The sequence below is a fragment of the Dendrobium catenatum genome, unplaced genomic scaffold, assembly GCF_001605985.2.
Source record: "Dendrobium catenatum unplaced genomic scaffold, ASM160598v2 fragScaff_scaffold_133, whole genome shotgun sequence".
In the NCBI taxonomy this organism is placed as follows: domain Eukaryota; kingdom Viridiplantae; phylum Streptophyta; class Magnoliopsida; order Asparagales; family Orchidaceae; genus Dendrobium; species Dendrobium catenatum.
The window spans coordinates 11137920-11210008 of NW_021318595.1; the positions used below are offsets into that span (position 1 = coordinate 11137920).

The window sequence follows — 72089 nt, forward strand, 5'->3', positions numbered from 1 at the left end:
ATGCAAGTGCCCGATATTCAGCTTCAGTTGACGATCGAGCAACAGTTGTTTGTTTCTTGACACTCCAAGAAATGAGAGAAGAGCCAAGAAAATTGCAATAACCGGAAGTAGATTTTCGGTCAGCCGGATCACCGGCCCAATCTGAGTCAGCGTATGAACGAAGAACAGGCTTGTCATGAAAAAGCGGAAGACCATGATGAATAGTACCGTGAACAAACCGGAGCAGCCGTTTAAGTCCTTCAAAATGAGCATTAGTCGGATTTTGCATATGCTGACATACTTTGTTAACCGTGTAGGCAATGTCCGGCCTCGTAAGTGTAAGGTATTGAAGACATCCGGCAAGTTGTCGATATAAAGTAGGATTTGAAAAGGAATTATTTGAATCATTAGTAACAGAAATTTTAGAGGAAGAGGGAGTAGAAACAGATTTACAATTTAACATACCAGCACGTTCAAGTATAGATTGAGCAAATCTGCTTTGGTTCAAATGCACACCGTAGGTAGTATGAACAGTTTGGATACCTAAGAACTGTGAGAGGGAACCGAGATCCCTCATGGTAAATGTGGTTTTCAAATTATCAAGCAAAGTGTTAATGGCTTTTGAACAATTTCCTGTAAGAATAATATCATCAACATAAACTAAAAAATACATTTGTATACCGTTTTTGTGGTAGATCAGAAGTGATGGATTGGACGAGCTGTTTGAAAACCCGAGAGATTGAAGATGACCAGTTAATGTAGCGAACCACTCACGGGGAGATTGTTTGAGCCCATAAAGGGCCTTTTTCAAGCGGCAAACATAGTCTGGATGAACGCTATCAACGAAGCCAATCGGTTGTTTCATATGAACCGTATGAGTAAGAGTCCCATGAAGAAAAGCGTTGGACACGTCTAATTGATGGAGCGGCCACGCGTGATGGAGAGCAATTGTAATGAGAATACGAACAGTAGGCATCTTGGCAACCGGACTAAACGTTTCGGCGTAATCGAGGCCGTGTTCTTGGTTGAATCCTTGCGCAACTAGTCTAGCTTTGTATCGAGCAATCGTACCGTCAGCAAGATATTTGGTACGAAAGATCCATTTGCACCCAAGGACATTTTGAGTTGGATCGGGAGGCACAAGATCCCAAGCGCCTTGAGTTTGAAGCGCCTGAAATTCTTGGGACATAGCCTGACGCCAATGTGAGGACCGGATAGCTTCGGTATAAGTATGAGGTTCGATGTCAGATGTAATGTGTGCCAGACTAAGAATGTGTTTTGGACAAGAATGTCCAGTTTTGGATCTAGTTTGCATCGGATGAGTGGTAGGAGGAGGTAATTGTTTAGACAGAGAGCTAACGTTATCCGGAGAAGGAATAACAGAAGACGTAGTATGCAAAGTGCGTGACTGAAGTGGAGAATGTCCGGATCGGGGCTGAACAATAGACTGAGCACCCAAAGATGGCGTGATGGTAGATGATGTAGGAACAAGAAGCAGCGGTGGAATAGAAGGAGAAATAGACGACTGAGAACCATCCTGAGAAGAAGATTTATAAGGAAATATAGCTTCATTAAAAACAACATTTCGAGAAGTATAAACCTGTCCAGTTAAGGGATTAAGGCACCTATATCCTTTTTGAAAAGCAGCATAACCAATAAAAATGCAAGAAATAGAGAAAGGAGAAAGTTTATTGTTATTATAAGGCCTAAGCCACGGGTAACAAAGACACCCGAAAATTTTAAGATGATTATAAACAGGATATTTTTGATAAAGCATTTGATAAGGACTTTTGTTATGTAAAGAACGAGACGGCATTCTATTAATAAGGTAAACAGCAGTATGAAGAGCATCGACCCACAAGCCTTTGGGAAGATGAGCTTAAAAAAATAACGTACGCATTGTTTCTAAAATATGACGATGTTTTCTTTCTGCTACTCCGTTTTGCGAGGGCGTATGCGGACAAGTAAACTGGTGAATAATTCCTAAATTTTTGAAAAGAGAACGAAAATTATTATTTAGGAATTCACCGCCACCATCGGAGCGAAAAATCTTGATGTGTTTGTTAAATTGATTTGTAATCATATTATTAAATTCTACAAATTTAACAAACACTTCAGATTTTTGAGCTAAAGGAAAAACCCAACTAAATTTGGAATAGTCGTCAATAAAAGAAACGTAATATTTGTAACCATGAACAGAAGTAATAGGGGAGGGACCCCAAACATCGGAATGTACTAATTCAAAGATATGCGACGTAGTTGAAGTAGAAAGCGTAAAGGGAAGACGATGGCTCTTGGCCACATTACAAGCATCACAGTGAATGAAGTTCAGCTTATTTCTATTACATAAAGATGGAACAAATTTACTGAGTGCTTGAAGTTTTTGCTTTGCTGGATGACCAAGCCTCCGGTGCCAAAGATTCGGCACTTCTTGGGCTGAAAAAAGAGCAAGATTAGAAGTAGAATTATTCGCTCGAATGGAGTACAATCCTTTAAGGCAAGGTCCCTGGAGTAGAAGACGACCCGTCTTCGAGTCCTGAATTTTAAAATCATGAGCAGAAAACTTGACAGTACACTGATTATCAAGAGTTAGTCGATAAATAGAAATAAGATTAAAGGAAAGATTTGGAACGTGTAACAGATGCTTAAGATCAAGATTACCTGTCGGAGTTGGAAGTATACCTTTGCCGGAATGCTGAATAGGAAGTTGATATCCATTCCCAAGCGTGATCTGTTGATTTCCATTGTAAGGTCGACTGGTTTGAAGATTGGAGATATCGGAAGTTAAGTGACTTGATGCACCACTATCAAGAAACCAATCTGTATTATTATTTGATTCAGAAGACGTGAACAGAGCAGCTTTAGATGAATCTTCCGTATAAGAGGGGTCATGCCGATGCCAGCACTTCAAGGCTGAATGGCCTGTCTTAGAGCAAATTTGGCATATGAGACTGCTGGAGCAAGGTTTGTCCGAGCGAGATCTTCCACGGTTGGATGAGCGTCCGCGACCATTATTTGGTCGTCCACGTCCACGGCCACGATAAGCGGCCAGAGCAGTGGCTGGATCGGATAAGTGCATATTTTGAAGCTCCGTAGTAGCTTCTTGAGCGATATTTAACTCTTCGCTACAAAGAAGAGTATAGAGATCGTCGAGACTCAGCGGTTGCAAATTTGTGCGAATCGAAGTCTTGAAGGCTTGATATTGCGGAGGAAGCCCGTTCAGAGTATAAAAGATCACTTCCTCAGGGTCTAACGGAGATCCGGTAGCAGCAATCGCATCCACAATGGCTTTAATAGCAAGAAGATATTGGGACATAGATTGATTTTTCATGGAAAGATGATGAAGTTCATTGCGAAGTTGAATTGTGCGAGAGCGAGTATTTGATTGAAGCCGTTTAGCGATTGTTTCCCAGATTTCGGAACAATGTTCAAGAGAAAGAACATAGGGTAAAATACTTGGAGAAATAACGGAATAAAGAGAAGCAGCAAGATTCTGATCAAGCAAGTTCCAGGTTTGATAAGATAACTCGGTTTCAGAAGAAATGGAGTGAGGAGAAGGACAAGAACAAGTTCCATCAAGAAACCCTTCAAAGCCATTTGCCTTGAAAAGCTTAAAGACCTGGGATCGCCAAAGAGGGTAATTCTATGCAGTAAGAGTAAGAGAGATGATACCTTTGATATGACTCATTAAGAATTTAAGCTGATGAGGAATGGTTTGCATTTCAAGAAGATTGCAGGAGTTCCGGCGAACATTGGTCGTAGCATCGGTAGAAGAAGATGCGGTCGCCATGACAGCCAGCGAAAGAAAAAAAAAACTGAAGAAAAGAATTGAAAAGAGGATGAAGAGAGAAAAAAAAATTGGCAAAAATCAGTGAGATCACTGATTATCCCGCTCTGATACCATGATAGCTCAGACGGAGCCGAAGCCAAACAAGAAAAGGCCAGGAAGCAGGAAATGGAAACAGAGAAAAGAGATTTTCTTGTTTTTGTAAACAGTACAAATGTCTATATATAGACTTACAATGTTAATAGAAAACTGAGAACAAATAGAAAGACTACACGTGTAAAACAGGAAATATAAACTGGAATTAATAATATTCTAACAGTCCATATTTAGATTAAGTCGTTCCGCAAGACATGATACCCATGTAAATACCTATATAAAGATGCTATAAGTTGATGCATAATTTGGAGAAAATGAAATAAAACTTTAGATAATTTTCCTCCCTCTTCATCAGGGGCGGAACCCCATTATCTCAACGGGGGACAATTGCCCCCCCCCCTCTTAGATAAAGGCATTATCATAAAAAGGGTCAATGGACCTAACTAGACCTCCGCCTATCTGGACAATTTGTCAAGAACCGATGATAATTTGATGAAAGAATGACCAATTGAACAAGCAAATGTATTGTGTTGTTTCATCGCTCATGATAGTATGAATCTAATCGAGTTAATAGATTGAAATTCAAATAATTGGAATTACTTGAATAGTTATATATAAAAAATACAATAAAACTCATTGAATTTTATACTTTCTTTTTGAACTTATGCCTAAGAAATAAATTTTATGAATAAAATCAATATTAACCAAATTTAAATTACATGTGATAAGATTGAATTCATTAATATACACATTCTAATATGTAAGTACCTTATGTTAAAGTTTGTTGCTTGGTCTAACGTGAAAGTTTATGTGGATAATGTGGCTGGGGTCTTAGCTTCTATTTAGGTCTCTTGAACTTGTGCTAGTACTGGTGGTCTTTTGGGTTGTGCTTTTAATGCGTGTTCTGTTTTGTCTGTGGGGGAGGCTGTGTCAGCTCCGTATCTTTTAAAAGCTAATGAGATGCATTGTGTGCCTGTGGAGAATTCTGGTGACTCTGGCATCCCTAATTAATCAGGATTGGTTACATCTTTGGGTGTGGTGAGTGAGGGACCTTGTGTTGCTCCTAAAGTTTATTTCACTAGTTACGCCTTCTATAACTGGCCATTTTGTTGAGGTCCCTATTAATTTTGTTTCACCTAAGGCGTTGGTTGCTCATGTGGGTGCCAATTCGGCGAGGATGTTAGGATACAACTTGATTGGCTGCAGTGTTCATCTTATTCGTCTTCGGAAACTAGTGGGGATGATGAACCTGTGGCTGTTTTTCCCTTAAAGAATGATTGTCATGTTGTTTCAGTTTCCTCTCGTGGGAGGAGTAAACGTGGGAGGAAATAATTTGTGGGTTGGTGCTGATATTCTAAGTTGTCTTTGCTGCCTCTCGATGATGATTGATTTTTGCATTGGTTGGGTTTTACGTGATGTTGGTTCACCGAAGCTTCAATTTAAGTTTAATGCAGGCCGTTTGTGTTGCCGGGCAATGATGTGGCTGGGGCTCACTCATCCGTAGCCAAGGCTCATGGCAATCTTTGGTGATGGTTTTCTTGCTCTGTTGGGTTGGCTGCTTCGTGTTTTACTATTCTCCGCTCCAAATTGGATGGTATGTGCCTGACTACGATGTAGTTGGTAGCCTTGGCCAATCACTGAACCCATTGGAATGTAACTCCCTTGTTTATTTTATTTTTTTTGCTTCTTTTGTTCATTCGCTCCTCTGCTCCTTATATTTCTTTTATATTTTTAATAAAGTTTTTGTTTTCTGTTAAAAAAAAAATCATTTTTTCATTAGATATACCTTATTTATTGCCATTGTCTTCTCTATATCTAACCTGCTTTCATCAACAGAGTTATAGTTCTTCATTATAGCGTGTTGAAGGCTGTTGCGTCCTGGAATATTCGCGGCGGTAAAGAAATATATGGTTTAACGTCTTAGCATTGTACGAAGATCCAGCACACAAACAGATAAGAGAGGGGGGTGAAACTAAGCTCACAACTCCCAACACCAGTGGCGGAGCTAGAAAATATATTTAGGGGGTCCTAATTTTTTTTCCCCTCAACTTCTTACATTCAGGCTTGGACTGACTTGGGACTGGCATAGACAAATTTATTTATTTTTTAATTATTATTTAAGAAGGTAAAATATTAAATATAAAATAATAAACAACTTACAATAAAAAAATTTTGATAGCATAAGAAAATTAATTTAGCTACTTTGGTAGTAAAAAAGAATTCCTCTATAAAAAAACATTTGAAAAATAGCTAGAAAATCTTAGCGAAAAATTATGATTATTGTCTTAATAGTAAAGCAGTTAAAAAATTGTTCCCAATAAATTATAATTTTATAATATTTATAAAAATTATATAACATAAAAAACATATGATATTTTTTTATCAAATTAAAAAAACTAACAAGTGAATTTTTATTATATTTAAATAGCATAACATTACAAGAAATAAAAAAATAATAAAAATATTACCTTTAAAATAGGGGTGTCAATACCGAAAACCCGACCCGGAAAAGGTCGTGTTGGGTCAACCCGGCAACCCGGCCAGGTCGGGTCCGGGTTGAAATGTCCGACCCGTTTGCAAAAACGGGTCAGGTTCGGGTTGACACGTTTAGATCCAGGTCGGATCGGGTTGACCCGAATTGACACCCCTATTTTAAAATATAAGAAATATTTACTGTAATTTGCTTTGCATTTATACTTTTTTTCTCCTATTTATGAGATCCTAATTTTTAAAGTTATAAACTTATAATATAGTTTATTTTTGAATATTCATAGCCAAGTCTTATTTATTTATTTATTAAAGCTTTGTATCGGACAAATTACTTGTTGATTTCTATAATAACTTTTCAGTAAAAAAATTTCTTAATAGTCAAAAGCTTTCATAACTTTTTTATTGTTTCTTAAAGCAGCTTTTTAGTTAAAAAATTAAATTTTTTATACTAAAAAACTGTTTTAAGAAGTAGTAAGAAAGTCATACCAAACGAAGCCTAAATCTATCAATATTCTCCTTTCTATCCTCGATAATTAGGAAAATAATTGTTTGTAGCCAATAGTGAGAATGAAAAAAATGTGCAAACTTATATTTTAAAAGAATTATAAAAAAAATAATAATAATGAAGAGACTTGACATTAGGTAGTATTTTCTATTCATAATGCCATTATATTTTTCTTGCATATTCTCTCTTTCCTCATATACTTTAGTACTGATCTTTAGCATCACCACACCCTTGCATCAGCACCAAAGGGTACCACAATAGAAATATGTGAGCCAAATAATTTCTCAAATTTTATTTGTGACACTTTCTTCTATCTTAATTTCTCAATTGCTCTCTATTTCCTTTTTTTTTTCCTTCTCTCTTTTTTTAATTATCTATAATGTCTCTCTCCTTCGCTTCCTCCTTATTTATTATATTGCAATTTAATCGTCATTAATTTTAAACAACCTCCTATTTATTGAAGTCAACGAGGAGAACAAATCTAAAATTAATTAGATTCATAATTTGCTAAAAAACTAATTCATAATAACTATAATTATATACAAACTAAAAAACTTTAATCAAATAAAAATAATTATGTTAAATATTTATTTATTCATAAAAATTACTTTTTTTTCTTATGAACTTATACTTATTTCATAGATAAAATGTTCTTTGAAAATAATCATTTAGACTTCATTTGAGATAACTTTTTGCCAATATTTTTTTCACTATTATCAAGAAAATTTTATGCTAAAAACTGTTTTAGAAAGAAGTAACAAAACTATCTCAAATGAAGTTTGGAATAACTTTTTTACTACTTTCTAAAACAGCTTTTTAGACCAAAACTTTTTGAATTAAAAACTTTTATACTAAAAAATTGCTTTAGAAAATAGTAAGAATGTTTTTCCAAACCAAACCTTATGCTTCTTTTGGGATGGGTTTCAATAAAAAAAATGGTCTCAAACAACTTGAAGTCTATTTTATAGTTTTTTCTATTTTTGAAATTTTCACATTATCATCAACTAGGGTTGGAATTAGGAAGAGTTGAGCCCACATTTAATTTTTTTCTTATAAAAATAAATATTTTAACGATTTTGCCACTTTCAATAAATGAAGTTACCCAAATTCTGAAAAAAAAAACTTCTTTTTCTATTTCATACATTACGTTATGCAATTCACAATCCTATTTTATCTACCCTCAAAAGATAGGTAGGTTCCGTCCTTGTTCAGCAACTAACCTTTGGCATTTACGTAATTTTCGATAACCAACTATATTGTTAAGCAGCTTGATATTGTCCAACAGAATTTATGTTACATTCATTAAATCATTACTTGAGATTTTCAATTTTTCTTAATTTGATAAGTCTTCAAAATGTTCACTTAATCATCATTGATCTCGAGTCGACATTTGAATTGAAAACTTTAATTTAAAATTCAGATCTTCTGAACTCCGATTTAAAAAAAATTATACTTGAACTGAATGTCTTTGATTTAAATTCAAACAGCTTGAAGAGATGAATCCAACGAGTCCAAGATCATTCGATTCTGACATCATTAAATCACTCAAATGCTGTATAATTAAATAATATATGATTAAATAGGTAAATATGAGCCGTTTAAATAAGTATTTTGTATTCTAGCCAAAGTTACCAAAGTGCCCCCTCTCAAAAAATCAATAAATAAGGCTCCAATTTTTTACATAAAGAAGGTTTGAGAGCTAAGAGGGCTAAGTAATTATATTACATTTCCTAACAATCACTATTGAAGGCCACTATCAACAATCACTCCCAATCTGCCACAAACGCTTTCCTTCCATCTTCCGATTATTATCATCTAACTAAGAATATATTGTCCTGTTATGGGACTTCAATCATTTGCTTGTGGACGATCAGGCTTTATAATCTATATAATGACAATCAATTGTTTCTCAGACAATTGTGGAGAAGAGCATATTTTGTATCCATGATAATATAATGGTCTATTATATAGTTTTTTTTTTAAATTTCACATAAAAATTTGGATATTTATTACGAACTTTATCTATGCGTGCTGAATCTTTATATACAACTATAATATTAAACACTACACTGCCATACATCTTTTAGCACACATAATTTTTATAAATTTACATAATTTAAGGATATCTCTTTGAAGTTTAAAAAAATGTTTCTATTTCGTACAATTTTTTTCTTGTTTGACTTTTTTTTTTTAATTTTTATTTTGCCTTAAAAATATGATTTTTTTTAATGTGTGCACTTTTCTTTAATTTAATGAGCATATGAATTAATACATGAATAAGAACTCTTAAAATTAACCCATGACTCTTTTAGCAAGGGTTAATTGCCCATTTTTCATTTACAAGGTACATTTAACTAGGTTAGACTTTTAGCTCAATAAACATTTATTGTCATGGCATCTTGTTTGTTTTGATTTCTTATAACTATTCATAGGCTTGAAGGAGAATTGTTTTCTATTTGTATTTGTTTTTAAACTCATCCAAAGTTTGTAGGTGTAAAAGAGATGATGCATTTAATGATAGAAAATCTAGCCAAAATCTTAAGGCTCTATTATATTGGACCCATCATGAAAAATAGTCTATTTGGTTAAATAAAGGTGATGATTTGCAAATCCTTGATCAGATGATCGTTATTGACAATCCCACTTTGCTATTTTTTTTTAAAACACAAAAACCAAGAATTTTATTCAAATAAAGGGGAAAGAAGAGTACATCAGCTACAGGTACAGGCCAACAGTCCTAGATAGAACAAGTCAAAGCCAAAATAACTCAAGGTACAAAATTAGAAAGAAAAACAAAAAACACCAAATGGGCAAAGCAACAAGAGGGGACTCAGGTTGGAGGCCCCCAGCACCGACCACAAGGCTAGTATGGACCATCCATAGGTGAGAAAACCGACCACCAAGCAACAAATGAGGCACCCAGGTTGCCAATCAGCCAAGCCAAAGAGGGGAAGCAATCAACCAAGAAATCAACCCAATTACTTCCTACCTCTGCGTTTAAATTTACCACGACCACGAACAAGAAAACGACCTTTCTAAAAGTCAAGACAATTCCCTTCTTCCTTGCTTGAAGTAGAAGAATGGGCATCCTCTAAATAAAGCCAGTCATTTTGAAACAAAATCGATTTTTTAACGGACATAGCCACATGATCTTGCATTTCAGCATTAGATAATACAGAAATATGTATATTAACAACATTACCATTACCCTCAAAATCATTGTTAGAAGCTAAATCCACCTGCACCGTATTAACACCTGATTAACAGCCACACCACCACCAGATGCAACCATAATAGGAGAAACAGAGGGTGAAGGAAAGCACTCTTCAGACAGCACAACAGGAGAAACCGAGGAACCAGAATGCTCAACAACCACACTATGTGCAACAGCCTCAGCCAAAACACACGGGGCAGACATAGTACCCACACAAGATAAAGCTATTTTAGAATTAAAACCACCACCAACATCACTAACACAAAAACAGGATGCCATGACAATAGGTTCGAGTCCGACAACACCAGGATCTGCCTGAGGAGACATAATCGCAAGTAAATATCCCTCAAATGCAACCACCTCCTCAGCTGGAATAAAAACATGTTCACAATCTAACACAACCACAACATTAGAGCAATTTCCCACATTCATAGATGGCACAACAGACGATAAAGCAACAGAGACAGGGCAACTAGATTATGGCTCGAATTAATAATAGTATTATTCTCTAACTCCGACATACAAACATAAGGAATATCCCTATGCAATTGGGATTGAGATAAATGCGGATGCAAGATATAACATTTTGATTTGGAATGACCTAAGGATTTACAATGTAAGCAATACAAAGGCAAATCCTCCAAAGTAACCGACTGAACATACTCCAAATTGTCCGAACCAACTCAAATCTTGTCAGGAAACTGCTTAGAGACATCCAATTCCACCAAAACACGAGCAACCGAGGGGCGAGAACTAGAGTAGGTAGCGTGATCAATTTTAAGAGGGTGACCGAAGATAGAGCCGAGGCCCTGAAGAATCCTTGGAGAAAAAAGATGAGGTCTCAAATTCGGGAAAGCTAACCAAATAGGGATTATATGAGATTCAACATCCATGTCAAAAGAAGGCGACCACTTGATCAAACGCATGTAACAATTATTGACGAAATAAAAACGATGAGCAAAGATACGACAATAATCCAATTCATTCCCTGATTTGATCAAAACATTTTTCAGATTCAAAACTGTAATAGAGAAATCACCATTGAGTTTTAGATTGAAAAAAATTTTCGAATAGCCTCAAGGGACGGCCGGTTGGTCGGAAACTTCCCCACCAACGCAAAATTGAAAGGACCAGCAAACGAAAAAATTTCCGCCTCATAAATCCATAACGAGGGAAGCCCACGATGAGTAGAAATTTTAAGTTCAAAGAAAGGGAGACATTATCAGAAAAGCGCCTCACGAAAAGACTTGGACGAGGGCTTGCCATCAAGAGAACCATCATCAAACAAACGATTACCAGCCATCTAGAGCAGAAGGCACAAAAGGAAGAAGAAAAAAAAAAGCTTCCCTGAGAGATGAAACGCAATAGGAGAGCAGCACGACAGAAATCGCCTCGGAAGCCCTAACCCTAACAGAGCGCATGGCCCCATGAAAAATATTTTTTTTTTTTATTTTTTAAGCCCTATGTGGAATAGCTATGGGTTGAGAGATTTCTTAATTTATTCAAAATACTTATTAAATGATCAGGATTTCTTATCTCTTAATATCCGCTAATTTTTTATTTAAGAGTAACACATATATGACCAATATTTCATCTAGGAGATAAATATGAGTTTTGTTTACATCTGCTCTCACACAGCTATTATATTTATTATTTCTCCAAAATATGTTTAACTACATTAGGCCATAATCCACCCATTTTAAACATTCGACTTGTATCATTTACCTAAATTTTGGGAATATATGACATATGTAAAATTTTAACTGTGGCAGAGATCAATATGAACCACATTTTGATACTGAAACTCAAATCAACTAACCTAAACTTGAAATCACTCAAATATCATAAATTGGAACTTGTTGCGTCCTGAAATATTCACGGCGGTAGAGAAATACAAAGTTTTATGTTTTAGCGTTGTACGAAGATATAGCAAGCATACAGATAAAGAGAGAGGGTGTAGCGCTCATAAGAGACACCAGAGTTTTTACGTAGAAACTCCTGAGAAGGAGGAAAAATCACGGGGCCTGGACCAATTTGAATGAATAGATTAGTGTTTGCAGTCAATTACAAATGAGACTCTTCCTTTAGGGGGAAGGCTTTGGTTTGATTTAGCAAATATACATCATATAGAGTGCATTATACGGTGGAAATTGGAAGAACAAACATTGATATGTTCGTTTGGTCGGCGAACCTTCATCGACTGCCGTCGGACCACCGCTCGGTCGTCGATCACCGTCGAACTTCCACCCGATCGCCGCCGAAATTTAGTCCGACCGTCGTCGTACCACCACTCGATGGCCGACCGCCGTCGGACTTCAGCCCAACCATTGTTGGACCACCACCCGGCGGCCGACCACCACCGAACTTCCACCCGGACGCCGACCGCCGTCGGATTTCCACCCTGCTGTCGATCGCCGTCGAAATTTAGCCTGACCCTCGTTGGACCACCACCCAGTCATCAACCGCCGACGAACTTCAGTCCGACCGTCTTCGAGCCACCGCTCATTTTCCGACCATCGTCGGACTTCAATCAGACTATCGTCAGACCATCACCCGGTGGCCGACCGCCGTCGGACTTCAGCACTACCATCGTCAGACCATCACGAGGCTGCAGATCACCATCGGACTTCAGCCCGACCATCGTCGTACCATCACTTGGTTGCCGATTATCGCTGGACTTCCACCTGGCCACCGACTGTTACCGGACTTCAGCCCTACCATTGTTGGACTTCCACCCGGACCGTTGTCACACCACAACCCGACCATTGACCACCGCGGGACTTCCATCGGATCGTCGGCCACCGTTGGACCTCCTCTTGTGACCAACCATTATTGGTCCTCCATCGGGCTACTAAGTACGGTCCCTTCGACCTCCGTCTCCAGACAATGGTCTTTTCGACCTCCGTCGCTTGCCGACTACGATCCTTTTGACCTCAACCGCCCGTCGACTACAGTCCTTCCGACCTATGCCCTCCAGATAATGGTATTTTTGATCCCCGCCGCATGCCGACTACGGTCCTTCAAACCTCTGTCACTCACAGACTACGGTCCTTCTAACCTTCGTCACCCACCGACTGCGGTCCTTCCGACCTTAGTCACCAGAAAATAGTCATTCCAACCTCCATCGCCCGCCGACTATGGTCCTTCCGACCTCCTTCGTCGACTACGATCGTTCCGACCTTCATCATCTGACAACGATCTTTCCAACCTCCGTCGCCAAACTAAGATTTGTTTGACCTCTGTCTCCTGCTGACTATAGTTCTGCATACTAAACAAATATTTCAATACTAATTCTTTCAATTTCCACCATATAATGCGATGTGCATTATCTACATCAACCCAAGGCCTTCTCCCAAGAAAGGACCTCATTTGTAATCGACTGCAAATAATAGTGGATTCATTCAAACTTGGCCAAGCTCCGTGGGTTTTCCTCCTTTTTAGGGGTTTCCACATAAAATATCCGGTGTCTCTTATGAACACCATACCCTCTCTTTTATCTGCATATGTGTTGGATTTTCTTACAAAGCTAAGACATTAAATTTTATATTTCTGTACCACCTCGAATATTCCAGGACGCAATGGTACTAAAATAATAGTCAATAATGAAGAAACACATAATTCTATATCAAATTTGATAAAGATTAAAATTCAAATAAAAAAATTTACTAAGAGATTAATATAATTTATAATTAAAAGATTAAAATTTATATTATACTTGTCTCATAATAAATGTGATAACTCATCTCATAATAAATGTGATAACTTTAACATTCATTACAAATAAATTTGAACCATATATTCTTACTCAAAATTTCATTGAGCTTTTATAACTAAGTAGTACATGCTCTCTTCTATAGGGTTGAAAGTTCATTCCCTTTCAAAAATAAAAGCCAGAGAAGAAGGACACACCAAAAAACCAGGGTCCCGAAGAGGCGCCATAAACCATAAAAATAAAACACACACAAAGAAGAGTAAGAATACTCCCCTGAATAGCACATGCAGTGCACAGGACGAAGAGAAACCGGCGGCTAGGGCAAACGCCCTAACCCTCCCCCGGGAGCGGAAGCGAGAGAGAAAACATCTTACTTTGTGAAATTTTTTTGAAAATCTCTATAAATTTTTAAGAGCGTAATGAAGCCGTCTAAGGTGTGCTAAAAGGGCGAATTATTACGTTCGGTGATCGAACGTCCGGACATCCAATCCAGATGCACCACATCATTCAAATACATTAGGACCCGGTGTATTTTGGTGATGTGACACATCTGAATTGGTATCAGATGAATACGGACACCAGACGTAATAATTTGCCGTGCTAAAAGGCGTTAACAAGGATTTCAGAAGGGCCCCACACGTTGAATAGCTGTGTGAACTACAAAGCACTATGGTATTTTAAAGATATCATCGCTGATGACCATTGACCACAAATGACAAATGCTATCATCTTTTCTAGTTTCATGTAAAAATATATTCCACTTTTTGAATTTTTGTAATCAATCTAAGGATACTTAAATTCATTAATCCTATTTTCCTCACTTGTGAGAGAAGGAATATTTTTTTTTTTAAATCTCCAATTGTATAGTAGATTTTTATAATTGGACAAAGTCTCATGATTTTTTTTTTTCGCTTGATGAGTTTTTTATGTTCAACATCTTTTGTCTCATCAATTTATATATGTAGAATTTTTTGGTACACAATAATAATGACTTCATACATATATGTAGAAAAAGAGAAATTGCTTAGTTTACTTGAATTATAAAAAATTGATGCTTTATAATATACTTAGTTTTTTTAATTATTATTTAGTGGTTATTTGATTTGTGTATTGTGGTTTTAATTATGAAATTTTAATTGTCTTGATGGAGGAAAATTAGTTAACATTATTTTTATTATAGGTGTCAATATTTGACTTGATCTGAAACTGGATCCGAACCCGACCCAAAAAAATTCATGTTTAGATCAACCTGTTACCAGACGTGTCAAGTTCGGGTTGACCCGGAAACTCGAAATGACTCGAATCACCCTCCCGCTTGAGCCCGCACCTGGACCCATACACTCTCGTGCCCGTGCGAGAACCCATGAACACACAACACCGCTCCAGTGCTCGCATCTACACCCGCTCCACGCAGGCTAAGCTCGCCCACCTGCGATTGCCGTCTCATCGTGCTCGCCCTACTGCACTCGTGCCAAAACTCGAATCCGTGCTTGTCCCCTTTACCTGCACGCGCCCGAACTCCCTCGTCCCGCCTACTATGTTCTGGGTTAGCAGGTCCGGTGGAGTTAACCTATTAACCCAGCGGGTCAGGTCCAAATTTGAATTTCTAATCCGTTTATAAATCCGGGTCGGATTCAGGTCAATTAAATTGAACTATGGTCAATTCCAGATATTGACCGGATTTGACCTAAATCTGAATTCCGGATTTGACCCAAATCCGACATGAGTACTAATTTTGACACCTCTACTCTTTATAGGTATATTGCTCATGTTATTTTTCAATGCTGCACATCTTTGGCAATACCTTTCATATTTTCTATAGGCCATTAGAAATTCTAAGTATGAAACTCATTTAGGAATTTTGCTGCACATGTTAAATATATAACTCCATGTTAATAACAATTGATCTTTTTTCAAAGATATCATATTTCATCTTATATTACAAATCCTCTTATCCATCACATGTTGCTTCTCTTTAATTTCTTTGGGGAAGTAGATCATCTACATGATTGACCTAAAATCATAATTCTGAATTAGGTACTTCACTTCATGAATTACTTCTAAAACACTTTTTGGAGAAATTATAGACACTATTATTTTCTCTTATCACCTATAAATTAGATTGCCGAATTGAAGTCGTAAATAGAAGTCCATAAAATTTACATAGATGCCTAGTCATCGATCACAAGCCTTGTAGGAACTTAGTTCTTCCTAATCTTTAGGTGGTTGGGATTAGGGGTGTCAATATTTGACACGACACGAAAATCCGACACAAACTTGACCCAGAAAATCCGGGTTGGACCCGACCCGTTTTAAAAATGGGTTGGGTTCGGGTTCGAAGATTTGACCCGTTTGAAAAAACGGGTCGGGTTCGAGTTGACCCGATGGGTTGGCGGGTTAACCCGAAAACCTGTTTAAACTGATTGCCCTCGAGTTCGTGACCGCGCAGGCGCGCTACAGCGCACCCGGTCAGCGTTGCACCGGTGCGTCCGGCGCACCCAGCCAATCGAGTACCCACCGCGTCTCGCTCACCCGCTCGCGTCCCGCTCACCCGCCGCCCGCGCGCTCGTTCGCTCGAGCACCCGCGCACAGCGCGCTCGCTCGCGTCTTGCGCTCGCTCCTTCCCGTGTCGGCTCGGGTCAACCCGGCAACCTGCCGGGTTGGGTTCGGGTTCGGGTTCGAATATTCGACCCGTTTACCTACTCGGGTCGGGTTAGGGTCGACCTGATTGAACCCGAGTCAGTTTCGGGTTCGACCCGAACCTGATCCGTGACCCGAAATTGACACCCCTAGTTGGGATGGTCTTTCTAAATAGATTCAAGGTTGAAAGAACTGGTCGTTGGCTAGAGCTCTAGAATTTTCGATAATTTAAGAGTTTAGAATATCTAACATAAGGAGAATTATTCTCATTAATCTATTTTAAGGGGATTTTGGTTTTTAAATATATTACTAGTGTTTCTCATATTCTTATGAATAATGGATACACCAGATTACAACCTCCCATAATCAATATGTGATTAAATAATCAAACCCTTCAGCCAACTTAATTGACTTGCATGTGATAGGACCAGGACAAAAAACAATAGTGGTCTAGTGTTGGTGTGGGCGAATTATTGCGTTCAGTCACCGGATGTCCGAACATCCAATCCGATGACGCCACGCACCCAAATACACTGGGTCCCCGTGTATTTTGGTGACGTGGCGACACCAGACACAATAATTTGCCGTTGGTGTGACACTGATCACCATTAAAGATGTGACTAAATAACATTAATTGTTGATGATGATGATGTCGTCGAATGACTTGGGAGTTGGTTAGAGTTGTAGAATTTTTTTTTTTTATAAATTCTAAAATGTGGAGAACTACTATATATTTATATATTTTAAGGAGATATTTTGATATTTATCCAATATTATATTAGAATATTTCTTATTATTATCAATAATAAATACACTAGATTGATTGCAACTCCTCCTTTGATCAACATGTGACTGAATAATCCTGCCCTTGGGCTAACCTAGAATAGTACACATAATTTGATAAAACTAAAAAAAATGAACCAAACTGATTTTATTTAGTTGATTTGATTCGATTGTAATTCCTTAATTGATATTAGTTTTGGCTTTTTTAATTTGGCTATGTTAATTTGATTTTCTTACTTTTATAAAATTAATAAGAAAATTAAATTGTACTAATTTTTAAATATTAAATTAATTATGGTTTTGAGCTCAAAATAAATAGGTCTTAGAAAGATTAAAATGGATATTATGAATTATACATGTCAAGATTGTAAATTTTAATAAAGATTATTTGATACAATTTAATACATGTTATTTAAACAAAAAAATAATTAAATTCATTATTAAAGTTAAATAGTTGATATATCATCAAAAAATTATCTTGACCGGGCACAAATCTCTTGGCAAAATCAAGTTGTTAGCCTTCAAAATTAAATCTGGGACCATATGAACTCCAATTTCAACAAATATACAATCGAACTAAACTTCTCAAATATACGAACCCAAAGACACCAAATTCGACACAATCCAAACCCAAATGAGTCCAAATAAAAAACCCGAAGCACATTTGGAAGGTTGAAACCATAATTTGGATTATGAACCAATTTCCAAACGTGCATGACATGCTTATAATCTAAACGAGTGGCTCGACGAGACGAATCTAACTAGCCCAAGATCATCGAATTCTGATATCATTAGGACATTCAAATGTCCATTAAACGACCCACAATCAAGGGAATCAACAATGCCATCCATTCAAATCACTCCCAATTTTTCTTTGATATTTCTTCTATGTATTGGTCATGCCACTATCAGAAAACTATAAATAGACCACTCATTTCTTATGAAAGGGAACTCAAGCAAGAAGAGAAGGAAGAGAACAAGAGAGTTCTATTGCCACTAAACTCCTCGACCACCGCTAGACTTCAGCCCACCACCAATTGTCATCTTATGCATGACCACAGACTGACTCTGGACTTTCGTTCGACCTTCAGATTTCAATCCGACTGTTGATTATCGTAATCTAATCGTCCTCAAGTTCAAGGACGAATCAGACACTTATAATTTACTCAAATACTAGTGAAATCATTTCAACTGGGCGTGACCATGTGGTTTTTACTTTTTCCTGGGTTTCCACGTAAAAAATTTGATATTTTTTTCTTCTGTTTGTGTGTTGAATATCCGTACAATGCTAATACAAGAAAATCTAACTCTACCACCGCATATATTCTAGCTCGGAACAATTGTTTAATTCATTCAACACCCATTCCAATTCATCAAACTAAATTTCAATTTATTTTAGCTATATATGCTTAAAAATTTTTGGCCGGTTTAATTTATTGAATTTCTATGACCTCAATAAGCTAATAAAAAGATTTTTTTTAAAAAAAGTATATTCATTTCTATCCAAAATACAAGACCAAAAAAATGAGAAACATTGAAAAATCATGAAACACGTGCAGAAAAATATGAATAAAATATGCCCTAATTCTATAAAAAAATTAATTTTAGCCCTAAAATATAACTTATTTCAATTGGCTTATGTTTGTCTGACAGAAGTTAATTTGTCAAAAAATACAGCTTTTTTATTCACTGAAATTGTCAAAAAAGGAAAATGTAGACTTTATTTATTTTTTCTATTCACTGAAATTGTTGAATATACTTTTTTAAACCCTAACCACTTAAATTTTTTTTTCAATGCACGATTACCAAGATCTGTCCCTTGCATCTACTCCCTTTCTTCCTCTCTCTCTCTCTTTTAGGTAAAATTATTCTGTGCTGATACGAACGACGTCCTGAGATGAGTCAGAACACGTCATATCATTTTTTTGCTATTTATCGCAGCTGTGTATTGGGTGATGTGGCACGTTCTGATTTACCTACGGACGGTCAGGTGTCCAAATAGAATAATTTATCCTCTTTTAGCTATTTAAGATAAAGGATGGTGTTTATCCTTAGTATATAGGTTTATTACATTTACATTAATTTTATTAGTTGCTACTGCTATAATAGATAATGTATTATCTACAGTAAAGTTTGTCAAACATCGAGTCGATCGCGTAGTAGAATATATGATAAATAGTTTAATACTTGCCTGGTATCAAACATTGAGAAAGAAGCATTTGATTTGATTCTCAATAAAATTATAACGCAACATTATCAAAAAATACAAAATAGATTTCAAAATTTATAACATTGCTCAACTCATCAATCATAATGAGTTTGTTCACCCTAAAAAAAATTGGCTAATTCTGCTCCGAAATATATCAACAATTTCTAGTTATAAAAATAAATTAAAATTTAATTTTATACATCATAAATAGGTCATTTATCGCTCATTCAAGTATGAAAAAAAAAGTAACAATCACTTTTTAAATAGTTGAAACAATAATTCTTTTTGGAAACTGCATTTTCAATCACTGTTTTGACTTTAAATTTAGCATTCATATTCATGAATCTGAAGAGAGACCAAATAAAAGCTGTATTTGACATGAACAATTTTTTCTATCGAAGCAATGATGAATAAAAATATTTAATTATTGAACAAATTGTATTTCTTTGAATCCTAAGTCTTGCTTCCACATTCCTATGTAAATAAAGAGTTCTTTAATTTAGTGAAAAATTAAAATGATACATGAGATTTACGTTTCGTTTGGGATAACTTTCTTACTACTTTTAAAAATAGTTTTATAGTACAATTTTTTTTTTTACTAAAAAACTGTTAAAAGAAGCAGTAAGAAAGTCATCTGAAATAAATCCTTAATCCCTCCAATATTCATAACCAGCGCTTTTTTATAAGCAAAATTAGTGGTGTCAATTTTTGACACAACCTGAAACATGATCAGAACCCGAATCGGGTTCGGGTCAACCCGAACTTGAAACGGGTCGGGTTCAACAAATCAACCCATTTTAAAAATCGGGTCGGGTTTGGGTTGACCCTGGCTGTAAAGACCATTTTTCTCCCAGGATCGTCCGGGATGAAGTTGGATCGTGCCGGGACGATCGGTACAGGTTGTGCGGGAAATGTTTTTGGCTGCATGGTTCGTCTGGACGAAAATTTTACAGAGCCAAATCGTTCAGGGACGTTAATTAATCTCGTCTGGACGAAATTCGTCCAGAGCCGAATCGTCCCGGGACGAAGTTTCGATCGTCCGGGATGATCCGTCTGAATATATATAGAAATGAGATATTTTGAAGAGAGAGAAAAGCCCAGGAGAGAGAAAATCGAAGGAAAAAGAAGAAAAAGTGATTTTTGGGCGACTCCGGTCCGTTTTCGTCTGTTGCTTTAGTTAAAGAAGTTGACCGACTCGAAGTAAGGCACATTCCGCCTTTCTCAATTTTCAGAAACGAGGATTTTGAACAGTTTTCTGTTTTGTATTTTGTTTCCGTTAGCGAATTTTGGGTATTATTTTCTTTTGACAAAGGTTTTACCGCGTAACTTTTGGTATGTCTTTGAGATGATAATTGTGCACGTTTTGAGTATTTTCTAGAAGATTTTTACCAGATATTTTGGATTATGCGGTGTTTTAAGCGAACTGCAAATTATCAGCGTGTTGAAAAATGTTTTGTCAGTACAATGAAAGTCTTACAATGTTGTTGTGAATGTTCTGTGGTAATTTGGTAAATTTATGAATCTGTGAGTTTTGTGTAAATTCTGTATACTGCTGTTATGCCGCTGAAATTTCGTACGAATTCTGATCTTTCTGAATTGATTCCTTGAATGAATTAAAGTGAATTTTTGAAATAAGATGATTTGAATACAATTTTTGACAAGACCCGAAACATGACCCGAACCCGATCCGAAAAAATCCGGGTTCGGGTCAACCCAAATCCGAAACGGGTCGGGTTCGGGTTCAACAAATCAACCCGTTTTAAAAATCGGGTCGGGTTCGGGTTGACCCAACAACCCGAAATTGACCCGAAAGTGACACGAAAACTCATTTTTGACTCGAAATCTCGATATTGACTCATTTTTTACCTGAAAACCGGAGATTGACCCAATTTTTGACCTGAAAACTAGCAATTTTGGGTCAACCCCGGGTCATTCGTGTCGGGTCGGGTTGACCCGGACCCAAATCAGGTCGGGTTCGGGTCCAGAAACTTGACCTGTTTTTTAAAACAGATCTGATTCGGATTGACCCAAATAGTATCGGATCAGATCCGGATTCGACCCGAACCCAACCGTTGACCCGAATTGACACTCCTAAGCAAAATACTCACCCAACTATGTTTTTCAGATAGTTTAACCATTCTAAAAAAAAAAAAAAAATTTAATGCCACACATTTACCTTCGCACTATACAATAATATAATTACATGCTACTATGGGCCACCAAATCCTATTACCTCAAATATTATTTGATGTACAAAGCTAATAGGCATTGTGGTCACTGCTCTTAGGCGATCTTTAAGCGCAAAAGAAAAGCTAGAAAAAGACAATCTCCCAAATATCAAGAAGGAGAAAAAGATTTTGTACGCTGTTTCTTTGTATTGTGCCACTACTTTTTCTGATTGACAATCCTTCATCTTCTTGGCCTAACTAAAGAGGACAGATGATTTGTTAAAGTGCCTTATTTCCTGCTTAAATAATGCCTTAAAAGGGACGAAGCGCGTGCAATGCAGATGCACCCTTTTTGCCAGACAAAAAGCCTGGGGAGGTATTCATAAGCGATCACATTTCAGTAGAAATTATTTTGTGCTGATGTCGGATATAACTCTATGTCTGAATGTCGCGGCATTGAGCGTCGGTGTCCGTACTGAGAATCGAGTAATATCGAGCCGGGGTACAGTAAAAGGGCAACGTGTTGCATGTTTATTTGTCTCTGGATGTCGTACGGTGTCCGCACAGGGTACCTAAAAATTGGATCCATATGAGTATTTAGGCTTTGTTTAGAATAACTTTCTTGCTATTTCTAAAGCAATTTAAAAAAAAAAAACTTTTTAAATTAAAATTTTGTACTAGAAAACTACTTAAGAAAATAGTAAAAAAATTATCCCAAATGAAACCTTAATTTGTTAAGCTAGCTAGTTGGTACTAAGCTTGCAAGCTGGGTGCACTACCAATTCCCTCTCAGGGTGCATGTTTTTTTTAAATTTCCCTTTCTTTTTTGTTTTTTAGCTTTTTAAGGCTGTTAATTACTAAAAACAATTAAAAACTATGAACACTTTTTGAAATAAATTTAACATTTAAAAAAAAATGAAAATTTGGTGTTAATATTGAGAGATGAGCATTAACATAACAATGTGTAATGCACAAAGAATCGTTCGATTTTATGGCTGTAAGCAGTACAAGCTTAGGGTGAACACTAAAAACATAATGATGAACAATACCTATGCTTTAACTATTCACAGTCATAAAATCGAACGTCCGCACGTAATAATCTCTCCATTCTCAAATAAATATTTTCCAATAATATCTCCATTGTGAAATACATATTTTCCAAGAAAATTTCTAATGCAATATTCTTTTATTTATTAGTTTTGGACAAAATTTTTATTTTTTGATGTATTGAAGCAGAAGTTATGATATTCATATCTTGACTAATTTTTGTGATCAAATAAATTGTTAAAATAATTAAATATTTGTAAATGTTGAAGATATTATGAGCTATCTTCATGAAATATTTTATGTTATAATACTATCATTTTGTGATCAAATTTTATTTCTAGCATTCACATAGCTGCATTGCTGATATTCATCCATTATTCCATTATCAACAGACACATAATAAAATTTATCTAATTTTAAATCTAAATGCAAAATATTTACTGCTCGCATTTTACATAATATTTTTTATATTTTTATTTCGAACTTTTATTATGTCCTCTGACCGGACGTAGATCTACGTTCTGTCAAAGGATTGTTACTCGATTTTTGCTTGGTATTTGGTAGGTATTGCTAGGTATTGTTTGATAATAACGAGGAATACCACTCTGGGAAGACCAATACCGAGTAATACCGAGCAATACCGAGCATAACAAAAAAATACCGAGTTTTTTTTCTAGAAAAAACTCGGTATTTTTTGGTATTACTCGGTATTGCTCGGTATTACTCGATATTTTGTCTTCACATAATGATATTTCTCGTTATTATTGGTATTGCTCGGTATTTCTCGTTTGTGCCTGCGATCTTAGTGTCGGCCGAACGTAGCTCTACGTACGTTCACCGGACCAAATAAAAGTTCTTTTTATTTCAAGGGAAATATTTTTCGCACGTAGTAGATAAGACGATTCGTGTCTTCTTGTGATTCGTCCGCCTTGCCACAAAATGGGCCCCATCAATTTTATGAGCATCACCTTCATGACAACAATGTGCCACATAAATGTAAGCAGGTTCATGAACATCATTTCTGAAAAAAAAATATTCAGGTAATGTTTCTCATTGAATAGTTGGAGGGATAGAAATAATGAAGAAATCAAACAAGTGGATGTCTCATTATATTTTTTTTTCTCATTTTCTCACTTATTATATTTATCAAAAAATAATATACATATATAAATTTTCTTGAACGCTTATATATAATTTTATTTTTTATGGAATTTCAGAGATCTTTATAATGAATTTTTTATACCTAAATGTGCTAAAAAATAATTAATGTTCAACTTTTTAGAAAAAAAAATTAGAATTGGCATAACTTAAAACAAATTATTTTTTCTTAATAATTCTATTATTACTATTTAAAATCACTAATAAAATTATTTTTTCATAGTAATCTCAAATTATTTATTTGAGAAAAGGATTCACAATCCCCTCTAATCTTGCAAGCCTATACTTCTCATCTTTGAATCTTTGATGGATATTTATACCTACTACAAATCCCTGTTTTGGTAGAAATTCAAAGAGAAATTACACTATGCATGATATAAGTTCTTTACAATTGCCTAATTTATAAAGATCTGAGCACTATGAACATTTCCTTAAAAAATGAAAATAAAAAAAGAAACATTATTTTGTGCGGACGCCGAACACCGTCCGGAGACCAATCAAAATGCGCAACATCACCATTTTGCTCGGTACTGCGGCTCAGTACTAATCAATACCGCTCGGTACCGCGGATTGGTACTACTCGATTCCGCTCGGTATCGTGGCTTGATACCGCTGACGTGACTGCACTTGATTGACCTTCAAACATAGAATTGTGTCCAGCTTCCACACAGAATAATTTGTCCAAAAAAATAGAAGGGGTCATCCCCTTTTATGTGAAAAAGCATTTCAACTATTTGCACAGTATAATTAAAATTAAACTACTTCAAAGCAGGTTCCTTCAGCTCTATCATGAAAATCAGAATTCTGATTCTCCTGAAGAACTGGGGACCAAATTCAATCCCAATCCCAAACAATCACAAAATGACAGATGCATCCTCAAAGTTCTCAAATTCCTCTGAAATTATCTCATGGGAATCATAAACTCGCTTTAGTGTAATTTACAGGGAGTCATACAAAAGGTTAAAAGTTCATTCCTCGTAAAAAAAAATTAGACATCTTGTCCTTTTATTCTCAGCCATCACATCCCTTAATTTAAATCATTAAGGGAATAAAAGTATTGAACAAAATTACGTATATACCAGAGAGTATTAAAAACAAATTAATATTTTCATATTTCAATAACAGTAGAACTATATTTGGCTTCAAAATCACCATTTGTAATCTCAAAAGGGCTCCTGAGATTCTCCTTAACCGTCATCCTCTTCCTATATTTACAAATCTATCCAGGAACGAAGATCCTTTTTTGGCAAATTTGTTCTTCAACGGTCGCCAACGGCTAATTTCACAGACGCCGGCAAGTAACTTTTATGCAACTGCACTCCACTCTTCACCGACGATAGTCGCACGATTACTCCTTCGTCAACCTTCGGATGACCTTTTAACTGCTCGACTGCAGGTGCGAGAACTCGGTCAGTCCATTCGTCGAACAGGTTGGATGCATCACCTCCCAACCAGACTCCGCCGGTCATTTGATCGAGCGCATCGTCATCAATTGCGATCGACCATCCTTCCCCCATGATTTGTGTAAATTTCGCTGATACTGAATCTGAAACTTTGGTTCGAAGCGGCGTGAAGTCCATGGGTTTGAACACTATGGTGGAGTCGATCAATTCGATTAGGTCTGATGTCCATGATGACGTAAGTATCGGTGTCGCCAAGCTCTGCATCACAAGACGGCCATGTCCATGCTCTAGCCCGTGCTCTACCGTGAGATCACTAGAGTTCAAGGAGCCCTCGCAGGCTTCCTCATTGCCGGCGCCGGCACTGGCGGCAAGATTCAAGTCTAGCGATAAAGAATCCTTCCTCGGCTTAATGAGCCTTTCATCATTGAAGAGCCACTGACTGCGACGCTTGTTGGTCTTCTCTTCAAGCTGGAACTGCAGCTGACGACCTGAGGTTGCCAGCTTGGTGATCTTCTCTTCCGATCGCCGGAGCTCCTCATTCGAATTCCCAAGCTCTTCCGGCAACCATCCAGCGGTGAGGATAAAGATTGCGTTCCCCAACCCGACTTCCCTACCACGGGAATCCACAAGCCGGCCCCTTTCCATCGCCCTCCTGATGGTACCCCGAAGCGCGGAATCTGTTTGATCAAAGTCCTCAAAGAAGATAGTAGAGAACGGATTAACACGAAGGGCCTCTGCCACTCTATCAATAGAAGTCCGCCCACGGAAACTGACGTTGTACTCTTCAGGCTCGTCTCCAGCGGCCGCCTCCGGCAATCCCAGCCGGATGATGAGTGGTGTGGCGCCGAACACTAATTCAGATAAAGCAACTGCCATTTTGTGCTTACCAACCCGATCTGGACCGGCGAATAGGAGCCAGGTGTCGGCTTTTTGGCTACCGTTACGCCTCTTGCCGATACCGGAGTTGGATTGTATCACCGCGGCGGCGACTGCGGAGGCCGCCTCTGCTTGCCAGCTAACTTTATCTAATAAGCCGTTGACAAGCCTTTTAATAGACGTCGCGTCACCAGTGAATTTGGTTGCAGCAGGCTTTTGAACAGGGCCGAGGGCGAGGTCGGTCTTGATTGCTGTTGCAGCGGGGCTTGGCGGCCTTTCCGGCATGGTATGGACGGTGGTTGTTTGAAGGGTGAGTTTGAGTTGGGTCGGGTTGATTGGGATGGGCTTCGTTGATGGAAAACCAGTAATTGGAGGTTTGGATGCAACCGGCAAGGAGTTGCGGTGGAGTCGGAAGCAGTTATCGCGCCATTTTTTCATCAGCTCTTGTTCCTTGTTCTGATTAGCATTGGGGTTCATGTTATTAAAAAGCTGAAATTTGTTCGTTGGAAACTGTTTTTAACTTAAATGTTCAGAGTTCAAACCTGGAGATTAGGGGATGGCGTGGTTGCAATCTGAAGCCAGCGGGGCAGAGATTTCCGTGCATTCTGTGTGCCTTCGGCAGATTTCTCGGATTCATCCTCTCCAAGTTTAGCTACCTCGCGCTCGTAGCTTTCCTTGCAGAGATTGCATAGGGAATTCTTACAGAAGGCGTCGAGGCTCTCCGATGGCTTTCTCAGCGTCATTCCGGAGACACCCAACGCGGGAAAACCTCTCGGCGTGCCGAAAGATTCAATTTTGCTGCTTAGTATCACATTACTTCCAACCCTGAAACGATTCAAACCCCACAAACTCTTCAATTTTCCATTGCTCACATAATACTCGAGAAAGAGAAGCAAAGCTAAGCAATGAAACAAACCTCGGGGCCAAGCCAGAGAAAGGAGCTGATCTTGGGGCGATGGGTACTGCCTGCAGATCCCAATCACTCTCCATCATTGGGAAATAAACTTGGCATCGGAGGTAAGTTGCGCACGTCGCCGTGCCGACTAATGACAATCTGCCGCCAAATCGGACGAGGAGCCCGCTAATTTCGGCCACGGCCGAGCGGCCCACATCGGTCATGCTCTGCTGTTGACTTGCGCCTTCAACCAACCATTTGAGGTCTCCTAGATCGAGAATAATCCCAGTGCTAGCTCCTCCAGCGGCAAGCCGCGAGTCGATCATCGGATTCAGTTCCCTGATCTTGGAAGGAATTTCAGTTCGATCCGATGAGGAGAAAACGAGCTCCTTCTCAGTGGAGATGACAGCGACGGACCGAAAACCAACCGGACCATCCCCTGTACCAATCTTTCCGATCACTTCTCTCATCACAGCGCCGGGGTCCGCGTCACCGACGAGGATCGGGTTGCGCTTCTTGGTGCGCGTGAGTATGTCGAAGACCTTCGCGACGTCGCCGCCGCCACCGCCGTTGGGGACCGAAGGGGCGATCACGGCGGGGGGAGCAGCGGCACCGACTAGGCGGGGGCTGAGGTAAAGGTTGCGAGCAGGGGAAGGGGAAGGAGAAGGGGAAGGGGAGGAGGAAAGGGAGTTTTCAATGGATGCTTTGACGGCTGGGGAGGAGAAGGAGGCCTCGCGCATGACACGGCTTACGGAGGGGTCGTCGAGGATTGAAAGGAGGAGGTGTTCGAGCTCGACCTTGACGGCGAGGAGCGGTTGCTGCTGGGATTCAGGGCAGCCGCGGCGCTGGTGTGCTTGGGCGCGTTTGAGGGCGGCCATAAGAGCGTTAGAGATTGGCGGCGGCGGGGGAGTTGGGGAATCATCCGGCGAGGGGGTGGCTACGGTGGAGGCGGAGGGGAGGCGGTCGAGGGCGACGGAGAAGCAGAGCTCGAGGGCACGGCACTGAAGGGGATGCGAAGAAGAGGGATTTGGATGAGAGCGGATGCACGCTTGCCGGAGATGGCCCGAAGGGGACGAAAGGAGGGCAGCGGCGACATGAAGCGGCGTCGTCTGCCCGTGGCGCCGGCGAGCAGCTTCGGCGATTGCTCGATTGAGAACCGCCGAGGCCTCCGGCGTCAGTGTCTGCTGAATTGTGCTCAGCCCTGCTCTCATGTCTTTCTGCCCCCAAGATTCGATTTGTATTCGAGCTCGCCGGGCAAGAAGGCGGCTTTCTCTCTCCTCCTGCAGATCTCCAAAGGATATTTAAATTTTATGCTCTCTCTTTCTTTCTTCTGTGACCCCTCCGTGGGCTGTTCTCAGCTATGCTGTACAACTTGATCTGTTCTTTCTCATCATCTGTTTTAAATGAGTATATGAAGCTTAACAGAGAAAGAGAGAAAAGCAGAAAGAGAGAGAGCCTGAGAGAGAGAGAGAGAGAGATGGCTGCTACGCGTTAAGCGTAAATGTTAGGGTTTAGAGAAGGTGTGGTGTCTTGGTATGCCGTGAGTATGCGGATAGAGATTAAAGACCACCTTTTGTCCATCAAACTAATAAATTAAACAAAGGGAAAGAGACAAAAAAAGAGAGGGAGGAGAGAGAATAAAAAAGGTGATTAGATAGAAGCAATTGTGATTAGTTTGTGCTAATCATAATTAAGAGAAAAGCTCATGATTTTTTTATATTTTGGGGACAGAAAAGAGGAGATGGGGAATAGAATATTGTGAAGAGATGGAGTTGAATCATATCTCCTTACCTTTCAATGCATAAAGGAAAGGAGTTAGCTCATGAATCACCCGTCTCTTTCACCTTTTTTATTAGCTTTGGTTCTAATTTTTATCTTAAGATGTGGTTTGTCAGCTGCTATTTTGTTATTTAATTAATCTTAGTTAACTTAGGATTTGGTTTTATTATTAAATATTTTGCAAACAAAATATTAATTATTATTATTATTATTATTTGTTTAGTTTATTATTACACACAAGATTGTTAGGAACACAAATGTCAAATTATTAAACCTTACTAAAGATAACAAATTTTTATATGATTTTAAGATTTATTTTCCTATACTATGAGTTTGCAAATTCTATTAGGAAAAATATTTGTTTCATGTTACCATGATTGACATAGCGTAAATTCTTCAAATATAAGAATTATCTTAGAGTAAATCTAATAATCTATAAGTCCTTGATATTATAATTTATATCGAGATATATTTTTATCCATTTTATTATATTATTCATAATTGAGAGATGATTTTTAATTGAGAATAAGTCTTTTTAACACTTAACAAATCTTTCAAAGAAGTTTGAGGGTGAGACCCAAGGATATTGCCAAATTATGTAAACCTGCTTGCGTAAAGAGCGGTCGAGAATGCATGTCAAGAGTTTAGGAGTAAGAGATGGGAAGTACATCGCCTTTATAACTCTTATGATGAGGTGGAGAAAAGGCTGCAAATGGAATGAGTGTTGGGGCTTGATTCTAGCTCATTCGTGCTCGCTTGATTAAGTAATCAAACAAGTTTGAACATTTTTTTAAATACTCGATGATTAAATAATTAAACAACTATGTGTTCGACTCATTTATGTTCATGAACAATATCGTTTGAAGCTCAATAAAAAACTTGTTAAGAAATTCGATTCATGTGTGATACAGAGCTTGTGAGAAATCTTAATTAATGTTTGATATAAATATTGATTTAGTCTCATCAAGTTTCATTATTGATTTTGATTAAGTCTCATCAAGCTTATCAATCTTAATTAACGTTTGAAGCTCAAAATATACTTTCTCATGTTTGATAGACTATTTGATTTCAATATTCACTAAGGAGCCTGTTCATTAAAAATATGATTTATGAGCTTGACAAGCTACTTGTTTATGAGCTAGAGAAAGCTTGATAAGCTCGTTCATTTATGGGTTCAACAAAGCTTGATAGAGATGTTCATTAACGGGTTTGATATAAGTGTTCGTTAGTTGTCTCAATAAGGTTTATTTGTTAAGCTACTGAACATCTTGATTATGCTCATTTATTAATAGCTCGATAAGGTGCATTTGTTAATAACTTGATAAGCCTCGTTTGTTAATTTAAATAAGCTGCTCTCATTTAAAACTGATAAACATAAAATAAATCAAACATTAACATTTTAAATGAACCAAGCATGAACTCAAATGAAAAGTTTGAATTGAGCTCAAACCGAGCTTGAACAAGCTATGAATAAACAAGCTCAAACACGAACAAGCTTATGTCCGGCTCGACTCGATTTGTTTGCAGTCCTAAGTGGACAAAAATGTCACAATATAGAAAGATGATATATGGTTTAGAGTGGATTGGTCAAATGACGTACATCCAACTTGGAGTAATGAGAGATAGAAAAAGAGTGAGTGAAAGATTACAAAGATAATCCAGAGAGATGAGTGACAGTAACCTTACTTGAAGGGGGGGTGTTGGACTTGAAGATTACAAATATTATTTTCATTGAGCGTCCCTAATAATATATATTTAATATAATGAGCAAAGTTGTCCCTTAAGTGCATTCTCAAATGATGTTGGTCTCTAGATAATTATACAAAAGATTTCTAAAAAGAATGATATGACCTCTTGAACTATTAAAAGATCAAATTTAACCTATTATGTTCATCCAAAATTTTTGGACTTGTTTGAAGTATACTTTATAAGCTATTTTCACCCCATTATAAAGTATTTTGTACTCTATTTTATGTATATTTCTATTTATTTTTATGAGCTTTATTAGTATATTGAAAAGAGGAGGTTTCTTATTCGACTTAAACTCTTTACATAATTGATAAGTGTTCATTTTATGAATCATTTTCCTTAATGTTCTAGACTTGTATTATTTTATGATTTTTTTGTATAGTTTTTGAAACTTTAGATGTCATGATATAACGGAATTTAAATAAAATTAATTTTAAATCCTAACATTTTAATTATTTATAATAATACTATTATATTATTTTTCTTATATCTTATAAATATTTGTCCTGAAGCTTTCAAAAATCATTTCCAAAGCATTTTTTTAATTCCCATGGCCATAAGTTGAGACTTTATAAAGAGATAAAGTCAATTTTCAATGGAATTAGGCTTCATTTGGGAAAGCTTGCTTACTGTTTCTTAAAGCAGTAAGAAGCAGTAAGAAAGCCGTCCCAAACAAAACCTCAGTCAACTTTGTGAAGCAGGCTATTTAAGAAAATGATTCATATGAGATGTGCTATCATTATCGTACTTTAATTTTAGATGATTTTACTTTTTCATGCAATTTCTCATATTCAATTAAGACATGATTTACAAAAATTATGATATATCAATATTTTAGCAAAGTTCACCGTATACATTTTAGTATGTTATTGTCTTATTTATTATGCACATATTAGCACGTCCGTATTGAGTTTTTATCATGTATTTTAAATGATACTATAGTTTTGGCATCTTAGATACAAATTAATTTACTATCATAAGAGCACAATATTAATATTATGAGTGTTGCCTGCAAATATATTTGTGATTTATGTATGTTGAATAGAGTACACCTATTGATCCTATATATAAATTCTGTTGTTTTTGTCATAAATTCAATTCTTATGCACTTATGTGACATTATATAACATGTTTATATTTATTGAAAGTATTGATGGTTTTGCATCTACACGTTATTAAATATCTAGATATAAAAACCAGTTTGATAGATAAATTGGCCATTGATTACATACATTCTTACATATAGGCATAATGGTTTGAGTAACATGTGCATTTGCAAAAAGTTATAAGCATATGAGAGGAAATTAATGTGAAATTTTTTGGAATGTTTTTTATTTTGATTATTATAATGGATATAGTAGTTATCGCTACTAATAAATTAAATTTTTGAAGCACATTTTTTGACCTACAGCAGCGGTTAAAGCACAATTAAATTCATTGCAATGGTTTAAAAAGTATTGCAAATCCGCAGTATTTGCAAGTGTTGCAATGACTTTTCCAGTGCTCTTTGAACCATTGTGTTATGAGAAAATTTTGGCAATAGTAGCTTTAGCATCGGTTTTAACCACTACAGTTCTGAAATAGCGGTGATTAAAACTACTGCTAAAGGGTGAAATAGGTGAAAAGAATATAATGCAAAATATTGGATTTTGTAATTAAATTGCAAAAATCAAGAAGATACTATATAGATATAAATTGAATGAATATTAATAGTACGTAAATCTTATGTCCAATATATCATAGAGATAATACAACACTTGTCAAAAATTAAAAGATGGGAAAATAAACAAAACTCCCTAAATAAGAGTACATAATCGAGTAAGGAAGAAGGAAATTAAACTTGACTCATTTTGCAAACAAATATCCCACATGAGAATTCAAGAAATGACAATAACCCAATGCACCGATTGCCTGAGCAGAGACACAGAGGCCATCCAAGGAAACACTGGGATGAACAAAACCAATCATCATTGCCCAATAAAAACACCAAAAAGCCACAAGAACCAAACTACCAAAATCAAACATAAAAATTTGCATCAATTAGTAATAAGTAAATTAGAAATGATTAAAGTCTTTAAAGTCAGTCAATTGTATCTAACAAAGAGACAATCAATATAAATGATTTAGACATACACCATGTTAATATCTTCAGGTCAGCTTTAAAAATCAACATTCTTTGGTCATTCCTTAATTTGTGAAAGTTTTTTTTTTCAATAAAGCAGATTATGATCTTACTTATCTAATTTAGTGATTACTATCGCGCACACACACACATATTTAAAGTTCATTGTTAGCATAAAAAATAAGTTTCCAAACAAAATAACTAAAGAATATTTGTAGAAACTCAATTTCGCCCATTCAGATGAAGATAACAATTAATACTAAACAAAGAGCAGAAAATTCACCGCATGTACTCAATAAAATTTAAAATGCACTAGATTGACAAAGGCTTCAAGCAATGAACACAAGGTTATGGTGTTACTTCAAAGTTTCGAACAATTTTTTTGCAATCCTTCCTTGTGATACGCTACGATGTTTTTTTCAAAATCCATGTGTTATGCGGTATATAAAGGCACAAACATAAACTAATAACAACTTGAGAAAACACAATCAGATACAAGTACAAAAATCGACAGATGGTTAGTCAATTCCCTAGTTGTCAAGCTATATAAACATGCTAAGCACTTATCATAAATATTTGATAACAATCACAACAACAGAAGTAGGTTAACAACCGCCTCCACTACGAATATAAATCTACAACAATCATATAAAAGAATGATTAGAACTTCAAAGACAATATATAATACTTAGCACATATATGAAACTTATAGAACTTTCATCTTTACTCTTAATGCAACTCCACTTTCCCTTTCCATAGAGAAAGATTGCAAGCTTTACCTTCATGCATTAAAATCATAATGAAGTTAGAGACCCACAAACCATAAGGAATATTCAAGAAATGTAAAATCAAAGTATTATGAAGTATAATCACCAAACAGGTCATGTGTACAAATTTTGTTTTGCGTTTCAGCCACTTGCATAAGAAGGAACATCTTATTCAATGAATGGAGCTCAAACAGACGAAGTAGCACGGAGTTAGGGCAAGAGACAACATGATCTAAAACGGTGATAATATGATAGTTCCTAGCACCGATTATAACTTCGTGCTTAGATATATCTATGGCAGCGGTTTGCAAATCGCTGCTATAAATTGCTATGTAAAACTCATATTTTTACCATGAATTGTTTATGATTTCTATAGTAGAATTTTTTAAATATAACATATTTTATTGTTATTATGTGGTGATAGATTGGCATAAATATTGCAATCACCATAGACTTTTTTTTTCAACAAAAAAGCTGCCAACAATTTGCCGGAAAAAATGCGTGAAATTCACTAGTAAAATCTCATTGCAATGCTTTCCAACAAATGAAAAAAATTGCTGGGAAAAATTCTAATAAAATATATATTAAAATAACCATAAAAATTATTACTATGGTCAACAAAAGACCCACAAGAGTTGGGTTCCTGATAGAAGTTTTACCAGCCTATAGGCAAAAGTCCAGTGCAGGCTTAAAGGATTTTCTGCAAGGTAGCCCTAATTCAAGTGTGCCATCGCATCGTGTCGTCCGATCCATTTTCTATAAATTTTTTTTCTAGAAACATGTAGAAAAAAAGTAAGAAAATGCGGCATATTTACTATAAATTTGCTTCTCTAATGCAACATTGCACATCAAATCATCATAGCAAGTCATGTTTTATAAACAATACAAAATTTAATATTATGGAAATGCAAAATTTGACATAATAACATTAAAATTTATAGTATCATAGTAATAACTATAAATGATCGTACTATTGAATATCATTTCTTTATATCTCCCTCTTTGTTCTTTGTTCTTTGTTCGATGGTGTGTAAAATGACAAAGAATCACGATGAGAATGGACAAATGGCTCTCACTCTCCATGCGATAGCAAAAACCTAGTAACTAAGTTGAAATGCCCTCCAGTACAAATCAATTCTAGCTTTATATGATGTTCGATACGCTGTTTTTTTTTTGTTTTATTAGAACATAAACATCTAAAATTGACTTAGAATGAGAAAGTGATTGTTCAGAAGCTGCAGACATAAATTATTTATTTCTCTTAAAAAAATATTAAGTGGTTTTAGATCATTGGTTTTAGATATTAAGATAATAATTTATTATACATTCATGATCATTGGTTTTAGATATCCATATGTTATATTAATTTAAACGTTAATCCTTTAATCGCGCATGAATATCTATGCTTGAACAGTTGAACTACCAAATCATCTATGTTTTATTTATTAATAGTTAAAAATAAGATTTTTTTTTTTTTAACCAAGTTGCATGAAGTCAACCTCCAAGAGTTTATTGACTTTTAGTTTAACTGCTTGTTGGTGATTTGGTGTGAAGTTAAACTTCTTCTAGATGATTGATTCAAATGTTGGGTTTATTTTAAGGGAATGTAAAATTATTTTAGAGTCAATTCCAGATATATCTATCACACTTTAAGTGAAGATGTCTTTCTTCGTGTGGGGTAAATCTACGTACGTACACTAGCATTTGCTCATTAGAGAGTATAAATTCAACTTGTACCGCCCATGAAGGATGCTCATCTTATATGATTTTTGTGGTTTTGGAGGCTTTGTGTTTTGCAGGTTTGTAGCCACTATGATATATATGCTGCTGATGTGGGGAATAAGAATTTTCAGTTGTTGAAGACTAAAATTTTGCCGAGGATGCTTCTATCTTCTGTTTTTTGGAGCTTAAACGATCATAAGGTTAGCTCTTTCGGGTTTTTATAGTTTGTTTCTATTTGTGCCCTTCTTTTTTGCAGGAAGTTTGAGCTAAACGGTTTACATTTGAGCTTCCTTTTTTGGGGGCTGCCTCCTTGCAGCCCGTGCCTTTATTTGTATTATTTTTGTAATCTTAGGAAAAGGATCAATCGGCTCTTAGGTTTTTGTGCTTTTTTTCTTGTAGCTCTTTGGAGCATTAGCGAGCTGGAGGATCCTTTTAAGAACCTTGTAACCGTTTTTTTGAATTAACGCGTAGGCTCTAATGTGCGTTTTAACAATATATATATATATATATATATATATATATATATATATCAATGATTTCAAAATGTAAATATTGACTATAAAAATGTAATGATATTTTTTTTGTTGTTATTTGTTTTTTTTAATGCAATTAATTAGCTCTATATGTCAAATTGATTTGGTTGTAAATGAATGATTTATTGGTTGTTAATTGAAAAAATGAATAGAATGAGTTAAAAAGATAATAAAAAGAAAAAGGGAAGAAATTCTTCCACTTTAGATTATAGGGAATGACACAATAGTGATCTGATGATAAAGGTTGAACATTAATGGTTCAACAACAAAGGTTGAATGACTACAATCCGACATAGATAGTCTGATAACGATTGTTTAATAGTGGTGGTATGATGGAGCTGATCGGGTGGTGGTTGGCCGTATTTGGATGGTAGCGGTTGGGAGATGGTCTAACAATGGTGGTTTGGCAGTAGTGGTCAGGAGTGGTGGTAGGTTAATGATCCTACAATGGCATTTTTATGGTGGTCAGGTGGTTGTCCAGTAGTAATGCTCGGTTGGAGCTCCGTGATTCTTTAAACCTTTGAGTGCTCTTGAACCTCAAGTCAATGGTCCCCTTTATGCAATGAGTGAGGGCTTATTTTTGGATTTTGAGAGTGGCATGTCATATAACATAGCCAAAATTCAGAACACTTTATCAAATTAGGTCAAAGAGAATTCTTTTAGCATTTAAGTGCCTCGTAAATGACATAATTAAGCAATCTTGGGATCTTTGAATTCATCTTGTTAGGACACTTGATCGATTTGACTATAAGCAAACAAAATCCAGAGATCATTTGGTCACTTAATTAATACGCTATAACTATGCTTTAAGTGCATGGTATGGGCTTATTTGAACTCAAATCTAATCACTTTTGGTCTTGGCAGGTTCTTCTCATCAAGTCGATTTGTTTGATATAAGTTTCCATAAATTGAAGTTCAGATAGTTTGGAGTTAAATTTTAATAATTTCCCACTTCAAGTTGTATTGAGATTCATGCCCAACTTATTATTATTATTATTATTATTATCAACATCAATCATGTTCGAATGACTATAGTCTATAGCCTAGAAATTAACGAGAAATAAATATTGAGCAAAGCAACTTGACTTTAAACTTGACTAAAAAAAGTTCAATTTAATTTTGATTAGACTAAAAGTTATTGTGAGTTTTTAGTTTGAGCCAAACTTTGGTCATTTATTTTGATTCAGCCCATCCCTAATAAAAAATTTATTCAAGAAATTGTTTATCATTTAAAAAAAAATCTTTTTCAAACTAAAAAATAAGCCTCATTTACCTCTTATACAATAATTTAAGTGTATATATATCATATTATATTCAATTCCAATGCAATTCAAATAAGATTCAGATTTTGTTTGGGACGACTTTCTTACAGCTTTTTAAAATAATTTTATTTATAAAAAAATTTGTACTAAAAAGCTGCTTTAAAAAGCATCAACAAAATCGTCCCAAACGAAGCCTCAAATTGACTAGTTGATTTTCTAGTCAAACAACGGGAAAAGAAACTTATGTCAAAATATTTTGATAAAAAATAATCACAATAGATTTTAAAGTCAATGAATATGCTCTAATATTAATTTAATATAAATTATTATAAAAATTATAACAATCTCAAATTAAATTCAAAAAATTTAAAATTCATAATAAAAAAATTGATTGTTATATCTGTCATAATTTTTTTTTAAAAAATTACTAATTGATTTCGAGAAAATAATTAGATCAGATTTGAGATCAAATGTTTTATCCAAATAGTTTTAAGATATATTTTGAGATGAGGTCAATATGAATTATTAAAATATTACATTAATTTTAAAATAAATTTTAATATTTTTTTTATCAGAATATTCAGACAAAATATTTCACTTACTATCTTACAAGAGAGAAAATTCCCTTATTCATCCTTTAATATTTTATTTGTACTGTCACCAGCATAATGGATCTTAATTCTTAAATAACCTGTTGCTATTACAATTTTCTATAATTATTTATAAAAAAAAACAAGCTAAAGTGTTTAATTCAGTAGCTTTCAAGAATTTAATAATGAGTGTTATTTTAAGAAAAGCAAAGAAAGAGAAATATATAACCATCCATTTTCCAAGTAAACATATTTCCTGAATTGAGAGAGAAAAACAACCTAAATATTTTGCAGTTTTTGACTTTGGACGAAGGTGCTATTTATTTCGCTAAATTATCACATTAAATAAAAATTAATGCAACCAAATGCTTAATATTTTTATAACATTCCATATTAAATAACGGAAGGATGTTAACTTGTTAATCAACGAAATATTTTCTCTCTTCATTTCATAGGAAAAATAATTGTTTTTTTTTTCATCAGCCCATATTTGAGGTGTGAATGAGTCAAGCTGACTGGTGAGTCACGTCAAGGTTGGCTCGATAAAAGGCTTGTGAGATGAGTTCGATCACCTAAAGTAGGGGTGTCAATTTTGGGCCGGGTCACGGGTCCGGTTCGGGTCGAACCAGGAACTGACCCGGGTTCAAACGGGTTGACCCTAACCCAACCCGGGTAGGTAAACGTGTCGGAAATCCGAACCCGGACCCGACCTGGCGGGTTGCTGGGTTGACCCAACCCGACACGGGTTGACCCTACTCGGACGTGGGCGTGAACACGAGCGGGCGGGTGCGCGGGTGAGCACGAGCGGCCAGGTGCCTGCAGTCGGGCGGGCGAGCGTGTGGGCTGTAGTGGGTGGCTGGGGGCAGCTGCGGGAGGCACGCGGGCAGCAGCGGGGAAACCCCATGGGGCCTTGTCCAGTTAAAATAAATCCACTAATATTTATTGCTGATTATAAATGAGGTCATTCCTCAAGGGAATGCCTTGGCTTAATGAAGATAATTTGCATCAAACTGAGCACATTGCATTGTTGGAGTTTGGAAGCTGAATCTAGTGATATAATAGTTGCTCTCAGGAGACTGTTGGCCTGCTATTACCTTAAATATCAATTTATCAAATTATTATGTGCCTTTATATCATATCACATCATATCTTGACTCATTCACATGTATATTAAGGTATCCTTGATGGAAAATTTGAAGCTATATATGAACTGGCAATATTTTTCGGCAGTTTATTGTTGTGATCATATCTTGACTCATTCAAATGATGTCCGAGGAGGTGAGTTGATGTTTGTGAGAGAATGCGTGCTTGCTTGAAGCATCTGGTACGTATATAGTTTAGTGGTCTTTAAAGATTTTAAAGGAATTGACAAGTTTTCAAATACTCAAATGGTAATGAATTATCCAAACACTATCATAAAATAGGCTTATCGCATGAAGCACAAAATTAGATCATTTTTTGCAGTTTTAACCGCCACAAATTTTCTTGCAGCGGTTATAAAGCCGCTGCACGCCTGACAGCAGTTGCGATGCTCAGCAATGGTTCGCTTCGCTTGAGAGTCACGGACGTCGCAAGCGAAAGAAGAGGGGAAGACGGAGAGTTGAGCTTCAGATTGCATGCGCATAAGGTTTGGGAATTAGGGATTCTGTTTAAGGCGGGGCTTTATCTGTGGCTAAAACAAGAGCAAATTGCACCAGTTAAAATAGATTCAAGTTGCACCAATTAAAACCGGTGCTAACTGTAGCGGTCAAAATTATTGATAAAATAGGGTTTTAGCAGCGGTTCTAAAACCACTCCTAACATCTGCCGCAAAAAAATTCAATTTTTTAATGGTGAAAGAATCAAATGGTAATGAATTATACAAGGAATTTTTAAAGAGAACTCTATTCAACACTAGATGCCCTTAGAGCTCACTCATCGTTGAACCTTTAAAGGACTTTTGTATTATTAGAGATGCTATCTAGTCACCCTCAAGACTTTAATCTTTATAATATTCTAACATCAGCAAATCCCATTTGTTTTAAACTTCAAAACCTCTATAAATTTGAAAGATTTGAACAAAAAAAAAAAGAAGCTAACAGTATTCTTATTAACATTTCAGTGAAGATACAACAAATTCTTCTATTTATCAAATATAAGGCACTTTTTTAATGTTTTGCAGCCTAAAAGAAAACTAATTAAATTATTAACTCTTATTCATAATCATTAATCTTACATTCAGAAAAAAAAAAGAGAAAAAAAAGTCAAACATTCTGAATTTTTTTCTTCAGACTGAACAAAAAGCACTTTTGAATCTTGAAGCTTTAAGTGGAGATCATCATGCACTTTCTTCCACATGCACCCTTTGAAATTGCTCTCTCACAACGGTCCAGGATCAATGGCTTCATATTTGATTTCTTCTTCTTCTTATTTTTTTCTTTTATAAGTTGATGATTGTATAAGTTTCATTCATTTTATAATGTCGAGATAGATATTTGGCCGTTAATGAGTGGTTACAACGCACCCTCGTTGTGCCATATAGTCCATGCAAAAGCTTTATTTGACTATTTTACGTATATTAATGGAGGGGCAGCTGGGTAGGCAGGATACCGTTCTTGCTTTGCCTGGAAGAGCAGATGCTTGTCAACTTTTCGAGTTTTTATTTACGTAGATAATGGCCTTGCCACATGTGGATCAAAGCCATTGTCTCTGCAAGTGGAAGCTCAAAAAATATTATCAGATATGGATCAGTTTGATTGCGATACTAAAAATTATTTTCAAGATTCTATGATCGAAATTCCATCTACTCCAATGCGTAGATGATAGAAGTTTACTTGGTGAAATTCTTGTGTAAATTGATGATCCCTTGTACTTGAATAAAGCTCACCCCATAGAATAAGACTGAAAAGAAAATGAATTAGAGATGTATCTAATGCTACTCGATCTTTTCATATGTTACTATGATTTAGCTGTATAAATCACCTTGTTGAGGAGCCAGTGTTAGCACTAAGAAGTTGAACCTTGTGCTTTCAATCCCGCAACCTAGAAAATATAGACTTCGATCACTCACAAACTTCTGGCTTCACCGCCCTCCCCGTTAGCCTTTTTCTTTGTTGGTTTGTCCCCTCGAAGAGTGACCGGGTTGGCTCAATGGTTCATCCATTGGTAGTATACGAGATTGTTTCAAATTGAGATTTAAGTTTCTATTTTTAAATATTGTAAATCGGGCTGGAATCAGCTTATTTGTGTGTGACTCCCCGTAACTCTTCCTCAGTCAGGCTTGGGCATTATAGCAGAACAAGTACAAGTATTAGTAGCAAATAGAAAAAATGTGTTCCTTGTCATTAATATATTTGCTCGAGGTAATTGTGGCCTATCGGGAGAATCGATGAGTGCATCTTCTCGGTTATGTAAATTTTAAGCTTCATCACTAAATTTTTTCAGCAAAGAAAGAAAAAAAAATTGCATGTATGAAGAATGTGATTTTTTGCTGAGTTATCATGAGTGTGCATTATATTACTTGTATTGATCTCTAATAAAATTCAGAATGTAGCATATATATAATAAACTGAGTTGAACTCAGATGTGTTAGGGGAAGTTGAAGTTTGGGGGTATCAAAACTGAAAGGAGAGGTGGCAAATAAGCATAATTTTTAATGCACGTACCACTTGCTGTTCTCAACATTTGTAAGCCAATCATGTATAGTTAAAAATTTGTACATTTGTTTTCTTTTAAGAGATTTGGGTGGTTGGAGGATTAAGGGATAATAATATAATAGAGAGAAGGGATGTGACAATTCAAAAGTAAGTCTTGCATCTAAATGAAACGATATTGAAATCTATTATAATAAGATAGAGGATCAACATGTGGGAGGGAAGGGGAGAGAGAATAAGATAGAGGATCAACATGTGGGAGGGAAGGAGGGAGAGAGAGAGAGTATCATTATTACAATGTAAAGCCTCTATAGAGTAAAGAAAAAAAAGATTGGATTGACAAACTCTCCAGGCAAAAGCTCCAATAAGTAAAAAATATGAGTCAAGAGAGTAACGAACTGAAAGAAAATTCCACAATACAAACTGAAGCAAGAGAGTACCAATACCCAAGGAAGAAGAAGCAAATTTTTTTTTTACTTTGAGCAAATTTAACTGAAATCTTACACGTCAAAGAATTCCAATTATTGTAGAACAATATGACTGAGCTAGGGTGTAAGCGAGCTGAGCCGGCTCGAGCTCGACTCATTTATGGGCTTGCGAGCCGAGCTTATAGAGCACACAAGTCAAGTTAGAGCAGAATTTCGAGCTTGACTTGTTAACGAGCTTGAGTTCGAACAGCAGAAGGCTCGACTCGATTACTCGTCGAGGATTGAGCTAGGGTGTAAGTGAGCTGAGCCGGCCAAGCTCGACTCATTTATGGGCTTGCGAGCCGAGCTTATAGAGCACACAAGTCAAGTTAGAGCAGAATTTCGAGCTTGACTTGTTAACGAGCTTGAGTTCGAACAGCAGAAGGCTCGACTCGATTACTCGTCGAGCTACTCGTGAAGGAAGCATGTGCGGACCGAGGCAGCGTGTGAGAGAGACTGTGCGAATGCGGGATGGCGGGAGATGCGGACGAGGGTGGAAGACTCGTGTACGGACCGAGGTCCGAGGCCTCCTGTGTCGTGTTTGACTGTGAGGAATGCGAGATGGCAGGAGACGCGGATGAGGGCTACGACTTCGTGATGAGTCGTGGCCTCATGGGATGAGTTGCGGCTCGCTGGATGAGGTCTACAGCCTTAAGACGAGTGTTGGGAGTCGCAGGTAGGGCTCATGTACCCTGTCTAGTCGAGCTCGAGCTTGACTCAAGTTCGAGCTCGTTATTTGGCAGTCGAGCTCGGCTCGAACACCCCCTGCCTTGAGCTTAACTCAACTCATTTGCACGCCTGGATTGAGCTATCTTAATAGTGTCCCATGAAAATACAGAAAAATTTAAGCAAACCAGAAGATTAGCTATCTTCATCCCAAATAACTTGATTATTTATTCTAGTGTCATTTATATTGTATTTTGTTTTAGTTTCCTTTTTATATTAAGGTTATAGCTTTCAAATATTAAAGTTTATTTTCTTAAATTTTGATTTAATTTGAGCTTATTTCTATAAAAAACTTGATGATAAACGATGCACAATATAAAACAAACTTGAGTTTGAGCTCATAGATTGATGAGTTGATTGGATAAGACTAAGTAGAGATCGATATAGCATATGCATAGGGGTGTATATGAGTCGAGTTTTGACATTCGAGCTCACATTAAGCTCGAACTCGAGCTTGAGCTTGGCTCGCCTGAAAAAAAGAAGATCGAGCACAACTCGATTAATCAACTCGTTTAAAAAGCTCGAACTTGACTCGTTTAAAAAGCTCGATTTTTACTGTTATAAATTTAAAAATTGAATTTTATTTGTAAATTTCACATGTAATTTAAGAAAAAAACTAGTTTAGACAAAAATTTTGATTTTAAGAAGTGTAAATAAATATCTAAATGAAAGTTAAAATAAAAGTTAATAAATAAGAAGCAAAATTAAGTATTATTTCTTATATAAAATTTTTTTCATTAAGTTGTGAACTTGTTACAAAATGATTTTGAAGTGAAATTTAAATAGAAAAAAATAATTATCAAATTAAGAAACCATCTCAAAGCAAAACCAAACAAAAGTCATACTATTCAAGTATAAAAATACATTTACAACATTTTATAAAATGTGCTTAAAAATATTACGACTTTTTAAGCATGCTAGGACTATGGACAAGAGAATTTAATCAAACATGTATAATCAACAGTTCAATAGGCCCCCCTGGAGAAAGTCTGATTATTAAGGGAATATCATTATCGTCCATGGCAAATTACAAAATTCGTCCATACTTTAAAATTTAGAAAACACAACAACAATATGAACTAGAATCAAAACTCGAAAGGCATCAACAAGGCAACAAATCATATATTCGAGTCAGTTGATGAATGTTCAAGTCAATGGCAGCAAAATACCATAGCTTAAAAAATAGAAAATTCAATAACAAATTGAGCCAAGATCAAATAGAGAGGGGACTCAGAGGAGAACCAACAATAACTACCATACAACCTTGATCACTTCCTCGGTTGCAAATCGAACATCAAATGGGAGAAGTTCTGCTTATTAATGGAACAACATCATCACAAAACACAAAAAATAGAACCCTAGCAGACCTCAAAAGATATAAAATCAAATAGCAACTGGAAGAAACGAAAGCCAACAACATCAAGGCACCAAATGACCAGAGCGCGAGATAATAGAGAATAATTGTAGAATATAACTAGATAAAGTCACAAAGAGTTCGATTTTTTGAATTTAATCAAAGAAAATAACATTGGACAAGAACTTACTAAGCTTTAGGACAATCCCTAGTTTGAGCAATGAAGCTCCTTATCTATTCTTACCCAAGAAATCACTCTTCGTTGCTCTAGGGCACGCACGGATCGCACGGTCGCAATCTCGCAGTTGCGGCAGTCACAAATCGTAAACTTTCAAGACTCAAGAATCGTAGATTAGGGCTAGAGCATCAAGGCGAGACACTATATTAGAGGCTTGGGAGCAGACAACAAAATGACAGCGTACCATCGGATAGGCGTATTTAATCAATCGAGCTGCTCGACTAGTCTTTGAGTCGAGTCGGGCTCAGCTGGAAGTCAAACTCGTATATTCTACGAGCTCAATTAAAAGCTCGAACTCGAAACTTAATAAGATCCACTCATATATTACATGAGCTCGTACATGTTAGTGCTAAATCTTTGCACACCGCTAAAACATGAAACATACACTTTGCCGACTCAAATTTTCTAACAAGCAACAATCTTTTTATTTTTATAATAAACTAGTCAACTCGAACTCATAAAATAAAGCTCAATTAATCAAATTCGAGCTCAAACTAAATTTTTTTGACAATTTCTAAATCAACAAGAGCTACTCAACCCTAAATGGTATATTGTGCATTGGTTTAGTTTTAGATAAGATCAATAGGCCTTATAGATTTTTTTATTTTTTTTCAATTTTGGCTTTTAAGATAAAATCAATAGGCCTTTTAGATAATTATTTATTCATGTGAAATTCAATAAGCATAAATTTTTGAATTTTTTAATGTTGGCCAGCAGAATCATGTCATGCTTGTGGACTACGTAGACTTTTTTTCTTTTTAGTTTACTTCCACGAGAAAAGATGACCTCCTTTTTGGTTGATGTCGCTTTGTGCTTTAACAAGTTAAAATCTATTTTAGGCCCTCAATATTGGCCTCACTCACCTAACCTATATATTAAACAAAAAAAGATCAATTATGTAAATTTACAACATTTAATATATATATATATATATACTATTAGTTAAATTAATATTATACTCACTATATATATATATATAAGTGGATATATAATAAATATTTAACTACTTTTATCATATTAATATTATAATATATATATATATATTATACATTTTTTATTATATAATTTTAATGTATAATTCTATCAATTTATAACATTAAGGAAAATTATATAAATAATTTTAATATAAACTGTATTAAATATGACTTAAAAATAATTTAAAATTATGTCTTTATATGAAAATTTGTATTTTATAATTCTATAAGAAATTCAATAATTTTCAAATATTTTGTTTTTTCTATGCATTAAAATACCATTAAAATAAATATTAATTTAGTTGCGTTTTGAAAATATGAAAGCTTGATTTAAAAGATTTAAATATTAATTTTATAAAATTATTCAGTGTTGTAATGAACGTTTTTTTTTTAACAAAATTCATAATTTTCTATTAATTAAATGGTAATCTCATATTGAAAATTTGGGATTAAAATATTACCTGAATTTATAAACTTCTCTCTCTTTTTTTTTTAAATAAAAAGTAACTTCTCAATTACTTTATAAGCATCAATTTGGTCATTAGCAGACAATGACTAAAACACAGACCTTTATTTAGAACCATTAAAATATTTATGTAATTTCACATTAGTTGAACAGAAGTTTTTGGCATATATATGTCAACACAACTACAAACACAAAAAAAAATAAATAAAAATAATAAAAGGAAAAGATGCCTGTTTGTTTATTGTGGCCATTTGATCCAAGACTGCTCAGTTGTAATAAACCTAATCAATGAGTGGAGCAAGTCAGATCATTCCACTTCTGGTTTTTTTTTTTTTTTTTTTTTTTAATTTTTTTAATTTTTTATTAAAAAGCGGTTTTAAGAAGCGATAAGAAAGCCGTCCCAAATGAAGCCAAAATCATATTCTATTAGACCGTTAGAAAATTCAAAAAATTAGATAAATTAAAAGTCTAAAAAAAAAATAAAGGTTCCTCATTTAATAGTTTAAATTTATAGTAAACTACAGCATAAAAGATTGCATGATTTTACTATATTTGATATATTTGGATATAATAGATAATGTCTAATCTGAGCTAAACAACAACAAAAAAAAGAAAAGAATAAGACTAATGAAATATGACAGTAACTTCCCAAATTGCTAAAATTTCATTGAAAAAAAAAATCAATCTAGCTTAATTCTTATCAAAACCCACTATGATTTCTCAATCACTTCAAGAGATCATTTCAAAAGCTTTTTGTTGCCTGAAGTATGAGACAATTCTTTTGCCAGATTATTATTATTATTATTATTTGGAAACGAGTATCCACCCGCTGCCACTCCCCGACAAGGGCACTTGGCGGTGTACTAATTCTCACTAACCTAGAAGGACTTGATTGGCCCAACTTAAGAGCATGTTGCTCGAGGGGAATCGAACACGAGTTCGTCTCGCCCACCAACCAAGCTAAGCAACGATGGTTAAATAATTATTTTAAAATTATAGTTGACACTGCTATGCTTATTTGTCTTCAATTAATTACAACCACCCACAAGCTTATTTTGAGTCTGGTTGGTTGGGAGCTTCTGCTATCAACTAAGAGATATTGGGTTTTGGTCTTGTGTATATTGTATGTGTATGAATTTACCGATTATTGACCTAAATATCCCCTTAAAAAAAATATATGCCACCCGAAAAAACCAACTTTCAATAATAAAAGAACAATCATTATGTATTAGTAAGTTTATACCATTGATATTTTCATCCATAGTATTGTATGAGTGCTGAGGATTTGAAAAAAAAATAGTTTGATTAGAGTCAGTAAAGAGAACTAAAAAAAATTTCTCAGCACTTAGTGCTCATCTTCAAGAAGCTACTTACAAATCTTAATTTGTAGGTCTGCAAAGAGAGCTAAACTTGTGCCTTATCAATCATAATTTGGAGAGAAAGCTTGAATCAAGAACTTCTTAATAGCTTATGCCTTAAGGTGAAATTATTTTGTGCGGACGCCGAATTGCCGTCCGGAAACCAACCAAAATGCTCATTTGCTGTCCTACTGGTATCTGAATCAGCACGCTCGATACTAAACTCGTAGCCACTGACGTGACACATTCTTATTGTCACCAACGGTTGAATTGCATTCGACATTCGCTAGAATAATATCTCCTTATAAGAGGTTCATTGATAATACAAGCTAACTCACATTTGTATTGGGGAGTTAGTTCTATATACATTTATATGCTCATACTTTTATGATTTGCATGATTATAAAATAACTAACTCTTAACTTATTTTATAATCTACATAATATTTTTATATCAAATTTATATTATTTTATTTTGAATATGTATATGAACAAATTTGTTGTATTGTAAGGACATAAATGTAATTAAGAAGTACTCTATATATATATAATGAAACAATTCCATGAGACCTCTTCTAAAAGATTAGTGGGTTTTTTAGCTTTAATAACCCCCTAAAAGCAAGCTACAATAGACGCATGACGAATCATCAATACCCATAAACAGATATCAAGAGCAGCAGATTATGATATTTATTTATTATAAGAATTATTGTTTTAGATGATGAGGCAACTTTTTGAAAAAAAAAATGGTGAAAATATCATATTTAAATAATTCAAGTTATATCTTTTTTTAATTTGTTTTGAAATTATTATAACTAAGAATTGATAGATTATTCATGTATTAATGTATTCATTACAAAATAATTTCAAAAATATTCTCATCTAATATTTCTTTTTTTATTTTTTAAATAAAAATCTAAACTATTAATGATATAAATAATGGCAATAATTTGGGATAATTTTTTATAAAGAATATTAAAATTTTCAGAATTTATTATATATGTTGATTATTGTATAAATTATTTTCAGCAACTTTGTTGTTATTAGTATTTTTCTTCTACACAAGATTTTTTCTATAATAAAAAAATTAGTAATATGATAATAATTTCATATTATCCACATAATTTTTTATAAAACTAATTTTCTTCTGAAGCTATTAGCTATCTGACCAAATAAAGAAATAAATAAGCCACAGGCAGAGACTTTTGTCCTTTCTTTAATCTATATATTTAAAATATATTCATTAAGCTAGGAAAAAAAATTCCAAATTCAATATAGCCTATATGAAAACAACATCAACTTAGTGATGGGACCCAACCCAAGAATTATAATAATAGAACACCTGTGTCATCCCACTATCCATTCATATATATTCAAAAGGATAAAGAAGAGAACATTCATAAAAATCCATCAAGAAGAAAAGAAAAGAAAAAGCTTCTTTATTCTAGCTTTTCCAAAAGCAGTAGGACTACTTCTTTGTTGTTGCTTTGAAGGGTTTGTTTAGTCTTCATGTGAAAAGAATACTCCAACTTTTCCTTAGTCCATATCTACCAAACCATCATCATATTTTAATGATCCCTTTCCAACACATAAAAAGCCATATATCAGACTTTCAACCTCTCCAACTTTCTCCACCACCAATAAGAGATTTTTTATTTTTTTTTTGTATTAAAAAAGAAGCCAACTTTCCTCCTCACAATCATTTCACATCTAAACTTAAATATTCAAACTCTCCCACTTCTTTTGCATCATCATGTCTCCCATTTTGCCTCTTCTTTGACAAGAAACATAAGTTGCAAGGCAAGATTCAAAAAGCTTGCAATGGCATCATAACTTTTTATGAAGGGATTCAAATCCTATTTGTCATATTAGAAGGAAATGAGGTGATATCACTCAAGTGCTGATTTGACTTTGCTTAATGCTGACAATTATAGAGAAATCATTATAAATATTGAAAATATGATCATATGGTTACTTATATGATGTGCCTGATTGAAAATCGACCGCAAGTATTTAATACTAATCATAAGATCAAATAATTAATCGAGTTGAGCTCGAGCTGGCTAATTACATTGAAAAACATCTCTTCGTATATCACAGTATATTCTTTATTTGTAGGTGTGCAGCTTGTTGAACCACCACATAGAAAATTGATATATGTGTTTTTTTTTAGACCCACCACCAGGCCTACTTGTTAATATATGTCCAAAAACAAAAATTTGGTTAGAGTCCTCTATGATATAACTCAATTTTGATCTCATTAGACGTAAAGTGTGCTTGATTTTGTGTTTAGATAATAGAAATCTAAAAATTTCTTCTCATAAAATGAACAGTTGTTGAGAAGTTTCATTAAGAAAATATTCAATACTAATTACGAACTCATCCGTTAGTCATTTAATTTATGAAGTTATATATATGTAAAATTACTCAGTATATATTTTTAAAATATAAATTTCAAAACCCTGAATAAATTCCAAATATCATTAAATCTAGATGCGAATTTTGCTTAAATTTTCATAACCAAAATATAAATATACTAAATAAAAAAATCACTTAAATCTAATTTAAATTTTTAAATAAATCTATTCAGAATTCTAACTGCAAAAATATAAACTAAATTTATTACTAAAATCTGACGAAATTATAACTATACCAAATAAATATTTCACCTGAAATTTCACTTAGATCCAATAAATAAAAATATTTATACAACAATGAAAAAAAAAACTTAAATCAAATCTAAATAATGAAGATTTCTCAAAAAAGTATTTTTAATCTAAATCATAAAATAGATCTAATTTGTATTTCAAAAAAATTGCAACAGTAAACTTTAGAAGCCTAAATTATAAATAACTACTAGACGAAATCTTAAATCGATTGGAATATAAGATAGAGAATGACACTTATTTTTATATAATTACAAAAATCAAAGAAATCTAGCCAATAATTGTCCAAAATAGACGGTGGTGCTCTCCCGAGACAAAATAGGGTTGAGCTATGAAGCTGCAGAAGGCTTGGAAAAATGTATTAACTATTCAGGTAGATTTCTGATTGAATTATGCAGAATGTTGTCTAATAAGTTCCGAAGAAATTTTCGTCCAAATTTTCAGCTACTTTAGTTCCACCAATAATTTAGTCAAAAACCTCTCTTTTTCCTATTGTGATCTCTTCACACCCTATAATTTTCCATACTTCCAAAATACCCATAACAACACATTTATGCATAAAGAAGAGAATTTACAAATTGGCTTATTATTCCTTAATAATGTGAATGTGGCAAAAGGCATCTTATCTTTAAATTATATCCTTATACTTAAAAAAAGTATATCTCTATGCTCTCAAGATTAAATCATAATCTACCATAATATGGACGCATGACATCACCATATAGAATATTAAGGAGAATAAGAAAGTTTTTTTTTTTCTTTTTTTAATTCCACAACAAACCAATATTTAGCGACTTAAGGGACATGAAAGCATCTTATTAAGCATGAAGAATATGACATCATTTCTTATATCATCAATTATTTCTAAAATGGCATAAATATTCTTATGAAAATTTACTTTATAATAATCATTAATAAATATTTCACAATTTAATATTTCTATAAATTCATGCTTGATGATTCTGTGCTACAGAATATTTTATGAAGGAATCATTATTCAAATAATAATAATAATAATAATAATAACATATATTTATATATGTATAATCTTAAATTTACAACAATTAAAAATAAATAAATGAGTCGAGCCGAGCTCGACTCACTCTAGGCTTGAGCTTGATTAATTAATCCCGTCAATGCTATTAATCGCGTCAATGCTTACGTTTGAGCTTTATTCTGCAAGTTTAAGTTGACACATTTATTTTAAAAGAGAGAAAATTATTATGATTTAAGCAATTACCATAATAAAATAGTTAAAATAATGAGATATTAGAAGAAAAATAATGAATAATCACTTAATATGAGAAAGTGGGATGTAATTTATTAATATTTTAATAATTTAATACTTAAAATCTTGAATACTAATATATCTCAAGTGCATTTTATTTTCATCTATTTTAAAAGAGCAAGCTACCGAGCTAACAAGTCGAGCCAAGGCTGACCCAAATTTGGCTCAATAGCTCATTGAGCTCGGTTCGCAAACTATTTATTGAGTCGAACTCGAGCCTGCTCACGAGTCGATCTGACTTACACCCCTAGTTGTGTTACTAAATGCTTTCAAATATGCATCGATGATAAATTGGTGCACCATGAGGCTCTCCAATATGCTTTTTCTCAATGGCAAGGCATCATTTGATCACCAAAACCTCCATGTTTCCATCATTGACAATGATTTATTCTCATCAGAGAAAACCTAGCTTTAAGCAACACATAGAAACTCACCACACTGATGAGATTTACTGAAGCCTCTTGCACTCCATGTGACTTTGGAAGTCAGAAAGTGCTTATGCTTTTAAGAGGATAGATAGGATGCCCACAAACCAACCATAAAAAGACCATTCTCTCCTTTTAAAAAGAATGCTTTATTATAAGCAAATCTTTTAGGAAAGCACAGCAATATTTCTTGTAAAGTTTTTAAGTGTGGACCCTTAAAAGCTTTGCTTTCATGCACAAAGTCTTCACCTACTCCTTGCTTTATTGGGTTGCTTAGGATTCTAAAAACTTTGCCAACGAAATATATGCAAAGGTATTTTCCTAATGATTCTTTTACCTCACTGAGACACTTTACGGTTGCAAAAGATATGCAGAAACCACTTAGAGCATAAGATATGATCCTATAGGAATAGGCTTAAAGTTAAAGCAAGCATCCATATCTCTTTATTTTATTTATAAGGCTTCGTTTGAGACAGTTTTTTTACTATTTTTTAAAGCTGTTTTTTTTAGAAATTTTTGCATTAAAAAACTGCTTTAGAAAGCAATAAAAAAGTCATCCCCAATAAAACCTAAGATTATTCTTTTTGAACCTTAGAATTTTCATAGCAGGATATCAATAAGCTTTTAGGATGCTATAGCACTAATAAAATTTAAATTTTGAATTCGTTTGATTAATTTTAATATAACTTAATTACTGGTTGTTAGCCTAACCTTAACTATCACCCTTAGTAGTTTAAATGTATGCTAGGTTGTTGAGAAAACTCTCTCTCGTGGCAATAAACATCGTAGGAGAAAATAAGAAAGTAGCATTTTGTTGTTTAGTTGAGTGTGTTTATCTTTGCTTAGTTGGTGTTTTTGCTGATGGTTGCCTCTTTTTTAAGCTGGTTTTGGGTATTGTTGGTCGGTTTTGATGGGTTTTGGTGTTGGTTGTAGGGGAGGTGATGCTCTGATGTCCTCTTCTTTTTTCTGCTTTGTGTAATTGTTTGCATGTTGTATATTTTCTTTACTTGGATTGATACCGAGTCGCTTGGGTTGCTCATGGAGGCCATTTGTTGCGGTGTTGTATTGGTTGCTCCCCATGGTATTGTTGTTGTCTCTTTTATTGCTTTTTAGCTTTATCTTTTTTTTTCCTTTCTTTTTTCTTTTTTTTTTTGTATTAGGTAGAATCTAAAGCTCTTAGGTTTTATTTCAAATGCTATTCTTTTAGCGAGCTTCTGATCCTATAAGGATGTTACTTTTTATCATTTTTAACGCGTAGGCACTGTCGTGAATTTTCTCTAAAAAAAACTATCACCCTTAGTTCTTTAGTGTGAAGGATAAATTTTTTTAAAAAATTTATATTAAAGAGAAATGATTGGAGTACCAATTGAACCTTACCTTAGATGGTATGCTCTTTAATTACCTGCATAGAGGTTTCAGGCTCAAGTATGGCCATGGGCCAGCTTTAAGCTTCATATGTGAGAACTTTATGGAGGTTTTCTCTGTAGCTTGGCCTTTCGATCGAGCCCAGCTTCTAATAAATAAAATATATGGGTCATATTTCAATCAAAAAAAGAATGATTTGAATGATATCTACCAATTAAACCCGGGACCATCTGAACTCCGATTTCAGCAAACTTAAAATCAAACTGAAGGTCTCAGAAATACAAACCCAACGACACCAAATTCAACTCAATCTGAGCCCAAATTAGTCCAAATCAAAGACCTGAAGCACATTTGAAAGGTTCAATCCATAATTTGAATTACCAAACAATTTCCATATGGTGTGCTTATAGTCGAATCAAGCGGCTTGACAAGACAAATCCAACGAGCCCAATATCGTTGAATTCTCATAACATTAGAGCCTTCAAATGCCTTATAAACGGTCCACGATCAAATGATTCAACATCGGCCGTCCATTCAAATCACTCCCAATTTATCATTGATCTTTCTCCTATTTAATGGTCATGACACTATCAAAAAACTATAAATAGACCACTCATTTCTCTTGAAAGGGGATCCAAGCAAGAAGAGAAGAAAATAAGAGATGGAATAAAAAGGATGAGAAGGAAGAAGCTCCTCCTCGACCACCGCCGGACTTTCACCCGGCAGCCGACCGACGTTAGAATTAAGCAAGGAAGCAAGAAGAGAAGAAAGAAAAGAAGGAAGAGACTCATCTTCGACCACTGTCGGAGTTCCAACCAAAATCCAAGTGACGCCGGAGTTCCGCCTAACCTTCAAGTGATGCCGAAGTTCTGCTCGACCTTCAAGTGACGCCGAAGTTCCGCCCAACCTCCAAGTGACACCAGAGTTCCGCCCGACCTCCAAGTGACGCTAGAACTCTGTCCGACAACCGACTGACACCAATTTTCTATATGATCACCAACTGACACCGACATTCGATCCGATATCCGTTTGTAACTGAATTTCAACCCGATAGTTGATTATTGTAATCTGATCATCCTAAATTTTAGGGACGAGTCAATCTCTTGTAACCAAAGAAAATACTAGTGAAATTCTTTTATCGCCGGGTTTTCCACATAAAAATTATGGTGTTCATTTATCTTATGTTTGTGTGATGGATATCCGTACAACGCTGAGATGAAAACTTACAAAGTCTATCGCCGCGCATATTCCAGCCCGCAACAATATTGAACTATACTGGTTGATATTGGTGACAGATATATTAATATGTGATATTCTTAAGATATTTTCATAAATATGACCATCTCATTTAGATTGTGTGTGTGTGACAAATCTCTCTATATGACACCAGCCAAATTAACTACCAACTTTTAATCACTCCATCAGTCATCTCTCCAACCTCCACCTCTACATCTGATCAATGTAAAAAATGAGATGCTTCTTACAATGTTGTATAACTATCTCCTTATATAATGCTTAGACTTTGTAGATAATAGATTTGCTACGAAGTTTAGAATTTTAGGTATCGTAGATAAAAATTTACAATGATATTGAACACAGTTTTAGGAATGCAAGAGAAATACATATAATAGATTTTGACTTTGCTATCAAAATTGGTTAAAATTTTAAGCTCCACATCTTAAACTACAGTATTGCTTGTGACCATACTTTTGATTGTTCAAGTGAACCAATACTAATTTCATACTATTTTGCTATCGTATAAATATTATCTTGCATGAGACAAAATATTTAGAAGGAATTAGGGGTATCATAACAGGTCGACGGGTTGGTTTCGGGTCCAACCTGAGTTGACATGGGTTCAAATAGGTTGATCCTAACCCGACCCAGTTTTGCAAATGGGTCAGGATTGTCAACCCGGACCTAACCTGTGCGGGTTACTGGGATGACCCAACCTGACCTGCACGGGTTAAGATTAGACGCATTCACACGCACTACAAGATGGCTAGAAGAGACGGGACAGGACGACATTGAAGAGCAACATCAACAAATGACAACACAGGAAGGATCTGGCCAGCACAAATGATGTCGATGGTATGGGACGAGTCAGTTAGCATAGATGGACCACTACACGGGAGGAAGTTCCCGCCACTGGCCTGGCTAGCGCTAATGGGAGTCAAGACAACTTTAATGGCAGGGCGATAACAACAGACTAGCGCGGATGGTCAAGCACGATGAGACAAGGTCAACTATGTGGGTTGGGAGTCGACGATACATCAGATGCGGTCACACACTCACGCGATGATGCTGAATAGACGAGGTCACGCGTGATGTTCCCAGGTCAACCCTGGTTGGTTTTGAGCTTCCAGGTCAACCCGAACCAACCTGGTTTTACAAACGGTTCGGAATCTTGAACCCGAACCCGACTGGTTTCTCAAATGGGTTGACCCTAGCCTAAAATTTTCGAGTTGGGTTCAGGTCGGGTTTGAGCCGAATTTTTGTATTGTGTCAAATATTGACACCCCTAGAAGCAGCTCCCTAAAAGTTTCTTTATCAAAATCGACCACAGCCCATTAAGTATGTACAAGGATTTGTGTTTCAATGAACTTTGACTGTTCCACCAAATAATCTTGTAAGAAATTCCATATAAGAAATTACATCCCATTCCCATATATACATGGCAGATGAAAACTATTGCATTCTTCCATGAATATAGTCTCCCTTTTGCGCAATATGTGCAATGCTGTTGCTTAAAAGTTCTAAAATGGTGCTTTGGTTGGTGAACTTTTGTTGCTTAGTAGAGCAAAAAGTGTTGCATATAATTAGAAGAATGTCACCTAAACGACATATTTCTTGCACAAATAGAGAAAAAGTGTTGAGTAACTTATGTTGTCCACTAACCATATGCGCGCAAAAATATTAATGATGTCGCATAGATTAGTCAAATATATTGCATCTTCTATTTGATGGTTGTAGCTATTGTTTCTTAAAAGTTTTGTTTGAAACTTTTAAGGTGTTGGCTACCTTAAAAGTTGCACTAAATTATGAAGAGAAATATTTTTTAATGTTAAAATTATTAAAGTTTTTAAAAGAATTTTATACTACAAAATATATTACTCATATATATATTTTTTAAGTCATCAAAATAAAATTTTATGATAAGTCTTAGGATTTATTTGGAATAATTTTTTAACTATTTTATTTTTCAAATAGTAAAGATGATTTTATTTGGCAATTATTTTCTCATTGTATTTTAAAATTTTATGTGGTAGAAATCATGGTGTCAATTTCGGGTCACGGGTCGAGTTCGAGTCGAATCCGGAACTGACTCGGGTTAAAACGGGTCGACCCTAACCCTACCCGGGTAGATAAACGGGTCAGAAATCTGAATCCGGACCCGTAGAAAGCTATTTTTTGAAACTAGGATAAAGAAGTTATTTTTTCATAATAACTACACAATCAACTTTATAAAACCATGTAGTCATCTCAAACATACCTTTAAAGTACGTAATTGGATTTACTAGAAAATAAATTTTATTAAAGTTTAAATTATTTTTTATATTACTCTCATCTTAGCTAAAATTTGATGAACCTCACCTAATTAGTTTCTAAAATGGTGCCCCATCATGATCTTGACCGTTTTCACATCGATTTAACTGATCTGTCATATCTCCAATTAAAAAGGTCCGACTTTTCGTTCAGATAACAGCCACCTAAGTCACGAAACATAACGCGTAAGGTATGATTCAACATTTTTGTTACATTTTCACCCTTTGTATGATGCTATTAGTATTCTTGATTTTGTGCATATCCTTTGATAATATAGATCAAATGTGACACGGCATAAGAAAATTGGCTTGATTGATCGGACACTAATCTTGATAAATATTTAAATTATAAAATTTCTAATTAATTAAAATTTGCTAATGACGTTAACGAAGCAATAAAAACTCCATTTTTATCTTAGGCTTCGTTTGGATCGGCTTACTAAAACTTTATTTTAAGAAGCAATAAAAAAACAGTTCAAAATGAAGCCTTTGTGTGTTAGCTTAATACATCATAAAGTTATAAAATACTTTCTTAACTATAGAAAGGGTAAAAGTTGTTGATGAGAGTAGTGGTATGAACTAGGGGAAGAAAAATATTCCTTCTCTTTGTATTGTACCACAGCACCCACGTCGTATTAATTCTGACACGGATGTCAATACCAAGATTTATGCTAGTCTTTTTTGTCTATCCTCTTCGAAGGAGGATGACCAAAATCAATCGGTATCAATCTGCTGAAAATAGTTCTCATGTCACAATGCTCTTCCAACTTTCACCTTGAAATATATATATATCAACATATTTCCAATTATGGGAGAGGGCATCGCTAACATCCGATAACAAATATTAGTGAAATCATTTCGATTAATGTTTGTGGTTTTAACCTTCTTGGATTTTCCACGTTAAAAATATGGTCTCTTGAAACTCATCTTTTATTTGCATGTCTACTAGATTTTATAAAAAGCTTAGACATTAAGGTTTGGTTATTTCGTAACTTTTCTAAAATAGTTTTAAAACTATTGTTTAAGAGAACTGAGTTTTCTAATGGAGATGTTAATATTTGAAAGCTTTTGAAAATAATACAAAAATACAGTTCTTTAAAAAAACATTTATGCAAAAATAGCACATACAAAAAAATAATAATAATAATAATTTCTGTCGTTTTGAAACTGAAAAGGCAAAATTAAGACTTTTCAAATGAGGCCTAAGCTTCGCCTCTCTATCGCCACTAATCTTTTGACATGCAATAATGATAAATCATTATATAAAATATAACAAGTGAAAAGAGAAACAACATGAATTATATATAAATTTTCTTGCTAAATTTTTTTTGAAGTTATTATCAAATTTCAAATTTAAGAAACATCTTTTAACAATAAGATATACTAGGTGCAGTAATTGTCAATATCAAAAAAGAAAAAAAATTATAATATTCACAACAACGTTAAAAAAAAAATCTATTTTCTTCACAACAATTTTATAACAATCATTATAAAAAGCTATAGCTAGGCCAAATGAACTCTTAGATCCTGACACTACAGGAAATTCAGTTAATACCGGCGGTTTTTTCCGACGGCTTTACTGGTAAAACCGACGGTTTTCAAAAACACCGGTGGTTTGTTGGCGGTTCAAAAGCAGCCGACAAAAATGGCGTAGGAAACCATTGCCGGCGGACTTTTTCCGGCGGTTTTATTCGCCGACGGCGTTCCGGCGGCTTATACCGCCGGTTTTTGTACCGGTGGTGTTCCGGCAATTCCGCCGCCGGTACTTTTACCGACGGCTAACCGGCGGTCCATACACCGACGGCACGCCGGCGGTTACAGCTGCCGCGTGCGTTCGAACAACCGCCGGCAAGCGTCGGTACACCGCCGGTACCACACCGAAGGTAACAGCTGAATTTCTTGTAGTGTGATTGTGATAGCTTTCTCATTGTTCTGTTTTACAGGATTCTGAATTATCCAACTTTTAAAAAAAATTATAATAATCATAGCAGCTTTAAAAAAAACAATTTCTTTGCAAAACAAAAGATTAGAAGTATAATTGTGAAAATCTTATAATTATTATTTCATTTTGAATAGCTTTTTTTATTGCTTTCTAAAACGATTTTCTAGCCGCAAAAAATTTGTCAAAAATGAAGCCTAAATTATACTTGCATTAAATTTATATTTTGACACTAAACGTAAAAATAACAACATTAATAAATGAGTAAAAGTGAAAGATGATGAGATGATCTAAGCATAAAAATAAAAAACATGGAAGTCGTGTTCTTCTAGTTTCCATATATTGCATGTGATGAGATTATTGAAGCATGATAGGCTAGAAATATATTCCCATGACTTTAGGAGATGGAGGCTTAGAGCTTCCAAAGAAAATTTGGAATGCAAAGGCTCCTTAGTCAAAAAGGACATCATGAATCCAATTTGCATTGGTCTAGGCATTGATTGATTTTAGTTTGATGGGACCAAGAAATGAATTCGGTTGACTTAGGGACCAACTCGGATCATTTTTTCATTTTTATTTGTATTTTCATATAAAATAAAATAGATTTTAATTTTAAAATATGTTTATTTGTCATTTTTCAGATAAAAAATGAGCTTATGAGTCAACTTATTCTGTTTACTAAACGGGTTGAAAGCCCCAACATGAACTCTAGGGCTGTAAAAAACTGGTAACGGCTCGGGTTGGAGTTGAAACTAGAACTAACCCGACAATAGTTGATCTGACCCAGACCTGTCTTTGGCAACGGGTAAGATATTTCAATACAGACTCGACCGATGCGGATTATCGGGTTGACCCGACTCGACCCGCTGACACGTTCTCATTCAAGCACTAAGCAGCGCCGGCAGTGTCACGACAACCCAGACAGCGGCAACAACAACGTCGTCAGCGGGACTTGACGCAACATGATGACGATACTTGACACGATGCGCGCAGAAGCGATCAGCATGTTTTTGTTAGATCATTCATGGTCATTCCCGAGTTTCTGAGTCAACCCGAACCCGACTCGATTTTTAAAATAGGTCGAATTGTTGAACTCGAATTCGACCCGTTTCACAAATGGGTTGATCATAACCCAGAATTTTCGGTTCGGGTTCGAGTCAGATTTTTGAATCGTGTCAAATATTGACACTCCTAATGAACCCGACCATTTTATTAAGCTGGTCAGCCCAAATTAAAATGTTTAGGAACGAATTATCTTTATTAAAGCCGTAATATTCAAACCCTCAGTTAGTACAACATGCATGCGGTAATTTCACGTGAAATCAAAGCATGTGGAAACTATTTAACATGCACCGTACCCTGCAGTTATTTTTTCTGTAGACCAAACAGCTATATCATCAGCTGAACCTAGCTAAATTAATTAGTCGAAATTTTGGTCAATATTTTTTTTTTCAACAAAATAATCTCAAAATCAGCCTAAATTAAAAATATTGAATTTTTTTAATACATTTCAATTAAAATTAATTGAAAATCATCCAACCTAAATCATCTACACTAATTGAAAACGAACTGCTGTGAAAGATTCCAACTCTTTTTGGGATTCTTTTGCATTCTAACATGTGTAATTTTGGGCAAATTATTACGTCCGGTCACAGGACGCCGAGAATAGGTTCGAACATCCAATAAAAATTTGCCACGTCACCTACGCTTTTGACTTGCGCTTTAGTTGCGTTTTAGTTGCGCTTTGACTATGCTTTACCTACGCTTTTGACTGCGCTTTACCTGTGCTTTACCTGCACTTTTGATGCGCTTAAATTATAATAATATTTTATTAATATACATACCTATCTCCGCGTTCGGTGACCCGATGCAATAATTTGCCGTAATTTTGAGGCTAATTTTTGTATTTTTTGAATATTATTGGGTGTTTTTTCTTATACCCTTCATCTTTCTTTCTTTACACATGTAACTAGTTTTTTTTTATCAATGAATGAGCTTATGCCCCTAATTTTCAAAAAAAAAAAAAAACTGGCATCACAGACGACCGTGATACGATAAAGTCAATGAATTGCTACAGATGCGTAAATCAGACGGTCAGTGATTGCATTGGATGCGTAGCTGCTAGCGTACAATAACACGATTATAGTGTGAGATAAAAAAGTTTTATGACTCAATTTTGAAAAAATTTGAGAACCATAAATGATTTTTTTTTTATTTTTGAAAAATAATCAATTTGTATATTAAAATTATTTTTAATTAATTTTAAAATTATATTATATTCGTTTCAAAATAAATCTAATAGCTTTAAGATATGTCATTTTTAAAAATTTAGTCTTGAATATCACAAGAATTTTTTTTTTCTTCTTAATAATATCCCTTGTTTAGGCTTCTTGAGTGTACCATATGATATGAAAAAAAATTGTGTCAAGATTGTGCTTCTAAGTTTTTGAATTTGCATCGAGATTAGTGCAATTCCGAATATCATATACATCACTACTCTTAATGCAAATCCAAGATCTTGAAAATCTATCTTGATGCAAAATGGTACAAAATATCATGACATAATATTTTTTATATGTATATGCTAATATTTTCTAACCCGTCTAATTTAGTTTGATATAATTTTAGACTTATGTAAAATCAAAATAAATCAAATTAAATAGATTACATATGATACATAATTTATGTTTAAAATAGATCAATTGAATCAAACAAGTTAATAATATTAATAAATTTCATATATGCTTTAATTATTCATAATTTTAAAATAATTATCAAACTAAAAGTTTGTTTGGGACAACTTTTATGCTGCTCTCTAAGCAGCTTTCTAGTACAAAAATATTTTGAACTAAAATTTTTTGTACTAGAAGACTGTTTTTAAAAACAATAAAAGAGCTGTCCCAAATAAAACCTATATCCAACCAAATCATTGAAAAATAATTAAAACAAAATATAATCGAGTTAAATCAAATCAAAATCAATTATTTTTGAAATCCGACCGAACGATTAGGTTTAATTTGACTTGCTATAATGATGATTTAATTTTTAGATTATATATTTGATTTTAAATATCGTTACATAATGAACAATCCTAAGTGTAAGGATTAGCTTTTAATGAGAGAAAGGAAGATTGTGAGAGCATTAGATGAGCTTGATCAACTCTTGGAAAGCATAGGGCATTTGACCTTTGGCTGCCTTAGTACATCCATACAACTACGAAGGTAGATAAATCTCACCTATGTAATTTTATAGCTTGAACTTGAGATATTTGCTGCGATTATTCTCTCATTTTTATATAATTCTTGGTAAAAAATTTATCACTTTCTCAACAGTTTGACCCAATTTGATCATGTTAAGCTGCATGCATACAATTGTTTCAGAATAAGTCAATGGATCAGGTTCGTGTCTGACTCAAAATTTGCCCGATCCTAATCCCGTTAACCTGAACATGTCTTGTTTATTAAATGGGTCAATAAGTTGAACCCAAACCAGACCCTCTAGCAATCGAACCTGACCCAACAACCCATTTTAATAAAAAAAAAATATTTTTTTATTAACTACTTAATCATAGATTTTAGTTTAATTTATCAAAAATAAGCCAAATACAAATACAAAAGTGTCAATAATCAAAAGATAGTCCACCCTTTAAATATTAAAAAAGAAAAGATTTGGTATATCTATATTTAATTTTGAATACCGTGCGCACATTTGCTGCTTTTCTAAACATATAAAGAAAAAGCATGAAGATTAATGACCCAGCAGTAGAGCTCCTCTCGAGCTTTTATGTTGCTTTACCTCAGTACTGCAGTACAATATATTTTGAGCCGTTAAATATTCAAAAAGAAAAGAAATGGTATAGCTTTATTTAATTTTGGAAATTTGCCTCAGAACCTGTGTCAATAGCTCTTCACAATCTTTAGTATTGAACTGTAGGTCCCCAAAATTGCACTGATGATCCCAATAGCTACAATAACGATGGATACAGCAACCTGAACATTTTCAGTGAAATCAATTGAAGAACTAAACAAATTCATAGCATCACCTGTTCAATTCACTTCAAGTTCCAAATGTCAAAAAATTATTAAATACATTATGGGTAAGTGCTTATCCCGCAATTATTTTAGAATTAGGCTTCGTTTTGGATGATTTTCTTAGTGTTTTTTGAAGCAGCTTTTTTTAAGAAGCAGTCAGAAAGTCGTCCCAAACGAAACCTTAATGATCTGATCTATAGAACTGAATGAATTGTTGATTTCTTTGTTATGCACAGACCTTAAAAAGGAAATGGGCAGGTTTACCTGGAACTTTGTGGCTTTGTTCTTTGATAACTTCAAGAAGCATAGGGTTGGCGCTATGATCGCCTGCCAAATGCCTTAAGAAATTATGATACATGTTGATTCATCAATATTATTTATATTTTATAATTCAGAAAAATCCCATATAAGAAATGCTGATTATAATTATAACATGAGAAAGCAGTATTCATTTAAGAAATATTTGCAAAATAATGTTTCTATATAAAAATGTGATGTAGTAATCTGTGGAAGAAGCAGGCAGCACAAGCACAAAACACAAGAACAAACCGATAGCAGAGATAGCTGTAGGAAGTATATTGAAAAGCTAACTTGCTCTTCTTCCTGGGAAGAAGATAAACTATCAAGAGACAGATTCTCTTGCTGAAAATAGCCATACAAGGCAAAAGCTAAATAAGTGTCTTCTAGAACGGTAAATAGAAACTAAATAAGTGGGAACTAGCACATCCTAACAGTAAATCAAAAGCAATAAGTAATAAAACATATAAAATGGGTATGATGCACCACATTATTCAACACCCCCCCCCCCCTCAACTAAAGAATCCGACTCGGATGAGAAAATGTGGGTTCTTGCTTCATTTGGTGGGTGGTGGGTGGTATGTGAAGATGTCCACGACATTAAAATTGAAATGAAGTATTAAGTTCAAGTGGCAAATCAACAACGTAGGCATTGACATTGATTTTCCTGAGGGTAGGAATGGGACTGATTCGTCAGCGGCTCAATTTAGAATATGTTCCAAGAGCAAATCGTTCACGCCTCAGGCAAACCATGACTAAGTCACTCGGACTGTAGAGTTTCTCACGGCGGTGCTTATCTGCTGCTTGTTTGTACGTAGTGTTAGACTCAATTAGCTTTTTGCGGACATCTGTAAGCATGGAAGAAAACTACTCCACTAATACTGAAGTTGCCTTGTTGTTGCACTTGGGCAGTACTACCACATTGACAGTGGTTCAGCTGATTGGTGTAGATAATGCTAAATGGGCTTCTTCCTGTGGATCAATTTGGCATACTGTTGTAAGCAAATTCAGCTTGATCGAGAAGTTCGTCCCAAACCTTAGGATACTCCTGAACTAAACATTGGAGCATATTGCCAAGAGTTTGATTTACTACTTCTGTCTGCCCATCGCTTTGAGGGTTGTAGGCTGAGCTTAGTTTAATTTCTGTGAGCAATCATTTCCACAACTCCCTCCAAAAATGGCTAATGAACTTAACATCACGATTAAAAGTAAGATTACGGGAATTCCATGTATGCAGACAATCCCATTGAAAAAGAAACGTGCATTGTTAAGTGCATCAAAAGTTTTCTTACATGCAATGAAGTGAGCATTTTGGAGAACTGATCGACCACAACCATAATGGAATTGTTTCAGTGTTTAGTGCAAGGTAGGCTCGATACAAAATTCAAACTCAAATCCTCCCATATGGTGTCCGATACCGGCAGGGGGAGGTATAACCCAGTATTTTGTTCGCCACCCCTGTAGGCTTGGCGCACTGGGTAACGTTCCACGAACCCCATGAAATCTCTTCTTAAATGTGGCCAAAAAAATTTGGATGTAGTTGTGTGTAAGTTTTATTTCGGTCATTGTGTGCGGACAGTCCGCCGCAATGAGCTTCCTTGATCAATTGTGGCTACCATGAGTATAGGATACACAATAAATTGTGTTTAAATAGATACCCATGTCTTATGGCAATTTCCGAAGCAGCAGAGTTCTGATGGCAAGCCTCCCAAATGGATCCGAAGTAATCATCCGTTGCATAAAGCTCCCTTAAGCACTCCAATCCAGACATTTCCGTTTGCAATTGAGTGAGGAGAGCAAGTCGTCGGCTGAGAGCATCGGCAACATGAAATGGCTTTTCAAATTCAAACTTGAAATTAAATCCCTTTCCCCTCCCCTACCAAATCCTACCTTTATTTCTCTATTCTTTTCCCTCCCAAATTAAATCCTCCCAACCTGAGGTTGCTTTCCTGTAATTTCAGCAACCTAATCCTGCTGCACGCCTCCCTTAGTCTCCAAACTTGCTGTCCAGTAGCAGATCAAGTGTTGTCCAGAAATTCCTGTAACCTCTCCTTGTTGTCCTGCCGTCCGGAAGGTCACCGATTGCTGTCCAGAAGTTCTATAACCTTGTAATTTTCTGCCCTTTCATGTATGGCTGATCCAGAACAAAACCACGGTTTTATTTACAGCGATCAATGGCAAGTTGACATCCTCAAGTCTCCATTCTTCGACGTCAACTTGGAGGTCGACCGAACCATTAAAGACTACATCGAAAGAATTATCTTCTTCCTCGCCGTTGCTATTGACGAACAACTCTCTACCACTCAATGACAAATCATTTCTAAATCCTGATAAAGGTGAAATTCTCCTCTAAGTCTTTGCCTTTCTAAGTTCCCACTTTAAAATTGGGCATCATAAACTTTGTGCAACTTATCTCCGCTTAGCCAAACATCAAGACTGCGAGTGAGTGGATCCAAGTAGTGCCTAATCTAAATGCTAATTTAGGGATCAAGACTGCGAGTGAGTGGATCCAAGTAGTGCCTAATCTAAATGCTAATTTAGGGATTTCTTTTGAAAATCCCCCATGCTATGCTAAGCTTGATTGGAATTGATTATTCATGATTCTAACTCTTATCGTGTAATTTGGCCTAAGCTTAATTCACATCTTGCTTGTTCTCAAGATTTGTTTAAAATCGCTAAAAGTTAACTTAATTATTGCTGTTCTAATTTAAAGGCGTGTAATTTCAAACATTGCATACTTACCATCGCATTTAGTTCTACATCATTTACAATTATTGGGATTTTGTTTTTAACTACTGTGAGTTTTTATTTTAATTTTGTCGTTGTTGGGTCACGAAGGTAAGGTCTTCTTCAAGAAAACCTGAAAGAAAGAGCCAGGATATGTTGATTAAAAAGAATAACATTATTCAAGCCATATATGTTGCTCATCATGAAGGAGTTATGATGGCGAGGATGACACAGACGACAAATATAACTACCTTTATTGAAGAACCTCCAAGAATTACATCATATAATTTTGAGTTGATCGTTATTCTGATATGATACGTTATCATTTCTCCTATTACACTGTTATTGGTTGCATTTCCTTTGTTCTGTTTTTTAAGGGAAATTTTCTTTTTTTTTCAAGTCAACTTTTTTATTATTCTAAACCTACAAAATGGCGTAGCTTTACCGGACAGATTCTGCTATGCAGCCTGTTTTGATGTGAGGAGACGCATTACAAGAGGTGCACTAACGCATGCCTGCTTCATTGTGGTCTCTGTTTTTGCTCTATGTGGCTGGAAGTCCAGATATTGGCATTTTTAAGCTATGAAATCAACAGAATATCTTATTTTGTATCCCTTGGAATTTTTTGAAAATCCTGATATTAGCATTTCTAAGTTATGAAATCAACCATATATCTCATTTTTTAGTAAATCAAACATATAACCATATAGATTATGCTTAGAGTTTCTATCAATGTATGATTAACTGCTGAAAGCAAGAAAAAGAACATACCACTACTATACTGAATAGCGAGCCAATCAGGGACATCACAAGGCCTGCACAAAAAAATATGGAACGGACTTTAATTGAGTTAATCACAATAAACTTTTAGGTTGACAGTGATTGATAATAAAAGGCATTCAAGATGAAATAAGCACCACTGCGCCATGCAAAGTCCTGACCAGGAAAAACAATCTGTGTGATTGGAACTTAGCGACTTAGACAATAAGACAAGTTGCAACCAATGATTAAAGACGCCAACTAATTCCAAAATGATGTTGATCCTAGAAAATGCTATACTTTTTGGTTTTTTTTTTCTGATAAATGCATAAAAATAAATTCAACGCACAAGCCCGTATTAACACTTTTGAAGGACATAGCCAGGCGCTTCAAATCTCTGATATGCTGAGGTACCAAAAATGATTCAAAAACAAAGCTACCACCAGAAGAAGAATGATCCATGCAAAGTACTTGAATCTACTACACTGAAACCTTGGTCAATAATCGTGAACATATAAGAATCAATTAATCAGGATAGTTCACAAATAACAAAATAGTTAATAAAAATAGTTCAGTCTAATTTAGTCAATAAACTTGACCAACATCATCAGTTAAGAACTGCTCCCCCTGCAACATAACATGCTCTCCTAGCATTTGTGAATCTTGTACTGTACCATCTCATAATGCTGATACATTGATGTGGCCATCTAGTCTAGTGTGCCATGTGCGCATACCGGCCAGCGCCATTACCACTACTCCTTATTTCTAGTATTCATGCTATTTACCTTTTTCAGTTAGACAAGTACTATCCTTTTACTAAAGTTTGTTTTCTTTTTATTAGCAGCCATCATACCCCAGGGGGTTTGGCACATATATGTTATTACAACCAAAAGGAGGAGATAGAATACACAATAGAAGCTCTTTTCAGCTAAACGTTTGCTGTTCTATTAGTTTCTTCCCTTTCAAGTTCTTCTCGGGTGTCTCCACTGCATCAGTTCTGGTATCAGAGCTAGCTTACCGTGGACATGGCCGAAGGAAGCAACCAGCCCAGACTCAACGGCGATCGGAGTTTGGAGGCGTTGTGGGAGGCGCAACAGCATACATCCAAGCAATTGGATGAGCTTATGAATGTTTTTACTCGTTTTGTAGGTGAAATGCGAGACGAGTTGCGGCAGATTGGGACCGCTACCAATCCAGTAGCACGTCCGGCGGTTCCGGCAACCATACCGGGCCCCAGGTTAACAGGGCATATCAATCCGGTGCAAAGACAGGCGCCTATCCTTCCTCCCGAGTTTTCGGATTCATACGAAGAAGAACATCCGGAGCTAGAGCAATCTGACACAGAGGACTACAACCGGCGTCCAGCATTTAATCGAATGAGGCGTCAAATGCAGCATCGGCGTGAACCCGAGAGTATCCGACTCAAATTGGATATTCCCTCTTTCGACGGCCGTCTTCATATCGAAGATTATTTTGAATGGGAAGGTGCAGTAGAAAACTTTTTCGATTATATGGAGATTAGTCCGAATAAGCATGTTAAATATGTAGCTTCTCGTCTCAAGGGCGGGAATGCCTGGTGGATGCAGTTATGTCAGACGAGACAAAGGGAAGGACGAGGCTCCATCCATAGCTGGAATCGCATGAAACAGTTGATGCGTCGGCACTTCCTACCCACTGATTTTGAACAGTTATTGTACATCCAGTATCAACAGTGTAGACAAGGGAAACGAACTGTTAGTGAATATACCGAGGAATTCTATCGACTCTGCGCTCGCAACAATCTGACCGAATCCAAAAATCAATTGGTGGCTCGTTACATCGGCGGGTTGAAAGATTTACTTCAAGATAAGCTAGAGCTCAATTTGGTATGGTATGTATCCCAGGCGGTGAACTTTGCCCTCAAAGCGGAAGCACAAATTCAAAGACCGCACCGCCAACCGTTTCCCCGAAAATCATTACAGGAAGGCAACCCAATTCTCTCCAAAGCAGCAACACAGCAATCCAAGGCTCCCGGGTCGTCACAAGCACCGGTGAACAATGCCTCTGCAGACCTGAAAGCAGTCGCCCGACCAAGGGTGCAGGGTCGAGATAATCCCTATGCCAAGCCTGTTGCTATCAAATGCTTTAGATGTCTTCAACCTGGACATAAGTCCAATGAATGTCCCAACCGGCACCAGGTGCAGCTCATGGAGGGTGAGGAAGAAGCATATCAGTCCGGATTTGGAGAGGAGATGGAAGAACCCATTGAAGAATTGGTAGCAGATGAGGAGAACCGATTCTTGGTGTATTAGAAAAGCTGCTCTTAGCCCCGCGCAAACCAGTTGAAACTAAAAGAAATAGCTTATTTCGTACCAAGTGTACCATTAATGGCAAGGTTTGCGATGTCGTGATCGACAGTGGCTGCACTGAAAACATTATTTCTAAGGCAGTCGTCCAAGCTTTGCAGATAAAAACTTACAAAAATCCTCACCCGTTCAAAATTAGTTGGGTAAAGAAAGGTGTGGATTTCCCTATCTCGGAATTCTGCAAGGTCACGTTTACCATCGGCAAGAGTTATTTGTGCCAAGTGACTTGCGATGTCATAGATATGGATGTGTGCCACCTGATTCTTGTACGCCCTTGGCAGTACGATAGCGGAGCGATTCATGATGGTAGATCCAATACTTATACTATTGAATGGAAAGGGAGAAAGATCAAATTCATTCCCACCCCTCAAATCCAGAACAAGGCTGATGTTAACAACCTTACCTTGGCTCGTATTGTATCTGGACATACCTTACTCCAACTTAAGGAAGTAAGCCATCTGATGATAGCTTTAATTGCTGATGATTCATCGGGACAAGACATTCCAACCCCATCTCCAGAAGTGCAGCAGCTGATCAACGAATTCAGTGATATCACCGCCCCGGAACTGCCCTCGTCACTTGCTCCCATGCGGAATCTCCAGCACCAAATTGAATTCATACCCGATGCTAGTCTGCCTAACCTCCCTCACTATCGTATGAGTCCGCGGGAGCACACGATTTTAAGGGAGATTGTACAAGAACTGTTACAAAAATGCTTTATACAACCCAGTTTAAGTCCATGCGCTGTTCCGGCATTGATAGTTCCAAAAAAAGATGGGCAGTGGCATATGTGCATCGACAGTAGGGCTATTAACCGGATCACTGTGAAATACCGGTTCCCCATTCCCAGGATTAACGATCTCCTGGACAAGTTAGCTGGATCGGCCATCTTCTCCGAGCTGGATTTGAGGAGCGGCTACCATCAAATCCGAATTCGACCCGGAGACGAGTGGAAGACCGCATTCAAGATGGTGGATGGGCTGTTCGAATGGAAGGTTATGCCCTTCGGGCTGTGTAACGCTCCCTCTACATTTATGTGACTAATGCATGACATTCTTAAACCATATTTAGATAAATTCTGCATTGTGTATTTTGACGATATTTTGGTGTTCAGCTCTACTTTAGAGGATCACCTGGAACATCTAAGATCCATTTTGGGAACATTATGCAGTAACCAGCTGTTCCTCAATGTATCCAAGTGCGAATTGGGAGTCACCAACGCTAAGTTCTTGGGCTTTGTCCTCACGCCGGCGGGAATCAAGACAGATCCACAGAAAGTCTCTGCCATCCAGGATCGGCCGATACCACGTTTTTTGACGGACGTGCGAAGCTTCCACGGGTTGGCCAATTACTACAGGCGGTTCATCAAAGGCTTTAGTGTTATAATGGCCCTTATCACTAATTTCCTGAAGGCATCAGCATTTTCATGGACCGCGTCACAATAGAGGAGTTTTGAACAAATAAAAAAGGCACTTAGCTCTACACCTGTGCTAGCCTTCCCCGATTTTGATAAGCCATTTCAGGTGGACACCGACGCGTCTGCCGTCGGCATTGGAGCTATCCTGTCCCAAGATGGAAGACCTGTCGAATACTTCAGTAAAAAGCTCAGCGACACTCGACATAAGTGGTTGGCATACGAGCAAGAATTGTACGTGGTCGTGAAAGCTCTCAAATAGTGGGAGCACTACTTACTCCATAGGGATTTTGTCTTATGCAGCGACAATCAAGCACTTCAGTACATCAACAACCAAAAGAATGTTAATAGAATGCATGCCCGTTGGATTATTTTTTCCAACTATTCACTTTCGTGATTAAGCACAAGGCAGGTCGAGCTAACCGAGTGGCTGATGCACTGAGTAGGCATTCAGCCCTGTTGACGCACCTCCAAACGAACATCACATGATTACAGTTGTTGCAAGATCTGTACGAGGAGGACAAGGATTTTGCTAGGATTTGGGGTGCCTGTAAAGCTGGGCAGCCTCAACAGGATTTCACACTTCACAAGGGATTTTTATTTAAAGGCAATAGCCTATGTGTGCCCGATTCATCGTGGAGGCCGCAACTAATCAAGGAACTACAATGCGGAGGATTGTCCGCTCAAACAGGAAGAGATAAGACGCTGGAATTGCTGCAATCTCGTTTTTACTGGCCCCATTTGCGCAGAGATGTTGAAGGTTTATAGAAAAATGCACTATTTGCCAAAGGTTCAAAGGCACTGCCAAAAGGTTCAAAGGCACCGCGCAAAATACCGGCCTGTACCTACCTCTTTCGGTTCCTGACTCTATTTGGGAGGATCTCACACTTGATTTTGTATTGGGGTTACCACACACGAAGCGAGGATCCGATTCCATCATGGTCGTTGTAGATCGATTCTTCAAAATGGCGCACTTCATCCCTTGTAAAAAAACATTTGATGCCGTTAACATTGCCCAACTCTTCTTCAAAGAGATCATTCGGCTACATGGGCTACCTCGCAGCTTGACCTCCGACCGTGATTTGAAATTTGTTAGTCATTTTTGGAGGGAACTATGGAAAGGATTGAACACTGATCTCAAGTTGAGCTCAGTATACCATCCTCAAGCAGACGGCCAAACTGAGGTGGTTAACCGGACCTTAGGTAACATGTTACGTTGCCTTGTTCAAGATAATCCAAAAAGGTGGGAAGAGCTCCTTAGTCATGCTGAATTTGCATATAATTAGATGTACAACCGTTCAACAGGGTGCAACCCTTTTCAAATAGTGTATACTAAACAGACAAATCACTCGGTAGATCTCACCATCCTCCCTAAGGCAGCAGATCATCAGTACAAAAGACAATTACCCAAGCTCAAGAGACTATTCATGCGGTCAAGGAGCAGCTGAAGAAGACGGCAAGTATAAGCAAGATGCTGATTTACACAGGAGACACAAGGTGTTCAACACCGGAGACTTGGTGATGTTGAGAATGCGACGAGAGCGGTACCCGCAAGGAGTGTACTCCAAACTCAGCCCCCGGAAGGTCGGACCATTCCCAATCAAACATAAAATCAATGATAACACTTATGTGATCGACCTCCCTCCTCACATTCAGACGTCGTCGACCTTCAATGTCGCCGACATTTACAGCTACCATCCGCCTGATGGTGATCAGCTCATCGATATCTCGTCGGAGTCGAGCTTCTCGAAGGCGGGGGAGGATTGATGTGGCCATCTAGTCTAGTGTGCCATGTGCGCATACCAGCCAGCGCCATTACCACTACTCCTTATTTCTAGTATTCCTGCTATTTACCTTTTTCAGTTAGACAAGTACTATCCTTTTACTAAAGTTTGTTTTCCTTTTATTAGCAGCCATCATACCCCAGGGGGTTTGGCACATATATGTTATTACAACCAAAAGGAGGAGATAGAATACACAATAGAAGCTCTTTTCAGCTAAACGTTTACTGTTCTATTAGTTTCTTCCCTTTTAGGTTCTTCTCGGGTGTCTCCACTGCATCATACATTGCTACAATAATTCACAATATAAATCTATTCCCACATAACATAACATGCTTGCAGCCTTTAATATTGTATTATCTCATAATACTGATACCTTGCTGCAAGAATTACCAACACTATAACTCTACTCCCATAGCACCTACATTCAACACTTCCCCAGTTCATGGCGCATGAATCGAATTTTGCCAGCTCATATCATGCAAGGAAATCTATATGATTATAGCAATGAGGTTTAAGAAACCATAATGGAGCTATCAATCTTGCATATTCTTTATGATGATAGAAACCCTGCCAAGCAGGATTCTTATAGTTTGGTTGTTGTTAATAGAGCAGACTTGCCCTTAGGATATTAAGGCTCAAAATTTGGCATTCATGCAAAAGCTATAGAAGCACTAGTGACACAGAATGCCTCACGAGTGTAGGGTTTCTAATTTTAGTAGAATAATGCAACGAATGTAATTCACATAAAACAAATAAGAATTCAAAGATCCAAGCTTATTAATTCACAAAAAATTACTTTCATTA

General features: G+C 35.8%; 2 protein-coding genes across 2 annotated transcripts in view; both read right to left on the reverse strand.

Annotated features, from left to right (window-relative positions):
• Nucleotides 1-24739: 24739 nt before the first annotated feature.
• Nucleotides 24740-28514, reverse strand: LOC110111328 (protein SMAX1-like). Its single transcript, XM_020843142.2, has 3 exons — nt 26984-28514; nt 26610-26892; nt 24740-26523 (listed from the first exon to the last, which is right to left on the reverse strand). The coding sequence occupies exons 1-3, from the start codon at nt 28171-28173 to the stop codon at nt 25048-25050; spliced, it is 2949 nt and encodes a 982-aa protein (XP_020698801.1). The 5' UTR covers nt 28174-28514; the 3' UTR covers nt 24740-25047.
• Nucleotides 28515-61549: 33035 nt separating this feature from the next.
• Nucleotides 61550-72089, reverse strand: part of LOC110111337 (amino acid transporter AVT1A-like) — a 41658-nt gene continuing 31118 nt past the window's right edge. Inside the window, 3 exon segments of the mRNA XM_028699250.1 lie at nt 61550-61917; nt 62224-62286; nt 65755-65798. Of these exon segments, the coding sequence (XP_028555083.1) occupies nt 61825-61917; nt 62224-62286; nt 65755-65798 (200 nt within the window). The 3' untranslated portion in view covers nt 61550-61824.

Excerpts from the sequence above, each read along its gene's own strand:
- LOC110111328 (XM_020843142.2), bottom strand. The coding sequence starts at position 28,173 with ATGAGAGCAGGGCTGAGCACAATTCAGCAGACACTGACGCCGGAGGCC. Across the intron at positions 26,893-26,983 it reads TTCTCTGGCTTGGCCCCGAG|GGTTGGAAGTAATGTGATAC; the intron begins GTTTGTTTCATT and ends GAATCGTTTCAG. Across the intron at positions 26,524-26,609 it reads CGCCATCCCCTAATCTCCAG|AACAAGGAACAAGAGCTGAT; the intron begins GTTTGAACTCTG and ends AATGCTAATCAG.